Here is a 72,089-nt window from a genome sequence, read left to right as displayed (position 1 = left end):
GATTATATAGTGAAAATGCATTAATTCTTTGAAAATCTTCTTCTCTGCTCCTGGGTATTAAATAAAGGAACAAAGTACATAGTTATGATGAGCAAGAGTGCCTCTTCCAAAATTGTGAAATTCATGGCCCCAGGGTCAGGGGTTCTGGTGTTAGGGCGGGGCTCTATAAATTATATAGTGAAAAAGCATTAATTCTTTGAAAATCTTCTTCTCTGCTCCTGGGTATTTAATAAAGTAACTAAGTACATAGTTATGATGAGGAGGTGGGCCTCTTCCAGAATTGTGAAAGCCATGGCCCCTGGGTCAGGGGTTCTGGTGTTAGGGCGGGGCTCTATTGATTATATAGTGAAAATGCTTTAATTCTTTGAAAATCTTCTTCTCTGCTCCTGGGTATTTTTTAAACAAACTAAGTGCATGGTTATGATGCATAAGGATGCCTTTTCAAAAATTGTGAATTTCATGGCCCCAGGGTTCAGGGGTGCTGGTGTTAGGGCAGGGCTCTATTGATTATATAGTGAAGATGCATTGATTCTTTGAAAATCTTCTTCTCTGCTAATGGAGATTATCTAAACAAACTAAGTGCATAATTATGATAGACAAGGATGCCTCTTCCAAAATTTTTAAATATATGGCCTCAGTTTTTGGGGTTCTTGAGGAGGGGGGGGGGCTAGGGCAACAATGCTTCATCTATCAGTGTATTTAACTTCTAAATTGTTGTATTATACTCAGGTGACCGTTAAGGCCCTAGGCCTCTTGTTTATTGTTTTTACGGCTCGATCGAGAATTTTTCACTCATATTGAGACGCCACCACTTGCCGGTGGAGAGCTGCATATTTTGACCTATACTCGGCACTCAGGGCCATTGAGCAGTGAGGGATCTTTTTCGTGCCAGCATCTGCTGCGACACGGGACCTCGGTTTATACGGTTTCTTCCGAAGGACCGGTCTCCACGTCCTACAGTGGGATTCGAACCCGCGACGTAAGGATCAACTGCCTACTCCGCGACTCTAGAGCATACGCTCTAACCACTGCGCCACGCGGGCGACTCAAACGAATTGTCGAATTTGTTATAACGAATTTAATTCGTTATACCAATTTCTTTGAATTTGTTAAAACGAATTAAATCTGTTATGATAATTTTTTTGAATTCGTAATAACGAATTCTTAATTTTTTTTAATGACGAATTAAATTCGTTTAATCAAATTAAACAATCATGGCCAATAGAAAAATACATATGAATTTGCTATAACGATTTGTCGAATTCGTTTTAACGAATTTAATCCGTTATAACAAATTAAATAGTTCGTTTTAACACATTTAGCATGTTATAACAAGTTTGTGAATCCGATATAACGAATTTAATTCGTTATAACAAATTTTTGAATTCGTTATGACGAATTCAAAAGAGATTGTTCTAACAGATTTAATTCGTTATAACGAATTCAAAGAAATTCTTATAACGAATTAAATTCGTTATGACTAATTAAAAAAATGTCATAACAGATTAAATTCGTTATAACAAATTCGAGAATTCGTTATATCGAATTTAAAAATATTTTTCATAGGTCCTAACTGGGCTTCCGTAGGAAGTTAAAGTTTTGTATTTTGACACTTTTTTTCTACTATCATTTTTAGCTCTACTGGTCAGAGACCAGAAGAGCTTATGCGATAGTAAGGTGTCCGTCGTCCGTCCGTCTGTCTGTCTGTCTGTCTGTCCGTCTGTCTGTAAACAATTTTTCAAAACACTACTCCTCCTACAGTTTTGGTCCAATTTCAATATAACTTGGCACACAAGTAGACTACACTAAGATACATAATTTAGTGCATCGGTTTTTGATTTCGATGGACGGTGTTGCCATGGTTACTAAAAATAGAAATTTCTGTGAAATTCCTTTAAAACGCTACTCCTCCTACAGTTTTGGTCCAATTTCAATATAACTTGGCACACAAGTAGACTACACTAAGATACATAATTTAGTGCATCGGTTTTTGATTTCGATGGACGGTGTTGCCATGGTTACTAATAATAGAAATTCTGTGAAATTTCTTTAAAACACTACTCCTCCTACAGTTTTGGTCCGATTTCAATATAACTTGGCACACAAGTAGACTACACTAAGATACATAATTTAGTGCATCGGTTTTTGATTTCGATGGACGGTGTTGCCATGGTTACTAAAAATAGAAATTTCTGTGAAATTTCTTTAGAACGCTACTCCTCCTACAGTTTTGGTCCGATATCAATATAACTTGGCACACAAGTAGACTACACTAAGATACATAATTTAGCGCATCGGTTTTTGATTTCAATGGACGGTGTTGTCATGGTTACTAAAAATAGAAATTTCTGTGAAATTCCTTTAAAACGCTACTCCTCCTACAGTTTTGGTCCAATTTCAATATAACTTGGCACACAAGTAGACTACACTAAGATACATAATTTAGTGCATCGGTTTTTGATTTCGATGGACGGTGTTGCCATGGTTACTAAAAATAGAAATTTCTGTGAAATTCCTTTAAAACGCTACTCCTCCTACAGTTTTGGTCCGATTTCAATATAACTTGGCACAGAAGTAGACTACACTAAGATACATAATTTAGTGCATCGGTTTTTGATTTCGATGAACGGTGTTGCCATGGTTACTAAAAATAGAAATTTCTGTGAAATTCCTTTAAAACGCTACTCCTCCTACAGTTTTGGTCCAATTTCAATATAACTTGGCACACAAGTAGACTACACTAAGATACATAATTTAGTGCATCGGTTTTTGATTTCGATGGACGGTGTTGCCATGGTTACTAAAAATAGAAATTTCTGTGAAATTCCTTTAAAACGCTACTCCTCCTACAGTTTTGGTCCAATTTCAATATAACTTGGCACACAAGTAGACTACACTAAGATACATAATTTAGTGTATCGGTTTTTGATTTCGATGGACGGTGTTGCCATGGTTACTAAAAATAGAAATTTCTGTGAAATTCCTTTAAAACGCTACTCCTCCTACAGTTTTGGTCTGATTTCAGTACAACTTGGCACATAAGTAGACTCCACTAAGATACATAATTTAGTGCATCGGTTTTTGATTTGGATGAACGGTGTTGCCATGGTTATGAAAAATAGAAATTTCTGTGAAATTCATTTAAAATGCTACTCCTTCCACAATTTTGATCTGATTTCAATATAACTTGGCATACAAGTAGACTACACTAAGATACATAATTAAGAGCATCAGTTTTTGATTTGGATGAACGATGTTGCCATGGTTACTAAAAATAGAAATTTCTGTGAATTTCTTTTAAAATGCTACTCCTCCTACAGTTTTGATCTGATTTCAATTTAACTTGGCACACAAGTAGACTATATTAAGATACATAATTCTATTTATTGCTGCATGTTGGAAAGTTTCAAATCCAAGTGCTACTTTTTCTTTGTTACATGTATATGTACAGACCAGTAGAGCTACAGTCTCATCAGAGACTTCTGGTTTATTAACAGGAGGGAGATAACAATGGAAAAACCTTCATCCATTATGTTTCTGACATTTTTGGCTTTTATCATTTTTCTTAAAGGTAAGCAAAAAGTTTGAATTTATGAAACACCTGAAGAAACGGGGGGGGGGGGGGGGCAACGTATATGTACAAAATCAAAATTTCTCTTCTTTCTCGTTATCAGGATGTGATGCAAATTCTTGTTCGCTTTCTGAAAAACAAAAGTGACGATGAGTATACAAGGGAAAAGTTCGCTGCGTTCCGCCATATTGTCACGTGCGGTTATGTTTTATCTCGCACATACACAGACATTGTAGCTGTCCTGAAGACTGCACCTATATTTAGAACGCACAACCATAAACCATATAGTAGAGTCATATGATTAGATAGTCTTATACATCTATTATCATTTATTCGTGAAATCGTGAGGAGAATGTTCTGCTTTAATTCTGCTAGTGAGATTGAATTTTTCTAAACTAATGTTTCAAAAGAAATTTAAATAATTGCGCAAACATAGAGCATATATTATTTGAAAAAAAAAATGACCTGGCGTTAACCTTGGATGAAAAATTAAAGTCTTTTGTTATTTTTTTTAACTTTTATTTCGTCATCAAGGCACATGATATTCACAAAAGTACAATAATTAATGGGCGCAATTATATAGAGACTGAACATATAAAAAAAATGTTTTAAAACTTATCTTTAGTATGGCACAGACTTGCAAAGACTGTGTCAGCAAAGTACGTTCTGATTGCGAAGCAAACCCTGGTGTTTTTGATGAGAGTCTGATAATCAGCAAATATAAAGAAACCATCGACCAGATGAACCAAATCCAATTACAAAACGAGTATGTGGAGACTACGACCGCAAAACGTACGAAATATTCCTCCTTTTGCTATTTTTAGGTCACCTGAGTCACTCAGGTAACTTATTGCTATACGTTTTTGTTTGTCGTCGTGCGTTTACATTTGAAAAAATTTTGGCATGTAGCATCTATGGGTGAAAGGGAACAAAAATTGTGAATCGTCCCTGCCCCCTGGGGCCTGAGGGGTAGGACTAAAACCACCAAAATTAATGGGAGGGGATAAACCAACAAAATTAATGGGTGGGGCTAAAACCACCAAAATTAATGCAATCATTAAAAGTTTTCTTCTTTACTCCTGGACACCAAGCGGTCAAACTGTTTGCATGACTGTAATAAGTATCGAGTCCTCTACCAAAACTGTGAAATTCGTGGCCCCAGGGTCAGGGGTTCTGGTGCTAGGGCGGGGCTATATAGATCATATAGTGAAAGTACATTATTTCTTTGAAAATCTTCTTTGCTCCTGGTTATTAAACAAAAAAACTAAGTACATAGTTATGATGAACAAGGCTTCCTCTTCCAAAATTGTGAATTTCATGGCCCCTGGGTCAGCGGTTCTGGAGTAAGGGTGATTCTCTGTTGATTATATGGAAAAAATGCATTCATTCTTTGAAAATCTTCTTAGCTGCTCCTGGATATTATTTTAACAAACTAAGTACATGTTTGTGATGAGCATAATGCTTCTTCCAAAATTTTAAAATTCATGGCCTCAAGGTTGGGGGTAAGGTGAAAGAAAGGGTTCGGGCTCTGTTGATATATAGTGAAGAAGCATTATTTCTTTGAAAATATTCTTTTCTGCTCCTGGTTATAAAGCAAAGAAACTAAGTGTATAGTTATGATGAGCAAGATTGTTCCTTCCAGAATTGTGAGTTTCGTGACACCTGGGTCAGATGTTCTTGTGTAAGGCTAGGGCTTTATTAATAATTTAGTGAAAATGCATCAATTGTATAAAATAATCCTGTCTCCTTCTAAGTGTCGAGACCGTCCACGGTAGCTCAGTCGGTAAAGCGCTCGCTTCGTGATCGGGAGGTCGTGAGTTCGAATCTCGGCCGCGACTGACGTAAGTCGATAAAAATGGGTAGCAACTGTTCCTTCGCCATGCGCTCGGCACTTTGAAGTGAACGTTGCGGGTCCTTCAGATTACAACCTTAAAACAAAGGCCCCGTGTCACGGCAGGCGTTGGCACGATAAAGATCCCTCACTGCTCAATGGCCCTGAGTGCCGAGTAAAGGTCGAAATATGAAGCCCTTCACCGGTATATGGTGACGTCTCTGTATGAGTGTAAAATTTTCGAATGGGACGTAAAACAACATACAATCAATCTTAGTGTTGAGAAGATAAACAAAGTGCATAGTTATGATGAACAAGGGTGCTGAATTTAATGACCCTGGGTCATGGGTACTGGTGTTAGGGTAGGGCTATGTTGAATCTATAGTAAAAATGCATTGTTTCTGTGAAATTCTTCTCTGCCCCTGGGCATATGGGAGGGAAACAGACTGAAGGGGTATTTTTATCAGATTTTTGAACATCTGGACCATTTGGTCAAGTGTTCTGGTCCTGGACAGGGTTCTATAAATTATTTATTCGATTAAGAGAAGTTATTCCCCTTTGCCATTCACTTTTGATAATTAATCACTGTAAATAAACTTTCGGAAATTTTAATAGAATGAGAAAATTATACAAGATATTTTTTTGTATTAAAGAAAAAGTACTTTCATAGTTTTAATGAGCAGGCAGACTTTTACTTAATAGATAAATAAAAATGAGACGAAAAAAATTTATCTTATTAAATGTTCTTCAAACACCAAGAGAGGCCGAGGTAAGAAGTTGTTATTTGAGGTTAAAAATAGTACAGAAGCACAAATAGTTTGTTAATAGTCTGCATGGTGATAGTGATAAATGGGGGAATTTAAACTTAATTTATAAGTTGTTACTGAATACTAGAATAATTGTTTCGTTGATCCTGATCACCCTGTTTCTTTTGCTTTTGGGCAACAAAGCTTCATCTATCAGTTTATTTTATGCTCTGTGGATATTCTAAATTGTTGTATTATACTCTGGTGACGGTTAAGGCCCTTGGGCCTCATGTTCCTTTAAATTTTCTCTACAAAGGTTTCAAGCGCTAAAAATTGATAATGAATTGTTTTAAAAGCTTTTTTATCAATACTGTAATGATCGGTCAATTTTATTTCATATGTTGATTATAACGTGAAAACTATTTTTTATAGCAGCAAATGGTGCCAGAGAGCGACATACCAGACTGTTTGCAATAGCTTGTGGATTTTTATGTGATTTGTAATTGTGAAATCCCGAATTTAAAAAAAAAATGTAAAAATTATAAATAAATAAATTTTGATTAAATATGTATTTACACTTATTTAGAAGATGTAGAAATGGTTGATATTATACGGGATATACCTGTAAATATGCTATACAAGTTTGTACTTTACAAACGTATTCCAAATGAAATTCCTAGCAAAAAAAATCACAAAACGGTTTTACTGTAGACAGGGGTTTCATTAACTTGAAACAGTATAGGCACGATATATTTTGTCATAATTTCCGTGTTTGTATTGGAACATTTGGGAGGAAAAAAAACAAGATAACACTTTTGTAACACAAAAGAACTGTAAAACCCATTCATTCCTGTAATCAGTAATAATAAAGAACACAACACATTGAATCGACTAGCAACGACACGCAGCAGCTTTAATGCATTATCAATACATATATTATTAAATAACAATATGTAAATATAAGTTGGATTCATAAAATTTAATAATTCTAAAATATTTTGAACGCGTTACCAGCTGTACGTGTCGTCCTACACTGGCTTTAACAAACCACTCATATGAAACCGGCTCATTGAACCGAATGACTGAACATACCTGTACAGGTACTCGAATTGAAAACTTTAAATATCCGGAATAATCTATTAATTATTATTACAAAGTAGAAATTGATTTCCGTCTAATTCGTTCCTCAAAAGGAAGAAATGACATTTCTCCTTTAAAACCCATCCATTACTGATACCAACTCAGTAAGAATAACACAACGACATGCAGCAGCTAAAAAAACAAAGAACGGGAAAACATACTGAAAAAATAAACACAAAATAATTAGAGTCCAAGATTTTTAGACACACTTAAACGCTCCTTCACGTACCCGTCTTTCGCCGATTCCGACTGCCATCGTCTATGTCTCTTAAAGGGGTGTTGCTAAAACGCGGAACGGAAAACGGAAAATCTTGTATCAAATTATTTACTTCATGCATGTATAAATCGGACAGGAACCAGTATTCTCTATCATTCGGTTTATATCTCATTCATAAAATGCATAACGATGTAATTTATTCATACCCCCCCCCCCCCCAAAAAATACATGCATGCGGTGGTCAATGAAATACATAATAATTATAATATAATATATACACAGCCCAAGTATCTATCTGAACGCCTCATTCATAACTCGCCCAAATCTAATTTTTAAATGTTACTCGCCAAAGACTAAACTCTCTTTTTTGATAATTTATTATGAAATAGGCAATGGTGTTTCAAAACAGGAGGAAGGGGGGGGGGGAGAAAGAGAATAATCATGTACACATTTGTGTTCTAGACAACGATCACTGGCATTAAGGAAAGACTAGTGTACACGCTTATTACAACATGAGCGGATCTAGAGGGGTTCGGGATGGGGTTCGGTCCCCCTGAAATTTTCAAAGTTATTACGTGTACATAGTAGGGTAAATAAAAGAAAAATGACCCCCCCCCCCCGGAAAACACAGATCCCTGTGAAGTTGATGGGAAAAGAAAACAACTTTTATACCCTTTTTTTTTGACTGGGGTGTAACCCCTCCCCCCGAAAAAAATCCTGGATCCGCGCTATCCACCGTCGGGCACTTAAAGCGAGGACAACGTAGGCTACATCTATGCATCATCCTCCCTCCCTACCAAATAATAAATTACGAGAGTGTTTTTTTTTTGAAAATGTATGATTTCTCCATCATAGCAATTTGAATGTTATTATGTGCAATCGGTCTGTGTTGTATTCCAGTTTTAAAATTTGGTCAAATACGGAGGGTGGTGTGGGTGAAGGATGAAGAGTTGTACAATATCATGGTTATCCACGCTTTAGGTGCCTGTGCATTTAAAATCATGCTGTGTTCGCTCATATAAATATCGAATCCTGGCTATTTATGTTGACCAGAGTGGTCTTTTATAAAGTTAATTCACTCATAATTTACCACAACGTTTCATATATACCATGTGTACGGCATTATATTTTATGTTTTCCGTACCCTATGCTTCCCTTTTGAACATGAAACTTCATAATATGATAATATACATGAATAGCTCAACTTGTTCTTGATAATGAAGGTTAAATATAAACAACATATACAATGTATATTGTTTTTGGTATGATTTATTATATTTTCAAGGCCTTTAAACTGGTATCATATTTTCCGTTTTCCGTTCCGTTCCGTTTTCCGTTCCGCGTTGTAGCAACACCCCTCTTAAAGAACCCATCCGGAATCCCACGAACGACGGAAGCCGTAGCTCCACCAAATCGCAAACTGTGTAGTCCATACGCCTTAATGTCATCGACAATTTCTGTGAACGCTTTAATAAAAACCGAAATAGTGGTGTACGAAAGACGTTTACCACAATTTCGAATCTTATAACCACTGTCACATTTTGAAACGGTACCAAATACGTAATCCTGTGAATATATTCGGTCTGTATTGTTAATCATTCCACGCGTTGTACAAATTAAACAGTAATTAACACAGTAGAAGTATTCTGCGCTTAAATTCAAAGTATCCATGAATGAAGACTAGTTCTGGCCTACACATGCCGATCTACTGAAGAAATAATACGCGGAGCAAGAGAACGGAAATACATACTAACATATTCATTACAATAAGTGCAAACACTTAAAAATATTTTTACAGTCGTAACAACGATTAAACCCAACAAAAAGCCAGAGAAATGGGACGATGTAAACACTCTCAATACACTGCGGACAACTCCTGTTCGACGTCATTTTTCAAAGTCTAGATCCCCAACTGTAACAACCACCGTACTCCGTTTTTTTGCTAATTCACGGCTGTTTATCGAAAATGAAAGTATACTTTTAATTAAATTAACGGTAATTACTATGCAAGTGAAATCTAAATATAGTTTACGGACATCATCTCATACCTAGTGTAATATTAGAGGTTAGGTATAAACTCTGGTGCGGACGTATCGGACTTCGTTGGAAAAATTTATTAGTTTATAAGTATAAATGTTTCAAAACCCTTGAAACTATTTAAAAGGCGTCGTGTTTATTCACTCTTGTTTGAAAACTTTCAAAGTTATTGAAGAATGGATATAATTTGTCGTCCGCAGACAGTAGTTTTGGCACATCATCCTTTTCATATATTTTATAAGGATTAAATGTATCCATTATTCTTTCAAAAATTAATTTTTTAATATCAAGCATGTAAAATCTTTGCTAGCAAAGGGTTTTCAGTCCACTCTTGACCCCCAAAAATTTCATTCGCAAGTGCGGAACAAAATGGAGGTGCATAACCCCCTATCCGGGCTATTAGATTAATTCATACAGTAAAGTAACCAAATAATGCCCCCCCCCCCCTTTATAATTACACGAAGCCCTTTGTAATTTGCCATTGTATGATAATACATAGTACATGATGTTTCATTTGTGTAGCAACACACGTTTGCATTAGGTGCGATTAACAAATATGAGGATCGACGTCCATTTCTATCAAAACGCTGTACTTACATGTAACGACAGCAAAGATTTTTTTTCTAATGAAGATTTCATCAACCTGACAAAAAGCAACAGATCAGTTTGATATTTACCTAAAGATATCAAGTTATGACTGGTAATCATCATAACAGGAAAACAACAACTAAAAGTGCTGTTTCGGGTATATAATTACTTAGTGGGAAAAAATTAAGAAGATATCCATTGTCGAAATCTCTTATTAAAGTTGTTAATAGTTAACTTTTGCATTTTCTTCTGTTATGAATTCAACTCCCATTGTAACTCCCAATATAACCACATCCTAGCTAGAGGTCGGGGGATTTAAGGTAGGTCGCGGGTTTACCCCATAAAAAATCTCACCAGAAGACATACCCTGAAAATTTGTCAAATCGTTTCTTAGAATTAATAGTTTAGTACATAAAATTTTTTATCAACTTTGCCTACGCCATTTTTATGCAATACCGCCTCAAACTTAGTATTGTGTGGAGAATTAATTTGACGCTTTTGTAATGAAATATTTAGGAAAATGAGCATTTTTCTCAACATTTTACAGATGGAGTTTATCTAAGAAATTGCATAAAACTTTCAAACAATCTAGACGAATCTATCAAAACTTTCTGAAAGTAAAGAGAAAGTGATTTCCAATTTATTTATCAAAAAAAAATGATGTCTTCTCGCTAGATTTTTTGCTATTTAATTTTACATTTTTTGTTTATTTACAAGAAAAACGTCGCTTTTCGAGATTTGGCGTTTTTAGAATGCCTGCGACGTCACAAGTACAACGTCAAAAGTAATCCCGTTCCATTTTTCCGCGAGATAATATTAACATTAAAAATTCAATTTAGAACTGTTTAAGCTAATACTTTTCAAGATGAATAGTTTAGAGGAAGGCACATATTTTCTTTTTACATGAATATGGTGCACAAAACTACATGTGCATAAATGCGAAAGTGTGAAGTAATTTTATATACGTAAATTGGAACATGTATATATTCATACACTTATAACATTGGAGTAAAAGTGATAGTTTTTCCGTGTGATTAGAGCTCTTGTCATAATATACTTGCTTAAGCATACATAGAAATAGTGATCCTTTTGGAAATTACGAAAATATAAATTATAGATTAAACAAATTTTCTAAAAAGGCACAAGAGGAGGAGGAGACTTATTTGACCCTTATGACATTTAACGTCATTTTTAGGAACAGTGTTTTGATATACATGTATGAAAGGTATTTATGCATTCTTTGACTCGTAGAATAATGAATGCTTGTCAACAACAGTGTCAAGTTTTGTTATTTTCCCCCTCAACAAATTTCTTATTCCTTCTGTTCCTGCCCGTTTGATGGCCAAAGATATGTACCTCTCGCTAATTCCCTGCGCGGCTAGATTGCTGCATTGTGTTTTTGAAACTGCCTTGTGGCTTATCAACTTTCGAAATACATTTTCTTGTTTATCAGTTTTTTGATTATTAACTAGAACACTCTCGGTTGAAAATGAGATCTCGGTCAGTATTTTATGAACGTCTGCTACTATTTCAATAAAGTTAACAGAATGTTCACGTCAACCTCAGCATTATGCAAATTTTCATCTTGATGTTCCATTAGGTCAGTTGTTAGACTCTCCAGATTGTTTGAACTTCTTCCAGAGTATTCTTTTTCGAAAAGTTTAAGGATATTGCTGAATCCAGCTATATCCTTCAAATTATCATCCATCTTAATTAAGTCTGCAAACGGTCGACACAAGGATGCGCTAATCAAACTTGGCATTGTGCGCAACAAGAAGCGGTGACTTATGTTTTTCAACGGCATGTTTGCATGATGTGGATTCTACTAAACTAAGGTTATAATACATGATCAATCCATGAACTTCAATACCAGTTAGCCTTGACACTGCAGACGGAATGAAACCGTTTTTGGCATGACGAATCTCACAAAGTGATCAGATGTTTAAAAATCTCTCGGTGCAATTTGGATAATGCTGCTTTCTGTAGCTAAAAATAAACATGAAAACACACAACTAACCACTCAGAAAATAATTGTCTAGATTTCTTAATTTTCATTATATGCGAACCACTCACCGAATCCTGTAGTTTCCAAGTCAATAACAATAACTGAGGTAGAAGTAGATACAGGGGTATTCGTAGCCCGTTTTTGAGTGGTTGCTGGTAAAGGAATTGTATTTTTTCATCAAGCTGAACCTCCACTTTATTTAGTGTATCATCTGATCATAAGTAGTTCCTCCGTTCACGGTGGCTCAGTCGGTAGAGCGCTCGCTTCGTGATCGGGAGGTCGTGAGTTCGAATCTCGGCCGCGACTGACCTAAGTCAATAAAAAATGGGATAGCAACTGTTACTTCGCCATGCGCTCGGCACTTTGAAGTGAAAGTTGCGGGTGATGCTGTGATACCCCGGTTTTGCTGCACTGCGTAAGAAAAAACACTTCTTGAAACAGTTGATGACCTTTACACTCAAAGTTTTATTACTCTAAGTTTTTCTAAATTACTTGCAAGATTCTTAATAACGTGATTTTTATCGCTTCTTCTTTTTATTCTGGAGATATAGCTTTTTTGCTCTGATGATGTGGTGGTGTCATCATCTATGGTTAGTTTTTTCACATTAAAGCCTTTGTCTTTTAATGACTTCAGACATTTAACTGTTACATATTGTAAAAACGGCTCTATTCCATAAACGAATGTGAACAAAACAGCCTCTCGAATCGCCTAAGTTGCGTACAGAATTTGATGACGAAAGTAAAACCGCGACCTACCTTAAATATATCAAAATTTTGAGGTGCGTGTGTGTGCAAGCGCGCGTTTTAACGCAATTCTCCCTAAAGTAACGATTTTTTAGAATTTTCCATTCTTTATACCGCATGGCTCCACTATTGACTAAAGGGACTAAAGGTTAAAAGTTATACCTATTATTATTTTCTACGCATGAAAAACTATCTGATAGATTAGGAACAATTCAAATACTACAAAATCACCTTAAATTTTCTTTGCAAGTCAGTAAGGGATTTGCAATAGAAAAATTAATTGCTTCATTTCTTTGATTTTATAATTAATATTGATAAAATGAATGCTGATATGTTCATCTTTTTTAAATGATATAATACCTATCCTCTTTGTTGTTTAGACAAAATTTGTTTTTCATGTGTATTAAGATGGTTTATGATTTTCTAAAAGGATCAAGTACCTCAGGCACGAAATGTGTACATGAGGCATAGAGAAGGAGAGGAGACCTGGAAAGATACTGCTACGATTATTCTTAGCAATCTGCATGCGAGGGTGTTTCTTATTAGAAATTGATCAAAATCAAACATTTTTTTTATTGCCAATTCCATAATGATAAAATAAATGATCCCCCCCCCAAAGACTTACACAAAGAATGGTCTATCAACGGTTCTGAGCATTGCTTCTCGGGAAGAAGAAGTATTCAATGAAATTGAAAGAGTATTTGAATAATGGAATTCCAACAATTCCATGAAGGACTTTCCTCAAGAGGTAGCAATCTACTGAACGGGAGTTTTTTTTAATAACAATTAAGCGCAATTATTAGATTTTTTAAATTATGCCAGTTAAGACAATTTGAAGATTGTTTTACTGTCAACCTACTAAATTTAAAAGCATTGTTCACTTTATAAAAAGGTGTTGTGTCAAAGTTTGAGTTTCAATCAAAATTTAAAATAGGAGGCCCTTAGGCCACATCGCTCACCCAAATATAAGTAACTTGCTTTATTTTACGTAATAGAATATTTAATCCAGTACATTTTTTTTTCAAACTGTCCATCACCAAATATAACCATTTATTTTATTATTATGAAATCTTTGGCAAAGAATTAACAGTTATAGATTCTAACTGAGAGAGAGAGAGAGAGAGAGAACCTAAAACCTGAGACACGTCAGGTAGGATAAGATACGAGACAAGACAGTCAATAATATTATCTACAACAATTTGTAATAATCATAAGTTTTGGTGACTAAACTGACTATTGTATTAAATTTGTAATTATATACACAAATCATGAAACAGATCAGATGCGAAATTGTGTAATTTCGGCGAAAATAAAAATATATAGGCTATGTGATAGTTATACAAAAATTAAACCTTTGATTTATTTTCTCTTTTTTCCTTCCTTAGATTTTCAAACATATGGCATACATTGGATCTCCAAAACTTTGCCAATATTTAAGACGTATAGAACAGGTATAACATGTTAAGACCATAGCTGAGACGATCTCAAGAGATAAACATAGGTAATCGGAGATTACAGAGCTCACCTCAGCGAATGTTGTCTTTAAGTAAGGCAAAGTCCCACACTAAACTAACAAGCATTCTGAGAGTATTGCATTAGCAAAACTAGCCCCCTACCGGCAAGTGTAATCTGGTTCCCGTTAGAAATTGAAAATGCCATAATTCAGTCAAAAATCATTGAAGCAGGACGAAATGCAAACTTGATCTATAACTCATCAAAGTTAAGTCACATGCCAAAAATCAGCTCAATATATGCAAGCGTTTAGAAGAAAATTGCGGAAAACCCCTAAAAATTGAAAAGGCCGTAGTTCCGTCAAAAATCAATGAAACGGAACGAAATGCAAACTTGATCTGTAACTCATCAAGATACACTCACATACGAAAAATAAACTCAATATCTACAAGCGTTTAGGAAAAAAATGCGGAAAACCAAGTGGGACAGACTGACAGACAGACAGAGGGACAGACAGACGGACGGACAGACTCAGAGGAAACCTATAGTCCCCTCTGGTTTCACCGGTAGAGGACTAATAATCTAGTAGTTTGCATCCCAATATGCAACATTTATGCAATTTTGGTCTGATAGGACTTGGGAATGGGCTTATCTAAAAACTTTAAACTAGTCACTCATCCAAAAAATATGTTAAATGCAGCATCTGAAGCATGTTTGAGAGTGTTCGTCCCTTGATGCATCATGCATGCAAGTTTGGTTCAGATAGGCCTTATAGCTACTTGGAAATGAGATCTGCTCCAAAAACTTTAACCTGGTCACTCATTCGGAAAATGTAGGTCAGATCCAGCATCTGAAGCAAGTCCAGTAGTGTGCATCTTTAGGTGTATCATCCATGCAAGTTTTGTCAATATAGGGCTGATAGTTACTTGGAAATGAGATCTGATCCAAAAACTTTAACCTGGTCACTCATCCGGAAAATGTAGGTCAGATCCATTCTTTAGCTGAAATTGCAGCATCTGAAACCTTGACTGGTACAATGAAACACACTTAAAGCATCCTCCATGCATCTCTGATTGATATAGGGCATAGAAGTACTTGAAAAGAAAACTGTTCCAAAAACTTTAACCTGGGACGCCGAGGGTATTACATAACTTCGTTGAGGTGAGCTAAAAAATAGTTTTGGAACAAGTTTGCACCAGTCGCACTGGATGTCTCACATGGGAAGAGGCAAATGAACGTTATTCCCTCCATGCAGAAAAAGTTGAAGATTTTCTCGGTAAGTCTTAATTAATACTAACAATATCATTATTTTTTTTCAATAATAAACACATAGAAAAGTTATGCTTATTGTTAAAAAAATATGATGTTGAACTAAAATTTAAATCTAAATTATATTTCACCTTCCAAAATCTAATACATGTATACTCTCTCAAGAAAGAAACGCAACTCATGATAACATTTTTGAAGTACCATTTTTTAAAAGAAAGATAATTAGATGAAGTATTATTCTCACATACATCGATGTAGGACGACTTGAAGCCGGGGAGTACCAATACTCAGTTGATCAATATTATATATATATATAAGGAGAGAGAGAGACCAATGAACTACAAAAAGTGTTTTAAATCCAAATGGAGTTTTTTTTATTTCCTACTCTTAGTGCACGTATGACAGCAGATCTACAGTATTTCCAGTCATTCTATTTCTGTAAACATGAATTGTATATAATAAAATAACGTATCGGAAGAAATGCACAATGCAGTCAAGAACAGCACCTCAACCCACCACCCCACCTTTTTTGGGTCGTAATGTAGTAGGAAGCGCGCATTTCCTCCTTCCTTTCCTATGTTTCACGATGTATAATTAATCAGTTAATATCTGTTTTGTAAATTGAGTTCATTTGATTTATTCCCTCCTCCCCCCCCCCCCTTTAGGTTATTTTCAGGGTTTAAGAATATACAACGAGTGGCTGTAATGTCATCACTGGGGTCATCTCCGTGCAATCCGTTAAGAAAGTGATCGGAACAGATCCATGTGTGATTGCCTGGTTCCCATTTATCCATGTTGACAGCTTTTATCCATACCCTCCGCTTCCTCCTGTCCTTTGGAAAACGAAAGAAACTTATCCCCCTCGACCTCGCGTCAGCATTGCAGACATAGCACATTTGTAAACACAACATATTTTAACCATATTTCCGTCATGTCCCTGCAGACGCTGTATCCACTTGGAAGTGTTTATGCACATGCTCCATTGCTGAGGGACAGATAACTTAAATGACTTTATTGACAGCGTTTACTCATTTCTCTGGCTATTTGTTGGATTTAATCGTGTTACGACTATAAAAATATTTGTTAATGTTTGCAGTTATCGAAATGAATATGCGTTTGTATGTATTTCCGTTCTCTTGCTCCGCGAGTTATTTCTAGTTATATAAGAGTTGTATACTGAAGTAAATAAAACCAGAAGTCTCTGATGAGACTAGCTCTACTGGTCTGTACATATGACAAAGGAAAAGTAGCACTTGGATTTGAAACTTTGCAACATGCAGCAATAAATAGAATAATGTATCTTAATGTAGTCTACTTGTGTGCCAAGTTATAAAACTGAAGGAGAGGTAGCATTTTAAAGAAATTTCACAGAAATTTCTATTTTTAGTAACTATGGCAACACCGTTCGTCGAAATCAAAAACCGATGCACTAAATTATGTATCTTAGTGTAGTCTACTTGTGTGCCAAGTTATATTGAAATCAGACCAAAACTCTAGGAGGAGTAGCATTTTAAAAGAATTTTACAGAAATTTATATTTTTAGTAACCATGACAACACCAAAACCGATGCACTAAATTATGTATCTTAGTGTAGTCTACTAGTGTGCCAAGTTATATTGAAATCAGACCAAAACTCGAGGAAGAGTAGCGTTTTAAAAGAATTTCACAGAAATTTCTATTTTTAGTAACCATGACAACACCGTTCATCGAAATCAAAAACCGATGCACTAAATTATGTATCTTAGTGTAGTCTACTTATGTGCCAAGTTACATTGAAATCAGACCAAAACTCTAGGAGGAGTAGCGTTTAAAAGGAATTTCACAAAAATTTCTATTTTTAGTAACCATGGCAACACCGTTCATCGAAATCAAAAACCGCGATGCACTAAATTATGTATTTTAGTGTAGTCTACTTGTGTGCCAAGTTATAATGAAATCAGACCAAAACTCTAGGAGGAGTAGCGTTTTAAAGGAATTTCACAAAAATTTCTATTTTTAGTAACCATGGCAACACCGTTCATTGAAATCAAAAACCGATGCACTAAATTATGTATCTTAGTGTAGTCTACTTTTGTGCCAAGTTATATTGAAATCAGACCAAAACTGGAGAAGGAGTAGCATTTTAAAAGAATTTTACAGAAATTTCTATTTTTACTAACGGACAACACCGTTCATCGAAATCAAAAACCGATGCACTAAATTATGTATCTTAGTGTAGTTTACTTAAGTGCCAAATTATATTGAAATCAGACCAAAACTGTAGGAGGAGTAGCGTTTTAAAGGAATTTCACAGAAATTTCTATTTTTAGTAACCATGGCAACACCGTTCATCGAAATCAAAAACCAATGCACTAAATTATGTATTTTACTGTAGTCTACTTGTGTGCCAGTCGCCCGCGTGGCGCAGTGGTTAGAGCTGTCTGCTCTAGAGTCTCGCCGCAAGGAGTTGATCCTTACGCCGCGGGTTCGAATCCCAGGGTTCGACACTAACTTTTTTACCTTGGTGTACCACAGGTCCACTTAACAAAAATTATTGGTGGACCTTCTCAAATTCTGGTTGATCTTCATAAATGTTTGAATTCATTACACAAGGCTTGAAACTAACTTATGTACCCAGTCCAGTCAGACTAATAATGTGTAAGTTTCACCAGTCAACTGAAACAAATCTATTAGTCAGGAGTTTTTCAGCAATATTCTTTAATATATTTTCAATATTTTAAAAAAGGACACAATCTATATCTTCAAAGAATTTGTTATTTTAATATCATTTATTTCCAATGGTAAAAACAGCATTTATTTTGCTTCCAACGGTAGATAAAATTTAAAATCCCTATAATTAAGTTGTACATATAAACAAGTGAATTTGTCATGTATCTATATGGCTAGAGCAATTTTTTTACTACCATGCAAAACGACAAAATATATGTATTTATTTATTATTTTTTAAATTATTATTTATTCAAATAAACTGCAATCATTTGATTCTTTTTTTGTGATTTAATGTATAGCAGAAAAAAAGAAACTGCAGATAACGTGTTCATAAAATATAAATCATGCATGTTTGAAGATCTAAGAAAATAAACAATGTATAAATGCAGCTGTCAATTATCTCCAAACCTGGCCATCAGTGTGGGTTCAGGCGTGAAGCGATTTCCTGTTACCTAGTGTACATTTTCACACCTTTCTGTGCATTAAATAAACACAGTACAGACTGACTAACTTGGCACGAATTTTACATGCTTCTTTTTCAAAGTCCGTGTTGAATGTTCTTGCGTCTCAATGTTATTGTTATTGCAGTTTTCAATATTACATGTAATATATATATTCAGCTAAATATTCAGCTAAAACAAATTTTAACATTTATTTATTGTAAAATACAAGTACGGATGAATTAATCGTTGATTTACGGATGTCCTTTATCGAAAAAAACGGAATTTTAATGTGTATTTTTCAATACGTTGTTTAAATTTTAAGTGGACCGACGGTCCACCTAGTCCAGAACATTTGGTGGACTCCGGCCGCCGGTCCACCGTTAGTGTCGAACCCTGGAATCCCACTGTGGGACGTGGAGACCGGTCCTTCGGATGAGACCGTATAAACCAAGGTCCCGTGTCGCAGTAGGTGTTGGCACGAAAAAGATCCCTCACTGCTCAATGGCCGTAAGTTGCGAGTATAGGACAAAATTTGCAGCTCTCCACCGGCAAGTGGTGGCGTCTCCATATGAGTGAAAAATTCTCGAGAGGGACGTTAAACAACATACAAACAAACAAAACTTGTGTGCCAAGTCATATTGAAATCAGACCAAAGCTGTAGGAGGAGTAGCGTTTTAAAGGAATTTCACAAAAATTTCTATTTTTATAACCATGGCAAAACCGTTCATCGAAATCAAAAACCGATGCACTAATGTATCTTAGTTTAGTCTACTTGTGTGCCAAGTTATATTGAAATCAGTGCCAAGTTATATTGAAATCAGACCAAAACTGTAGAAGGAGTAGCATTTTAAAGGAATTTCACAGATTTCTATTTTTAGTAACCATGGCAACACCGTTCATCGAAATCAAAAACCGATGCACTAAATTATGTATCTTAGTGTAGTCTACTTATGTGCCAAGTTATATTGAAATCAGACCAAAACTGTAGGAGGAGTAGTGTTTTCAAAAATTGTTTACAGACGGACAGACAGACGGACGGACACCTTACTATCGCAAAAGCTCTTTTGGTCTCTGACCAGTAGAGCTAAAAATTACTTTGGACCCGCCCCCCCTCCCCTCCCCCTTAGAAAACGTGGACCCCACCAACGTCAGTCAAGAGGTTTTTCAATTTTGTTTTGTGCTAGTAAAGACATTTTGTGATTTGATACGTTCGTTTGGGAAAGGAGTTAAGGTTTTTGTTTTGTTTTTGTTTGTTTGTTTGTTTTTTGGCTTGTCAGGGATTTTTTTTGCAAGCGGGGTTAGAAATTTTTTGACTGGGGTTGACAACCCCACTGGAAAAAAGTTCTAAATTCGTGCCTGGTTTTCATTGATCGATTGTATGTTGTTTTATCCCATTCGAGATTTTTTCATTCAATGTAGAAACGTCACCTTTAACCGGCACTTAGGGCCATTAAGCAGTGACGGATCTTTATCGTGCCAACGCTTACCGTGACACGGGGTCTAGGTTTTTAAGGTCTCATCCAAAGGATCCGCAACTTCAAAGTATAGCGCTTGGCGAAAGGACATTTGCTACTTATTCTTTATCGGCTTAGATCAGTCGCGGCCGTGATTCGAACACACGACTTTCCGATCATGGAGCGAGAGCTCTACCTATGAGGTACCACAACGGTGGTTTAAATTGAAAAGTTAAATTCAGATTCACCCTACATTTCAATATAAAGCGTACCTTTTAGAATTTTGACATTAACTTCAAAATGTCAACAATTACAAATTCTAGATACCGAATTGTAACTTAAGAAAGAGAAGGAATTTCTGGAGAGAGCTCATCTTGATGTCAAAGATGACGCAGAACAATTTAGTAATGACAAATAGGACGATGAAAACGTAATCAATAAGATTTAGAGTTGATACATTACTGTCATATACGAGGGTTGTCCGGTAAAATCGTGGACAAAGCGTTTTTCTCGAAAAATAATGGGCGCACTAAGCTGAAATTTTCAGCAAATGTTTATTCGTCATATTTAAGTGCATCTTTTTTTTTTTTTTTTTTTTTTTTTGATAAAAAACCCATTCCATTATATACTGTTCTAGGCGCATATCGAAAGGGCATTTTAAACATCATAATACCATAAAATTGAGATCACTAAAGAACTACAGTTCAGAAATCCTACAAGAAAAATTAATACAAGAAGAATGGAATCAATGTTTTACAAGTTCTGTGAATGAATCCTGGAAAACTTTCCAAAACATCTTTAATAAAGTTTTAGATGAAATAGCCCCTATAAAAGAAGTTCGACTTAAACAACGTACCGAGCCATGGATTACCCAACAAATTCTGGACCTTATCAGTGAAAGAGATCGGGCTCTGTATCAACACAGGAAATCGGGACAAAAAGAAGATTATAAACTTTTTTGCGAACTAAGAAATAAGACACAAAGAGAAATAAGAAAAGCGAGATCTGAATTTTTCTCCAATAAAATCGAAGAAGACAAGGACAACCCAAAAAAACTCTGGCAACACCTTAAGGATATTGGACTTAAAAATAAACAAAAACAAGATATTAAAATTTCTTTAAATATAGGTGGCAAAGTGTGTCATGACCCAAAAACCGTTGGTAATTATTTCAACGAATTTTTCATAAATGTAGCTTCAACATTGGTTAACAAATTACCCAAGTGTTCAGATATTTTTAATACTGACTCTGTAAACTTTTTATCATTTTATCAGAAGAAAAAAGTTGAAAATTGTAATTTTATACTTAAAACTGTTAATGAGGATTTTATTTATAAAGAACTTTTAAAACTCAATCCCAACAAAAGTACAGGTCTGGATGACATCCCAGCTAGATTTGTTAGAGATGGAGCAAACTTTTTGAAAATACCTATTACATATATAATAAATCTTTCTATCTCTTCTGGTATTGTTCCCAATGATATGAAAATAGCTAGAATCAAACCTCTGTACAAAAAAGGTAGCTCACTTGATGTTGGAAATTATAGACCTGTCAGTATTTTGAGTATTGTTTCTAAGATTTTAGAGAAGGCGGTTCATATACAACTTGTTAAATTTTTAGACCAATATAAAATCTTGTATGATTTTCAGTCTGGTTTTAGAGGACATTTTTCTACTGAAACTTGTTTAATACATTTGTTTGATTTTATAAAAGGAAATACATCAAAGGGTCTATTTACAGGTATGGTCATGTTGGACCTTCAAAAGGCTTTTGATACTGTAGATCATGAAATTTTATGTAAAAAACTTAATGCCATTGGAATAAGAAATACTGATTGGTTCAAATCTTACCTATCAAATAGAAAACAGTTTGTACAATTAGAAAATATTATGTCTGACCCAGGTACAGTAAAATGTGGTGTACCGCAAGGCAGTATTTTAGGCCCTCTACTATTTTTAATCTATGTCAATGATATGGCTTCCAGTATTGATCCTGACTGCAAACTTATTTTATATGCTGATGATAGTGCAATCTTATTTTCTCATAAAAATGTAGATTTTATTTCAGAAAAACTTAGTACTGTTTTAAAACAATGTTCAAATTGGCTAGTAGATAATAAGTTATCTCTACACCTTGGGAAGACTGAATGTATTTTATTTGGATCAAGAAAGAAGCTTTCAAGTGTCCAAGATTTTCACATTGAGTGTAATGGACATACAATACATTCTATGGAAAAAGTTAAATATTTAGGAGTTTTTGTTGATCAATTTCTGAGTGGTGAATTTATTGTTGAGTCCATTGTACAAAAAGTCAACAACAGGTTGCGTTTTTTATACAGACAAGCTCGTTTTTTGGATATAAGAAGTAAAATGTTATTATGTTCTGCTCTTATACAATGTCATTTAGATTATGCTTGCTGTGCATGGTATGCAGGTTTGTCAAAGAGTTTGAAACAGAAATTACAAGTATGTCAAAACAAAATGGTAAGATTTATTCTGAATTTAACTCCTTTACATTCCATAAACTACAAAGTGCTTAGTACATTAAATTATTTAAATATAGAAGACCGGGTACGACAACTCAGATTAAACCATGTGTATAACATATATCATGGTTGTGCGCCATCCTATCTAAGCGAAAATTTTACTTTAAGGTCAGCCGTGTCTTCACGAAACACTAGAGCATCCACTAATGAAGATTTTTTTATTCCTCATGTGAAAGCATGTCAAGCGGATACTTTTTACTATAATGGCATTAAGGACTGGAATTTTTTACCAGCTTCTATTAAATGTACTAAAGGAAAGAGTACTTTAAAGAAACAAGTTAAGAGTTTTATCGTACAAAACGGCATTTTAGAACATGAAAGTGATATGTTTTAGCATTAACTTATAAAACATATTTTATTATTTTATTGATCCTATATGTTGTCATACTTAAATTAAATTTAACGTGTAAGCAACGCAGTGCTAAAATTATAGTGCCAAAAATTGTTATAGTGCTTTAATGATGAAACATTGTATTTTTATCTTATTTAGGGTAGGACCCCATTGGAAATAAGCTCTCCAGCTTTAATGGGTTATCCTGGTATCAACTAGTCACTATCTAAAATATGGTTTCCTGAATATCTATTTATAAATCTATTTAAAATTTATGGATTCTCAAATATTGTCTTTCAAATGACTATGTGCATTTATGTGTATTTGTTTTATGTATGATGACGTATGATACCAAATAAATGATGATGATGATGATGAAAATATAGACAAAAATAAAGATTTTATTATGCTTGAATGTGCACAGGGTACGGTCCTACAGCGCACGATCAAAAAATCAGGGTTTCATTGGCGAATACAAGAGTATTATTTCGAAATAAAAGTATTAAGTAGATTAGGTTGAGTTAAAAATTATCCGTATTTTTAATCCACTATCTATTATTTCGTCTTTTGTAAAATATCAAGGCATCTGCTAAATTTTTGGCAGTTTCCCGAGCATTTGAAATGGGAAAGTTGTAAACGCAACACATGAAAAATGGCGACGTTTGGTGACGTTACGGCGCACCGGAAAGCAGTTCAATTTGATTTAGATGTAGAAATGACGACCTAAGAAACTTTAAATGACTACAGAAGAAAAGAAAATATATAAAAATATCACTAGATCTTTGATATACAAGTGAAATGGGAGTTCTCTAAGCGGAAACTTTTTGATCGGGTCCCCGGGTAGAACAAAATATACGGACAAGCAGCTACTAGCAATAGCAAAAGACGCTGTCATTGTAGACCGTCGATATAAGATAGCCTATTTAAATTGAGTGATAGTGAGAGTACTGTCCAATAAATCTAATAAGTCTTCAGAAGGTCCCATGTATGTGCGAGATTGGTTCCTCGACTGTTTATGGAGTAACAAAGGGAAAATGAAGTATGTGCATCAATGAAATCCCCGAATTTAAGTGGGGCTTATCCAACTTTTCTTTAGCAAAGAGGAAACGTGACGCTGCTTTAGACACTTTGACGTTATCATCCGTGCGCCGTAAGACGATACCACACATAACATAAATTCTCTTATTTTGTTTATTTGAGCAGATATCTATTTGAAATTTGCTATGTATCGTGCTGTCATATGTTTCCGATAGTCTATTTTGGTCGCGTGAGTTTTCCCTAAGATGACGTCATATTTGTAATTACTAAGGACACCTGACGTAGGGAATCTCGCAACATCAATATATGCAGAAGATCGAAAATATGCTGCGTGCAAAGGTAAATATCATAAAAATAATGCAATCAGTGGTAAAACTACTCATTTTTCTTATCACCAAAAATTGTGGTCATCAAAATAGTCTGAAAACCCTTTTGATTCGCACTGTATCTAAAGGCACTCATCATCTGATAAAATACACTTCCGGTGAGGTATTTTGGTATTGAAATTAATCATGTGACTATTCGTTTTCCTATATATGGAAGCCAAAAACCGTCATAATATTAGATGATTCGCGTGAATAACGTCACTTTTTATAATATTTTAGGCAGTAACAAATAAAAGAAAACGTTGTTATTCCCCATCTGCACTTGTCTGGGCTTATCAGTCGGTGAAACAAGATGGAGTCCCTGTATATAGGGCAGCTAAGGAACATGCTGTTCCCTTAACAACTCTTAGAGACCGTGTTGACAATAGGGTTAACATTGACTGTACAAAAACTGGTCCAGAGCCACTTCTGTCTCAGTTTGAGGAGGCCAAACTTGTAAACCATTTGAAAGAATTAGACAGATTATGCCATTCACCTTGGAAAGAAACGGATGGAAGAAAAATGCTTAAGCATGCAATGGAACTACAGTTTTATGGACAAATGGCCAGAATTAAGAGTTGTTAAACCTTCAAGTTTGTCGGAATTAAGGGCCAGATGTGCATCAGAAACTTCAATAAGATCATACTTCAGTGAACTTGAATCAATTCTTGATAAGTATAACTTAAAGGATAAGCCCGATTTGATATATAACATCGATGAAAAGGGAATGAATACTGAGTTTAAGCCCGCTAATATAGTTGCAGGAAAAGGATACCATCCACAAGCTGTTATGTCAGAAAAAAGTAAAACAATTACAGTAATCGGTGCTGGGAATGCATTAGGACATCAGATCCCCCATACTTTGTTTTTCCAGGTCAGCGGATGATGCTTGAACTTTTGAAAGGGAAATTTGTTGGTGCTGGTGGAACGATGACACCTAGTGGATGGTCAAACTCGGAAGTTTTCCGTTCATATTTGAAAAACCACTTTATAAAGTATGTTCAAGGTCGAGATCAGTCTGCGACTATACTTGCCCTCTATGACGGTCATAAAAGCCACATTTCATTAGATCTAGTAGATTGGGCTAAAAACAACAATGTTATTGTTTTTGTTCTGCCTCCTCACTGCTCACATATTTTGCAACCAATGGATGTAGGTTGCTTTGGACCCCTTCAACTAAAATACAATCAGGAATGTTTACCTTTTTCACGTTTGAATCACAAAACAGTCACCCGTTATGATGTTTGTGCTCTTGCTTGCGAAGCCTACACTGCTGCCTTGTCTCCAACCAATATTCAGTCAGCATTTTCAAAATCTGGCATCTATCCTTTTCAATCAGCCGATAGCATGATAGAAAATTACTCCATCAATCCTCTACCAAAATGAAACAGGAGATAATCTAGAAATTGAAACTGAAGAAAAAAAATGTCACTGAAGCAAATGAACTTGCAACATCAAAAATGACACCTGCAAATTCAGACACAACCTGCAGGGAGAAACAAACTGCACTGGAGATAGTAACCTATCAAATAATGAAGATTTTTTTTCAAAGAAAGGGGGAGAAGTTCAATGTAAAATTGAAAACTTAAAAAAGAAGAGAAGAAATATCAGTCATGTAATTGGGGAGAAAGCTGTAACTGATGATGAAACGCTTGGGAAAATGAGATAATATTTAAACAATACTGCTAAAAAACAAAAAACAAAATCATGCAACACATTAACATCTAAAACTACAAAAACTGTGAGAAAACCAATCAAAAATCAACAGGAACCAAACAAGAACAAGAAGTGTATCGCATCATCAGACTCTCAACAGCCTGGACCATCTTGTATCAACCTTACTGATTCAGATGATTATATTCTAAACTCAGATGAGGAAGAACATGAATCGCAGATGAGTGAAAATGAGAAGTGTTGCGTTTGTAAAAATTTCTATGTGAAGTCAAGAAATGTGTATGAAATTGCTATTGTCAAATGGGCTCAATGTGAGTCATGTGGACACTGGGTTCATCTCCAGTACTGTTCAGCTGTTCATGTCAGGAAAAACACACCATTTAATTGTCCATGCTGTGAATAGATAATATCTACAAAATATAATTGCAATTGAAAACAATTATGCACTTAAAGAAAATGGTTTACTCACTGAAACATCCATTTTCCAAGCATTATTATTATGCTAGCATTGTATTTCAATACACTAAATATTAGTAAATATTTAGTAGAATTTCATTCATAGTTGTATAATTGCAAATTTAAGATGTGTATATGATTAAATATATTAAACATATTTTAACGATAAAATATCTTTTTATTTTGATTATTGCCCCAGTTGTTCACCTTACATTAGTAAAGAGATATATCGACGAATCAAACTATCGGAAACATATGACGCTCGTTTTGATTGGTCAAATACGGTATCCATTTTATTTATAGCTAGAAAATGCATATGATGACGACTTTATGCCAATTTATTGTCGGTGATTTTTAATGCAGTGCCTAAGGTTAAAAAATAATTCGATTGAAAATCATTGAGAAAACTGGGAATCAAATCGGACCTTGGTTGTTGTTAGATTATCGGAAACCCATGACGCCAGGATATATTGATGAAAAATGTACTAAAAAGTAGTGAAAGTTTTAGAACGCAGTGATGATTATTTTTTTAATCTACACAACTTGTCCACGATTTTACCGGACACCCCTCGTATGTTAATAATAATAACCATTGGATAAAAAAAAATGTCTATTTCTAAAAGTTTTCAGTATACATCTCTTGTATTAAGTACGACAGATTCTAGAATGATGAAGCAAATAACATTAAAGGATATATGCAATGGCACTCGATGTTTTTTCATATTGAAGAAATCTTTAAAAAATAATAGCTCCTAAAATTTCATCAAAATCCATTCACTTATAGCGGAGATATTCCGGGAAAACTCAGTTTCACACCTGAACGGTTTTTCGAAACGCGCGGTTTTGAGCGCCAGTATATCCTGTGACGTCACTACATGAACACGATCGCCATTTTGAATAAGAGGAAAGTGCACAAGGACTTATCGCTCTGCCGTATTTTGTGTTTATTTAGGTTTTTAGACGATTTAATTGGACTTCCGTTTCGTAGTATCGTAGCAGTAGATCTTAGTTTCAGTTTAGTAGTGTTAGTTTAATCTGATGTAAATATTTGACTGAGTTTTACCACGCCATAAGTGGACCATGTCGGAGGATACTCCTGTTGCTGATTACAGAGGTGGGAGACGATGTGTGGCTGGTGGATGTAGCCTAATGAAGACAGACGGTGTCAGCCTTCACTACTTTCCGTTTGACAGACCAGCAGTTCTGCGCCAGTGGACTTCATTTGTTCATCATACGAGGAAGAACTGGAAAGGCCCATCGAAGTATTCTGTGCTATGTTCCATGCACTTTTCTGAGGATGCCTACCCCGCCAAGTACAGGATCCTCGAATCGATGGGAGTATCTGTCGGCCGCAAAGATTTGATGAAGGATGCAGTTCCATCCCTTCAGAGAACTCCAAAAGGCAAGGACACCACTCCAGTCCTGGGGAAGCGTCCTACGGAAGGTCCAGCAAGTACACCCTTAGCCAGCACCCCTAAGAAACCTAGACGTGCTTTTCAAAAAAGGGAAACTCAAAGGGTAGGATATATATTTATTTACAATATTCAACAATATCTATATGCCGTTATTTATATTTGTTTACAAGGAAGTATGGAGAATTTACAGTGACTGTGCTATAAATTAGGCTAACCCTGTGAAGACAAAGCTGTACTAACAACAAATGTATAAAAAAAAAATCAAAGTATTACATGTATAAAAATATCTGTGATTGGCCCAGTTTAAGTCATCATTAACATATCAGGAGGTATTCGAGTAATGCACATCAGTACTTTTACCAAATTTTTTTTTAATGTAGTACTAGTAACAATAAACAACTACTGAACAAGTATGTACATCAATTATACCACAGAACATAAACAGTAAAGTATACCAACAATAGAAGAATAACAAAAAATATTGATTATTATAAGTTATACCAAATGTGCAATGCACAATGTACAGTATTATATAAATACTGCATGTAGTTGAGTGTAACATTGAAAATTTTCACCCCAAGAAAACCAGTGTCAACCGAGGCATGGAATTTTTCAATGTTACATTCAACTACATGCAGTATTTATTATATTATTCTGAATGTTTGAAGCAAAAACATTTTACAGTGAACCTTGCGCGCATGAATTCAGCGCAGTCAATATATTTTAGAATATCAAGCAATATTAACTATTGCTAAGCTGGAGGGTGTGGCTTCATTATTCAGCTGGAATTAGTGTTTTTTAACAAATGTTTCTCGACGAATCAGATTCGACTAATTTACATGAAAATATAATATTATTAATATGTAAACACTTTATTTCCACAGTATAAAGTTAAACAATAAGATCGGGATCGAGATATGCTAAACATAAACTGACTTCCCATAAATATCGGACAATATTTACAAGGTGTCAAGTGAATTCCCTATGTGGGTATGGTGCAAAAATAAATTATTGTCTTACTTATTGTCAGGCACTGTATAGGCTATGCCGAACAAACTCCATACTTTGTAATAATTGTTGATATACAACCAAATTGTGTACAGTTATTCTGTGTAACAAACCAACTTAGCACATACAAAATTGAAAAAATGATCAACTCATAGAAAGGATTTATTCTTTTTTATATGTAAAAGAAGAAGACTTGGCATATCTCTATACTCAAAATGAGAGTTAAGATGTAGTACATGCCAGGGCCTGTGACTCTGACTCTCTCATAATTAAATCAGCAACTGACTAATCAAGGAAATTTAACCTGTATATTGATAATCACAAAATACTTATTTTCATGCAAAATGAAAAAAAAACCAGTGCTAATGTACTTGTTACGTTTTCAGATACTACTGGATTACAACAGAAAATGTGAAGAAGAACCGTTGGAGGTAGATGAGCCTCTAGTGGAGCAGAGGGTTGAGCAGCAGACAATAGAGGAGCAGACAGTGGAGGATCAGACACCACAGAACCCGTTTAAGGCAGATGTAGAGGTGACTTCATTTTACCATATTACATATCTTATGTAAATTTCGGGTATTTTATTCCCTATATGTAATTGTTCAAATTGTTTTTATACAGTATTGCATCAAGCATTTTGTTATGGTTGTTCAGTCTAAATGATACATGTTACATGTTTGATAAAATTCAGCAAAAAAAGTAGTGATAATTGTTACTTTATTGTGAAGGTTACCCAGGTGCCAGTCAAGGAGACCAGAACTGTGGGTTCACAGCTCTCCTTACCAAAGCCATCAAGAATATCTCACTACACTCAAACCAAGTGGAAAGGTCATGATAAAGGTACAATTTTTAATAAAAGTAATTTTATACGGTGTTGTCAATACTTTGTTGCTTGAACACATCTTTTTATTGATAAATTTGATTGGTTCATGAAAATTGAATCCATTAACACTATTTCATTTAGCAATTTTTTTCTTTATCTACTTTCTCAGAAATAATATTTCAAATAAATTCTGACCCACACTGTTCAATATCATAGTTCTTCAATTTTTGAAAGAAAAAAAAAGGTAAAGACCACTCATTTAAATTGTATCTCTGAAAAAAAAAATGTAATCAAAATCTTTTAATTCTTTAGTTGTCCAAGTTGGCAACATTGTCAAGACCAGGGATATTGGCATTACTTGCAACCTCCTTCCAGCTCCTCCTCTTGGACCACCACCTGAAGAAAACTGCTTGGAACAGTCCTTTTTATCCGAGAAGACAGAAACGGTGTGTGAAGATGATGAGCATGATGAAACATTTGATGCCTCCTTTCAGTCTGTCGAGTCTGACGATTCCATGGACAGTGAGGAGGGGTAATCATTTAGATTCTTTATAATATCACTCTTCACTGCATGTAAATTATATTATACATGTGTGTTTAAAGTGATTATATGAAGAAAAGACAGTTCATGAATTCTTTTTATTTTTTGTTAATTGATTGTGAAGATGCGTTGTAGTAATTTCTCAAATAAAAATTACATTGCATAATTAAAATTTATTTTATTTTATTCAATTTTTAGGAATGGACGTGAGAGAAAGTTTATTGTGTATGAGTCTCATCTTCTGAGACTATTTGCCAGCTGTCCCTCCTGTACAAGTCCAACATTAGGGGAAGTTCAGCAGGTGAAGGGATCTTGTGTCACAATTCTGCAGGACTGTGGACTCTGTGGATTCAAGACCTCGTGGTGCAGCCAGCCTTTTGTTGGGGCCATCCCTGCTGGAAACTTTGAGATTTCATGTGCACTGCTCTTCTCAGGATCACTGCCCTCAAAGACCATCAGAATGTTCAACTTTATGAACCTTGCCACCATCTCCTACAGGACATTCATGTACCATCAACAGTGCTACTTACACCCTGCCATAGTTGATGTGTGGAAGAACCAGCAAGCTGCCTACATTAGGGAAACACTGGATTCCGGCCAGCCTGTCCAATTAGGTGGAGATGGCAGAGCAGACAGCCCTGGACACTGTGCCAAGTTTGGTAGCTATACCATGATGGATCTGATGAAAAACTTGGTGATTGACCTTCAACTTGTACAGGTATTTATAATGATGGATTTTTTTAGTACTAGATTTTGAACTAATGAACAAAATATTATAGTTATTCTTGTGGTTTATTTGCTGTGACTGTAATTCAGTGTGAAAGTGTTTTGAATTTTATTCCTTAGAGCAATGAGGTTGGGAGCAGTTGCCTCATGGAAAAAGAAGGCTTGGTAAGATCTGTCCATTTTCTGGAGCAGAGCAGGCTTGTCATCAGCCAGTTAGTGACAGATCGTCATCTACAAGTGGCAAAGTGGGTGCGGGAAAACATGCCAAACACAGTTCATAACATTGACGTTTGGCACGTGGCAAAAGGTAGGCATAAATTATGCTTGGTACTTGAAATAGAACCTAATAGACAAGAAAAACAAATAATTTTTCTAGTTGATTTGTTCTCTTTTTTTTTCTTTTTTTTTAGTAAATAATTACCAGTAATCTCAACAGTTGAATGAAAAAAGAATAAAAGATCATTATATTTCTCAATTTTTATTACAGGATTGAAGAAGAAGCTAGTGGCACTCAGTAAAGAGAAAGACTGTCAGGACTTTGTGGACTGGATAAAGAGTATCGTAAACCACCTTTATTGGGTTCCTTCTTCAACACCAGAAGATGAAGAAGATGAAATGAAATGGGAGAAGTGGTCCAGCATTCTCAACCACATCCAGAATGTTCATGATGGGCATGGAGACCACTTCCAGCGTTGCGAGCATGGGGACCTTGGTCCAGATGCTCGTCAAAAAAGATGGCTTAGACCTGGTAAGAACTTTTAGATTTATCATTAAAGTGAATAAATGATACATAAAATCTAGGTCAATTAACCTGACCTGTGTTGTGGTTTCCATTCTTTTTTTTTTTTGGACTGCACGTGTTTATACAGTAGATCAGTAATCAAGTGACCATTCAGTTTATTGGTAGATTGCTACTTTATGACAGAATTTCCTTCAAGGGATGGTTATTGAGAGGATTTTTTACCGATATTTTTATTTATTTAGGCACCAAGGTTGTTGAGAAGCTAGAATCAATTATCGATTCCAGACAGATGAGAAAGGACATCCCTAAGCTATCACCAACAGTTCAAACTTCAAACCTGGAGGCATATCACTCTGTGATAAACCATTTCGCCCCTAAGATGAATAGCTTTTCTTACAAGGGAATGCAAAGCCGGTAAGAAAGTAAAGACTTTTAAACTTGCAATTGCATTACAGAACTGTTAAAGATGTCACCATGTAAATTTATTGTTTTACTTTTATCAACTCCAAAATGATTTATCACACCAATTTTTTTTTTAGCCTTTTGCTTGCCGCTATGCATTACAATGAGAATTCTGCAAAAGGCCAGGCAGCTACAAAAGACGGTAATCTTCAGTATAGGATTGTCTTTCCAAAACAGAAGAAGGGGGAATTCACAGTGCAGAAAGTGAAGACTAAAAGCACATATGGTAAATTTTTTAAATTTTTATTGAGAACATTAATGTTTCCAGTAAAAAAAAAAAAAAAAGGTTAAATACACATTCTATGGTCTCTGATATGCACATTGTTTATTTCAGATTATGTGGATGCGTTGACAGATAAAGCAAGCGAACTGGTTTTTAACAACACCATGCCACGCTGTGAAGAAGGCAACATTGCTCCTCCGCCTTTGTGTCACCAGTACGTCCACCCAGAGAAGGATGTTGCTGTAGGCCAGCTTCTAACAAGGTTCAGACGAAACTAAATCCTCGGTACTGACCATTTTCCTCGGGATAGGTGGTTCTGATCTTGTGAACAGCACACGCTGGTAATGGGACCCGCACTTGTTTCCCGAGCCATCCCCAGCACCACCGAGCTAATTGTCTGTAACCTATATATCGCATTCGCCTGTAAAAGAGACAGATTTAAGTTCAAATGATTTGTTATGAAGATTATTTTTTTTCTTTTTGTTTCATTATTTAAGACACATAATGATTGTTATAAGTTTCAAACGATTTTTGTTATTTAGTTTCTTGTTATTTATTAATGTTAATTTGCATTGCATCTACAGTGCATTATTGTTTTGTATGCTCCATATATCTTGTTTTTGATGATCTCTATATTTACATAGTGCAATATTGTTTTGTATGCTCCATATATCTTGTTTTTGATGATCTCTATTGTTTTTGTTCTCTTGTTATTGTTTTTGTATTGTTTGTATTGTTTATTCTTTATATGATATATACAGGGTATTAAGAGTGCAGTATTGTTTTGTTAGATCTTATGTTTTTTTTCAGATCTTATGAATTTTTTTTCCTAAAGTTATAAGCATTTACATTTTTGTTTTGTTGATGAAATATTATGTATGATGAAATCTGAATAACAATCAGTAATCAAGCTCATAAGTCCATTGAAACCTTACAAACTGGGAGCAGAGCTCAATGTTTGAGAACTATTTTGTTGCTGAATAGTTTACATTGTACATAAATGGTGCTTTGATGTTACTGTGTTCAGACAGATAACCTTTGTTATTTAAATTTTTCCCCCTGTTAAAGAGATATTAAATTTCAGTTAAAAATGTTCTTGTTGTCATCACTTATTGTAACCATACTGTGAGTAAAGGTATAAGTTAGTACCCATTTGTCTCTGGCAGCTCCTCGTATTGTTGTCTGTATGCAAAATAAGCTGTACGCAGGACAGATGGGTGGATACAAACAGGTTGGAATCCATGATGTTCAATAATACAAATTTTCTCTGGGTCCTCTTCGAGTACGGATACCACCTGTGGGATTTCTTTGCAGCATACTGATTCGGTTACTGTAGGCATTGGGGGACAGTGTCCACATGTGCACCTGTAAAATTAAACAGGACCTATATTGCCTTAATTTTCACACTTCCTTCACATAGATAATATAAATTATGCTAAGACAGACTAAAATCAAATTTATTCTAATACATTTCTAATAATTCACAGGTCTAGTACAATTAATACACATTAACTACATAGCTTGAATTACCTTTGCTATTTTTATTTAGCTACTAGTATTTAAATAGCAAAATGGACAAAAAAATGCAAGTATATGACTAATAATATATATACTAGGGAGTTTTAATAATGCATTTCAAGGCAGTTCAAGCTGCTTTGGAGCATTTTAAAGCAAAATATGTTTTTCTTTTGTCCGAGTACTGTAATTATAACACAATGTGCTGAATTACAACAAATTAATTATAATGTTAACAAGAACTGGTCTACTTTGTTATTTCATTCAACGGGTATATGTTGCAATGTTGTGTAATGTATATAGCCCAAAACACTTGGAACTTCGATTGCAATTGCGCTAGAAGAAAAGCATCAAGAGTTTTTTTTCTTCTCACTATTGACCAGCTGTTGACCACTGTTACTAGCGTCATAGAAGGGTAAAGTTTACTCGTAACGTTGGAATAAGAAAAAATAATCGATGACTGAATTTCAAGGGTCAATCAAGGCCTTTCTAAACAATTAGGAAAACACAAGCTTCATACCAATCGTTGTTTCCCAAGCGGTCTGTATTGTCCGATGGGCTTCTCACAGGGCTATCTCCAGCGTTCGCCTCCTCGTCGATATCGACCTCTGGCTCAAATAAATATGGCTGGGTACCAAACTGAACATCCCTGTCTATATCCTCGAAAGTTGACGAGCCAGCAGACAAATCTAAATCGATACTATCGTCGCTAGAACGCGAGTTGTTACAACTTCGTTCCATACTGACCGCCATTCTGTTCATGTAGTGACGTCACTTCCGCCCGGCCTCGTTTTCGACTATTTCTATTTTTGCTTGATTGGATATTCAGGACAGGTAAAAATAGCAATTTAACAAGCGGCGTAACTCCGTTATCTAACCACCGATTTCGATGCGGTTTTTTGCTATCTGTCTTTTATGATCAGGAGCGTAAAATATAAACCAATTGATTGCCATTGCATATATCCTTTAATAATCGTACATATTTATGTTCTTTTTTTAGTCAAACAAGCCGATCTCCGATATCAACGGTATAATTTCAACACAGCTGCCAACATATCAACAAATGATGAAAGAGCAACTGTAGGTCCCTCCTTCTCTTAATCCACCCTCCCCCGATTTCAATGATAATGTCCTTATTTTTTCTAAATTGCTTATCTATGAATATGTTGTGGAGTTTAAAATTAAGTTTGTCATAATAGGTCACAACTGAAGATTTGAATAGGCTCCCACTGATTTTTTCTCAACAACACTGTGAAAGCAGTAAACTATTGCAAGATATAATGAACTTGCCATACGCAACATGGTAGAGCGAATAACTTGCATTTCATTATCGTATATGAAAAAAAAATTGGTGAATATAGAAATGATTTTGTCAATTCAATTTACAGTGTATTTGTAATTTTGTAAATCATTTTTAACATGATATAAAACTTGCAATTTAATTTTTTTTTTCAATCCGGTGCGAGTCCATACTACAAAGATTTGTATAACCGGCTATTCCAGTACCCAACAGTCAGCAACAAAAGAAGATATTCAGACTTTATTGGTTCCATCAAAAAGGTAGGGCTTAAATACTTATAAGATTATGACAAGAAAAAGAAAATTAAAATAGTGAAATACATTGATTTTAAAATTATAAAAATTATCCAACAGAATCCTGACCACTGGAACAAAGATGTGTTGGACTAAAGTTGAAGTGGATGACAGAAAAACAAAAGTATACACCGTAAAGGACTGTGAGAAGTATAATAATCACAATTTGTGTACCTTATACGTCCCTACGTTTACACATGCTGCAATTAATCAATAATTTTAGCAATTTTCAAATAAGGGTCTGGGAATAAATATTATCATTCTGAGTCCAGATTTTCCCCCCCCTTGTTTTCTATTTTATTTCGCATCGATTTGTACTAGTACCACTATATTTTTGAGAATTATGGTGAACTTGTTTCATTTCAGCAATCAGCTCCATTATTCATTGCTTTTATACTAAACATGAGTACGGATTACTCTATCCGTCTACCTGATCAATACATAGGGCTCAGGGCGGGTGTGACCAGTCAACAGGGGTTTCCTGCTTTTCCTAGACATGTGATCCCACCTCTGAAAATTCCAGGGGTCCGTGTTTTATCCCTGTTTACATTATTCTTTTTTTTTTTAATCTTTGCGTGGTGCAGCATCGCAATTTGGCGTTATGGAACTGTGAGATCATTAACGTTGTTTTTCCGCACCATTGGACTTTTGTGTCTGCACATGAACCAGGTACATGGGGTTTTGGCACAGACTAAAGGACTTCGGGTGAAAATTTCCCTATATATATAGAGAGAGAGAGAGAGAGAGAATTTGTGTGCGTGTTAATCACTTGCTATTCGTAAAGTTAACTATTTTCTTATTGAATTTTGATTTGAGCATTGAATTTTTTTTTTTGGATATCTTTGGTCGTAAAACAGCACTTGGCCGTGCCAACAATGGAATACCGCGGTATGATAATTTTTCGGCACGACCAGGTGCTTTTCTAGAAGCGAAGACATCTTAAAGTGAGAACTCAATGCTTTATATACACTTTGGCTGAAAAATAACTTATCGTAAACTTTGGTGAAATCAGAAGATAAACAGTTGGTTGTGATGTTCCTTGCGATTATTTGCAATTTCTTTAGGTATTCTTAATCAGTTTCTTGTGTGATCTCTCTTTCTGTGCTATATCAGTGTAACTTTGAAATTCTCTTAAGGCCTCCAGTTTCTCTTCTTCTGTTCTTGACTCAAGCATCCTCTTCCTCAGTAGTTCATATGTACGACAAGCATCAAAACGTGGAACACAAATTTATTGGGTGAAAAGAAGGAGTTCAAAATGTTCTTTATATTTCAAAAATGTAGTGGTAAGAGTCCTTGGATATTTATCCTTTTTGATTGAAAGAAGACCCGGCAATGCTATATGGAGCCCATGGATTTAATTTTTTCCCCATTTCTCCATTGAATAAATTGTCAAATCACAGGCACCTGACGTTACTTATTTTTCTATTAACGAAAAAATATCCCCTTCCCAAATAATGAACAAGGTATATATCGCCTCCATCTTGAGTTTTTTCTAGGTCGGCCACATCAACTTGTCATTTCGTGTCAAACTCGAAAGTTTTGAGACGAAAATACAAGTTGATGTGACTGACTTAGAAAAAATCAGGAGTGCGGCGATATGTATCTTGTGAATTATTAGGTAGAGGTTATATTTTCTTAATAAAAGAAAAATAAGTAACGTCAAGTGTCTAAAAATACCGAATCTAAAATTCAGAAAAGCAACGCAGTCCAAATTTCATATGCACTCTCTATCACAGTCAGACAATTTATTTTCTCGATAGAGAGAGAAAATTTTACATCCTGTTCAATCAATTTCGAATCAAAGGGTGTATCGACGTGATCGCTTGTTGAAAGATCTCAGGGTATAAAATGAGATACTAATCATAACTTCCTCCTGAGCAAACATTACTTTATACTTGAATGAATATTTATGTTTTTACCCAAACTTCCTAAAGGATGGGACCAAAAGGGGATAGATCTCTCTTTAGAGAAGAACAGTTTTGCACACATTGTACTGCGACGAAAAATGATGAACATCGTGTGTACGTGATTATATTATGGCATCGTATATATGTGATTAATTTATGTTATAACATCGGATATACGTTAATAATTTAATTCTGATTGTAACGCGCCATTTGATTGGATAAAAAATTTACTTTATATCGTATAAATTGGGTTGCCTACGTCACAATGACTTGCGTCAAAAACATACCGTTTCGTCTGACGTTACATTTGAATTTTGTACAATTTGAAGTCATTTTTTAAGAACAATCATCTTTTTTTCTTAAACAAAATGAATGAAAATTAAATTATAAGGAATGAAATTAATAGCTACCCAATTTATACGGTATAAAGTGGATTGGAGCAGTTTGTGCTTTTTTATAAACTGCTTCGCTATTTACAAAGTGTAAACTGCCCCAATCCACTTTATACCGTATAAATTGTTTAGCTATTAAATTCATTCCGTAATTATGCTATAATAAGATCTCTGATGTCCTTGCAATGTATTGAACTTCCTTTTACTTTCCTTTAGGTATCTCCATATGTGGCATTACTTGTAAATAAATACAATATGTTTGCAGTTGCCATTTTATTTACATTTCTTGCATCATTTGCATGGTTCATTCAATATAGAAAAATCATTTAAAGCAAAAAGATGTGTTTGTGAAACACTTATGCCCCCGTACGGCAACTTATGATTAAAGCTTCTCAAATATATGTCAAACTCCAAGGTCAAGATATCAATCATCTTGTTACCCAAAGAAAGGACATGTGTCAATGGATATATCTGGTAAATATGAAAGCTCAAGCACCAAACATTCAAAACTTTAGTCAAGGTTAATGTTTTCTAAAAGTGGAAACTCCAAGGTCATGGTAAAAATTGATGACCTTGTCAAAAGAAATACACATGGAAAATGTTAAAGCCCTAGCACCAACTGTTCAGAAGGTACATGTATGGAGAAAGTTAGTTTTTCAAAATTAAGTCAAACTCCAAGGTCAAAGTCAAAATCGTTAGTATCCAAAAGAAGGTCTTGTCACAAGGGATTTACCTATGAAATTTAACAGTCCTAGTGCTAAATGTTCAAAAATGTTCAAAAGTTATGGTCAACATTAAAGTTTTTTAAAGTGGGTCAAACTCTAAGTCAAGGTCAAAAATATTTACACCCATGGAAAGGCCTTGTCACGATGAATAGACATTTGAAATATGAAGCCCTAGCAACAACTGTTTAGAAGTCAGGTCTTGTCACAAGGAATACACGTGTGAAATATGAAAGTCCTAGCTCCAACCAATCTGAATCAAAAGTTATGGGACAGGTTAAACTTTTTTCGGACAGACGTACAGGGCGAAAACTATATACCCCCGAATCTTCGATTACAGGGGCATAAAAAGACTAAAGGAGAACACGTTTCTTTCACTACAAGTGGAAATTGTCCCTCTTTCATCGGAATAGTTTCCTAAGCATTTTTGCCTGTAAAATATGTATGGAGCATCTTGTTAATTATCATCTGTCGTGTATAAAAATATTTATAATAAAAGAAGCGACTTTCCCCGAGAAAGTGTATCAAACCCATCAAACGCGTAATATATTAAACAAATTATATTTGTTTAAATGAAGTAAGTGATGTTTACTTAGAATGCTGTATCTAGTGACGTTTGATCATCATCATTGTACCCCTCACTGACGTCCCGTTCCATACTGTAGATTTCCAAGTCCAGTCCCAGCGTCCTGGGAACCAGGCACCATTAAGAAAGGCATGGTGACATCTGTTAAACCACCACCCTCCTTTCCATATAGCAGCACAGTTTCCATTACTATACCTGTCATTATCTCTGTCTTTGGTTGAGAAGGACATCCCAGACAGAGTATAATTAGCGTTACCTGTGTTTACCATACTGTCACCTATAGATTAAAAAAATACACAGCTACATAATTCGTATTTTAATAAAGTTGTATACATCCCATCATCCCTATGAGTTTTAACAATTGTGTCTTCTGTACAGCGAGATACATGTACAGTATAATAATATTGTGCCACGTCCACAGGCACTTGGGGTATGGACACCCCCCCCCCCCCTTTTCCATTTTTTTTTTCTTTTTAAATCTGGGGTCGAGTCACCTTTTTCCTATTTTTGTATTCTAATATGCACTATATGTTATCAATAATGTAACTCTTTTGTTTCTATAAGCTGTTTTTAGATATATCGTTTTCGACTGATACATAAAAAGAGAGAAGGCTTGCAACTCTTTTCTCGTCGTCTGCCTCACCTCGCTTAAACTTCGCCTGATTATTTATCTAAAGCATAAGAACACATGGAATATGCATACGTCAATAAATTTGTTACACTTTCTTCTTCCTTTTCATATTTCCATTTAACTTTTATGCATCCCCGATTTGTAAATATTTCGATTAAATCACCCGCATTTAGGGTAAAATTTGCTGATGTGCACCAGCTGGGACGGAAGTGCAATAACGGTAACTCTAACTTTACAAATGTTCTGCATTTAAAAAAAATCCAGGCTTTGTAATAAAAATATTGTGAAATTTGGTTGTCTAGGTCGTATGTAAAAAATGTTAATCTTCATCCATAAGAATCTGCTAGTTACAGTTATCTTGTTATACAGAGAACTTACCGTTACATGAAATATGAGAAAATTCGGGATTTTCCCCTCTCGCATTTAATGTTCCGAATGACATTACACTCAATGATGACGTCCGAAAATACCGGACACTTCCGTCCCAGCTGGTGCACATCAACAAATTTTACCCTAAATGAGGGTGATTTAATCGAAATATTTACAAATCGGGAGCACATAAAAATTAAATGGAAATATGAAAAGGAAGAAGAAAGTGTAACAAATTTATTGACGTATGAATATTCCATGTGTTCTTATGCTTTAGATAAATAATCAGGCGAAGTTTAAGCGAGGTGAGGCAGACGATGAGAAAAGAGTTGCAAGCCTTCTCTCTTTTTATGTATCTGTCGAAAACGATATATTTAAAAACAGCTTATAGAAACAAAAGAGTTACATTATCGATAACATATAGTGCATATTAGAATACAAAAATAGGAAAAAGGTGACTCGACCCCAGATTTAAAAAGAACAAAAAATGGAAAGGGGGGGGGGGGTGTCCATACCCCAAGTGCCTGTGGCCACGTCTACTTCAACATTTAGCTCAAAGCGCTTTACCGTTATGTAATAAAAATGATCAAGGAAAATATACAGAGTCACTAAAATGGTTATAAATCAGCAAATCATCAAAATAAAATGAATATAAAGCAGAATAAGATGCTTGTAAATCCACAATAACCATTTTAATTTCTTTATATCATATATAGGAAAGGTATATTAAACCCTGTATGTTTTTTGTGTATAGAAATAAAGTAGAAGATTTATAAAAGGCAACTTCGACAAAAACAGGAGTCACGTTAAGTTGGTGGTGGTGTAGATAGAAGGGAAAGGAGTAAAGTCAATCCCGAACTTAAGGACGTTGGTTGGATAGAACTTGGCGCTGAACTGTGGAGTGCCTTATAAACACACAGTACACATAATAGTTTTTATTAACCTTTTAGTTTATTAATAGTCAATGTAACCGACAAGATCTAGACAAGTGTGATGTCCTCCAATTTCTCAGTACCAAAGCAGAATCTTGAACAGGTGAAAGTTTGTTCGAAAGAGTTTTGTCATTCCAAAAACTAATAATTGGTACAATCCAATCTTGATGGTACAGGCGAATTGATATATCGTAATAAAATGTAGTGATGTTGACTTTCTTATCAACAAACTTGTATACATGGTCAGATGTGCAATAATAATTATATATTTCCTTTCAACTTTTTCCCCTTTATTTTTCTCTCTTTCATCTCACACTTGTTTGTAGGGCACACACTCTAACTATAACGTACCTAAGGTTCCGTTGAGGTACTCCTCCAGAAATAATTTATAGTTCTCTCTTTCATTGGAAACAGCGAACTGATTGTACAACGCATACATTCTTCTACCACTCAAGAGTGTAATAGAAACGTAAAGGAATGAATTCTTCTCTTTTGTTAGGTGATGAATTGCGTCATTTCCTATATTGACATACATACATATAAAATGGACAAGCATACTGCAATGCATTTAGTTTTATTTTTAATAAATATATCCTAATGAAAAATCAATATTCTGAAGCTATTTTATCAATAAATCTAATGCTTAGGCAACTGATTGTGAAATGTATTTTGATTGGCTGAAACGCTGATGTTATAGGCAGTTAAACTCAACCCTTCATGACGTATCATATACACATGTAACAAAACAAATAAGACGTAAACAGTAAACAAATTGCATTAACTGCATTAGACGCTTTTGCGTCGCCGGCAAAACTCAGTTTGCGCGACCGTTAAATAGCATTAACAGTCACAAAAAAAACAACAACAAAAACAAAAACAAACAATTGAGAAGAGGGTGCGTTATTTCCTATTTTATACTTTGAACTTTTAATGTGTAGACTTTTCCGTTAAATGTTATCACTGAAAAGTATTTGTGTATGGTCATGTCCTAAAGTGAAATATTCTGTTTATTTGTTTCTCTCGTATCTAGATCTATTTCATACCTATTTCTTTCTTTAAACCTATTTTACAAATGCAATAGCACTATATACATGAATATTAGCGAACAGATATTACACAGTGTTGAAATCGGATCTTTGTTTCCTTTTAAATTTGACATTTTGCTACAAAGATTACTTGTCAAATACGAGGCCGCATCAAAGATCCGACTTAAATGAAATTTATATTTACCGATCCAGACATTCCCTTCCGGTTCACCAAAACCTTTCTTGTATTCTGTCCAGTTCCCGTCAAAGCTCAGGCTTCCGTTTACTCGTTTTTGTATAACCTTCCAAGAATATTCATTTATTCATTTTTATTTGTGATGAGAATTTCAATATTAAGTGTGTTATAAAAAAAAGATTGGGTGTCCCCTAAACAAGAAAATTTAGATTTCAATATAATTTCTTATTCCAATTCTGAAGCTTAATCAGTAAACTAGATACCGTCCACCCTCCGTTCATTGTTTCCATATCACAGTAAACTCTGACAGGACTGATACTGGATCCATAGGGATAAATTTCGTACACACTGGAATTAGTGTGACCATTTTTACGGAGGTCCTTGCAGTCTGTACGAACTGAATAAGGAAAAAAGAAGAATGCAAAAAATCATATTGAAAATTATATGACGAGAAATAGGCTAGCAAGCACAGGTAAATAAAAAAGTTAATAAGGGTATATATAAGAATTGGAATTAATTTCTGAAGTTGGATTGTGAACTATGAAATACTGTGTTTATTATCTAAAATATATGTTTTATTAAAATATATGTTTTATAATTGTTCATATTATTAGTCCCCTACCGGTGAAACCGAAGGGGACTATAGGTTTCCTCTGAGTCTGTCCGTCCGTCTGCCTGTCTAGTCTGTCCCTCTCTCTGACGGTCTGTCTCACTTGGTTTTCCGCACTATTTTTCTAAACGCTTGCAGATATTGAGCTGATTTTTGGTATGTGAGTGTATCTTGGTGAGTTTCAGATCAAGTTTCCATTTCGTTCCGCTTCAATGATTTTTGACGGAATTACGACCTTTTCAATTTTTCGGGGTTTTCCGTAATTTGTTTCTAAACGCTTGCAGATATTGAGCTGATTTTTGGCATGTGACCTAACCTTGATGAGTTATAGATCAAGTTTGCATTTCGTTCCGCTTCATTGATTTTTGATAAAAATAAAATTAATATTTTTTGCCATAAAACTTTTTTATTCATGAAATCTAAAGAATGTTTCGTCAGGTGTAAAATAATATGTACAATAATATGGAAAACGCCAAAAAGAGAATTTTGAACATCAAGGAAAAGCTACATTTTATTAATTTACAATCAAAATAAGTCCAAAAATGTATATTAATCGATGCTTGGAAGTGTGTCGCAGGTGTCCTTAAAATTTTTAATTAAATATAGTTTTCCAGTGACCAATTAATACAACACAAAACTTGTATTAAAGCTAATACTTTAGTTACGATTTAAGATCATTAAAATTGGGGACATATAAAAATCATATAATTATAACAATTATTAAAATTATTTACTATTCATTTAAGCATGTACATGTAATACGCATTAATGTTGAAGAATCCCATGTTCAGGGAGTCAAGTTCGATATCATGGCCTATTTCGGCTAGGAAGAGTAAAATGGAAAAAAAAGGTTGCTTAGTTTCCCGATGACAGTGTCTCTTTAAACGTTTTACCTCAGAACTAGGAAAGCGACCTGTCGTAAAATTTACAAACTAAAACTCTTGTTAAAAATATAATTCAACTCAAATTTATCAAACAGATATCTTCAACTGTCATCGATTAATTACATAGTTGTCTTCTCTGCTGAAAGATGCAGTAGCCACACAATATAACATGAAGTATTTCTTGGCTTTTATTGATTTGACAACAGTTATCAATTTTGATTAGGCTGTTTAAATTGAGAAAAAAATTGAAAAGAATTATTCAAGATATAATTTTTAATTAATATTTTTAGTGTGTAAATATAAAGTGTAGATCCTACCTCCTTTTGTGCCTCAGCATGAATATGGCTGGGTCTTATCGTGTTTGTTATGCCCGTCTTCAGTCGCACTTTGCGTTAAGCTCAGTTTCAAAGAAACTTTTCAAGATATTTTAATCAGTCTGTTACACATTTGGGAGAGCTCTACAGATGCATCAACAGTTTTTTTTACCTTGACCTTTTATTTTTTCCTCTCTTAAAAAAATGTTTAGATAAGTTTCAAAGAAACTTGTCGATTCCTTTATCAAATCTTGTATGCAGGTATATTTTGAGAGCTTTTCAACTTTGACCTTGGCCTTACCTTTGATCTCGACCAATGATTTCAAAATATTCTCTTAGCTCGGTTTTAAAGAAACTAACTATTCAAGATAATGTAATTAAACCTTATATGCTAATACATATTGGTCAGAGCTTGACCTCACTTTTCTTAATTTTTTTTAGCTACTTTTCAAAGAAATTATTCAAGATATTTGTACCAAATTTCATAAACTGGTACATATTGATGAGAGTGAATTAACTGAAAAAAGTAAACCTTTTTTGGCCTTTACCCTTCTTTTGACCTTGACCTTACTTCTCTTAAATAAGTGTTTAGCTGATTTTCAAAGAAACTACTGGAAATATTTTTATCAAACCTTAAATGATGATACACATTGGTGAGAGCTATTCATTTGCATAAACATTTTTGACCTCGCCATTTACTTTGACCTCTAATTTCTCTTTTCTTTTCTGTAATTTATGTTCAGCTCAGTTTCAAGGAAACTATTCAAGATACTTTGATCAAACCTCATATGTTTATACGTATTGATGAAAAGTTTTCAACTGCATGAATATTTTTACACTTAACTTTGACTTTGACTTCATATATCATATTAAAAAAAATATTCATATTTATTGACTCGCCATGATTATGGCTGGGACCTACGTCGTCCGTCCTTCCGTAACTCTGCGCTAACCCCAGTGCTATTTAACTGCTTTAATATATTTTGACCTTGGCTTTCCCTTTGGCTTTGCATTTACCTCAGTTTAAAAGAAGCTTTTCAAGGCATTTTATGTAAGCGTGTGCACTGATACATAATTTGGTGAGAATTTATCACCTGTGTCCATTTCTTTACCTTGACCTTTCTAATGGCTTTTGACCTTACTATTTATTCTGTATAAAACTCAGTTTTTAAGAAACTATTCAACATATTTTCGTCGTACTTCATACACTTAAACAAACTTTTATGTTACATAACTAATGAACTATGAGAGGGACATTCATGTCCAGTAGACCCATTTCTACATGTAGTTTATTTAGACTGCTTTCCCTAATGCGTAGCGGTAAACAGGTTTTTTTCTCTCATTTTTTTCTTTTTGGAAAAAATTTGAAATTCGAGGAATCTTCATATGCATGGAATGACTGGCCTCTGATGTATGGAGAAGATTAATTGAAACATTTCACAGAATCATGCTTGTATTATGGGTAAAACATCTGTTAAAACGCAAAAGATTTACAAAAGGAGACTTGTATTTCATTTTTGCAATTCAAAATGAAAAAAAATGCGGCATTATATATTGGAAAAAGATACTTCTTTCATTGCAGTTGAATGTACCAATTTTCATCCCTAAATAATGAATAAGGTTTTTATTTTTATTCTTTTATCATAGAAAAATTGTCATTCATCAAAAATGACCTCGTTTACATGAGTTGCTGATTTAAACGTAATTTACTGGACAGAAATTTTTCAGTGGATTGTCCTTCAATACCTTCATGAAAAAAAAGTTTCAGCACACGTGCTTGCATGCGTGCATGTTCAATTATGATAGTATCATAATGTAGGGAAACACTATAATTATCTATATTCTAAGTTTCATCCTATTTCGTTGAAATATAAAGAAGTTATAGAGGTTTAAAGTATCAGCCAATCAAATTTCAGTGCATGTGCATGCGCGTGTTTTCAAGAATTTTCGTATATATCATATTGCAGACCCTTAAGATACATACATATATTTCAAAGTATTTCAAGGAAGTTATTGACATATTTGTTTCAGCCCATCAGAACGAGGCGCACGTGCAAGCGCGTGAGTACATGCTAATTTAACCATGTCATCTTGTCTAGAGTTCTAATACATCTTTATATTCCGAGATTCAAATCATTTTATCAAAGAAAAAATATAAAAGTATATGGTTCATTTCACTCATCGTACGCATAGGCACGTTCATAAATGTGCGGGCATAATGACTTTCCATCTGAGTTCCCCAAATCTACACAACATACTTATTAACCCTGAAATCAGACACAAATGAGTTAGATATGACAGAAGCAGAGAAAGAAGAAATCAGATGTAGGAAAGAGGATATAAAAAACCATCAGAGGAGGAAATGGAAGGAAAAGTGAGACAAAGGAAATATATAGAGACCCTCAGAAGCTGTAAAACAGGAACCAAAACTCCCCGACCCAGGGTTACGACTATTTGAAGAGATATCCTTTCTCTCATAGCCCTGAAATTAGTTCGTCTGCTTAATACCCTGGGGCAGAAAAGAATATCTTCAAAGAAATGAATTGCATTTTTACTGTATTATAAAAAGTTTCATCTCAATCGTGTGAGTAGTTTCTTAGATCACTCTCGGACAAAAAAGTACCCAGGAAGAAGAAAAATGATAATTATAAGAAAGAGTAAAAATAATATGTTCCGAAATTTCGGTTTGGGAACAAAAATATCAAGTAAAAAGGCAGGAACGGCAACAATACAGCCCCCCTCAATCCCCTTCCCTATATACTATTGAAAATGTTTGATAGTTTACAAAAATATAAATATCAATAAAGTTCATAAGATTATCAATCGCTTACACAAAAGGCAAAGGTTTAACATTTTACTACATACAGTCTACATTTACTTTGTAAAGCTCAGAACATGTACATGGAAAAGTGTACAAGTACGCATGCCTAACCTATTATTTCATTTAACAAATTGATTGTATGTTGTTTTACGTCCCGTTCGAGAATTTTTCACTCATATAGAGACGTCACCATATACCGATGAGGGCTTCAAATTTAGACCTTTACTCGGAACCCAAGTTCATTGAGCAGTGAGGGTTCTTCATCGTGCCAACGCCGTCTCATCCGAAGGACCCGCAACTTTCACTTCAAAGTGCCGAGCACCTGGCGAAGGAACAGTTGCTACTTAATTTTTTTTTTATCCACTTGGGTCAGTTGCGGCCGTGATTCAAACATGCGGTCTTCTGATCGCGGAGCGAGGGCTCTACCGACTGAGCTACCGTGACGGCTTAACAAATTGTATATGTACGTTTATGCGTAGAAAAGTGGATGAAAATCAAGTAAAAAGAGTCAAATTCAGTTTTCCTTAAAAATAGTCTGATATATGCTGCTTCTTCTATTTCGCAAGTGTGATGACGATCTCTGTTTGCATGCATTAGCAGCAAGCGAGGATTGATTAATTGATTGTATGTTGTTTAACGTCCCTCTCGAGAATTTTTCACTCATATGGAGACGCCACCACTTGCCGGTGGAGGGCTACAAATTTTGACCTATGCTCGGCACTTACGGCCATTGAGCAGTGAGGGATCTTTTTCGTGCCAGCACCTACTGCGACACGGGACCTCGGTTTATACGGTCTCATCCGAAGGACCGGTTTCCACGTCCCACAGTGGGATTCAAACTCGCGACGTAAGGATCAACTCCTTACTCCGCGACTCTATAGCAGACGCTCTAACTACTGCGCCACGCGGGCGGCTCAAAGCGAGGAAAATCATTATTTATCAAAAGTAAGTGCTTGATTAACTTAGCCATGGGCAGTTCCGTGTTGTACAAAGATTAAAAAAAGCAATTCATTGTTTGTGCGAAGCTTTGGATATATCAAACAAAATTGTATGGAAAAACAAGACCGCAAGTTCTGGTATGGAGGAATTATGTACTCTTATTCTCTCTTATTCGAGAATTTATGTACCGAAGATTAAAAGATCTCGCATGTATGTGGGAGATTAAAAGCTGAATAATCAGCATTTTAAACATTGTCGTCCACTTTTCTGATGCAAGAAAAATAAAGACTATAAATTGACATTTAAGGTTTATTAAAACACAACTGAATATCAAAAAAAAAGTCTTTCATTTTTTTAAGCTCATAGAGGTATGCGTTAAGAAATGTATACTGAAAATATATTTTCTCCAAACCTTTGCAAACCAAGTCCGACTTCCAGGTCCCTTTCTCGAGACACAACAGCCTTCCTGATCCTCGTTGTTCATAGGATTCGTGGCATTTTATGTGCATTTCTTTATAGATTCCTATCCCGTCCCCATCCTTTACATTCCACGTTGTATTCCTCATGTTGGTGGGAATCCCACAGTCTAATAAGAAAAATAAACTGACTATCTGGATGACAAAGGTACAGGACTATCTAGAAAACCTTGAATAATTAATTAAAACAAGAGGCCCAAGGGCCTTCACGGTCACCTGAGTATAATACAACAATTTAGAGGATCCATAGAGTATAAAATGAACTGAAAGGTGAAGCTTTGTTGCCCAAAAGCAAGAAATTAGGGGATCAGGATCAACAAAATAATTTGTCTAGTATTCATTAACAATTCATAAATTAGGTTCTAATCTGTTCCCCATATATCACTATCACCATTCAAATAAATTAACAAACTATCAGTGCTTCTGTAGTATTATAATTCCTTGTTGAAATCTCTTACAATGGTTTCTCTTGGTCTTTGATAAACATTTAATAAGACAAGTTATTTTTGTCTCATTTTTATTTATCTATTACTTACAAGTCTACCTGATCATTAAAACTACGAAAGTACTTTTTGTATTATACAATAAAAATTCTTGCATAATTCTCTTATTCTATTAACCTTTCAAGTACATTATTTACAGTGATTAATTATCAAAAGTAAATGGCAAAGGGGAATAACTCCTCTCAGTATCATGCAAATTAATAGAGCCCTGGTCAGGACCAGAACACTTGACCAAATGGTCCAGATGTTCAAAAATCTGGTAAAAATACCCTTCCTCATTAAAACCTTTACTCTTTTTGCCCCTGATATGCCCAGGTGCAGAGAAGATTTTTAACGAAATAATGCATTTTGATAACAGATTCACTATATTATCAACAAACCCCCCCCCCCCTTCCAAACCGAGAAACACCAGAGCCTCTCACCCTGGGACCAGAAGTTTGTTCATCATAAGTTATCACTGTTTATCTGCTTAACAATAAGGAGCAGACAGGATTATTTAATAGAATTAATTCATTTTCACTGTATTATCAAGAGCCCCACCCTTACACCAGCACATCTGACCCAGTGGTCATGCATTTCATTACTCTGGAAGAAACACTCTTGCTCATCATAACTATACACTTAGCTTCTTTGCTTTTTAACTAGAAGCAAAAAAGAATATTTTTAAAGAAATTTTGCTTTTTCACTATATAATCAATAGAGCCCACCCCCCCCCCCTCCCTTTCACCAGAACCTTTGATTCTGGGGCCATGAAATTCACAATTTTGGAAGAGGCATCCTTGCCTATCATAACAATTTACTTAATTTGTTTGAATAATAACCAGGGGCAGAGAAGAAGATTTTCAAAGAAATAATTCACCTTCACTATAGGATCTATATAGCCCCACCCTTACACCAGAACCCCTGACCCTGGGGCCATGATTTTTACAATTTTGGTAGAGTCACTCTTGCTTATCATAACTATATATTTAATTTGTTTCAATAATGCCCAGGGGCAGAGAAGATTTTCAAAGAAATAATTCACCTTCACTATAGGATCTATATAGCCCCACTCTTACACCAGAACCCCCGACCCTGGGGCCATGATTTTCACAATTTTGGTAGAGTCACTCTTGCTTATCATAACTATATATTTAATTTGTTTCAATAATGCCCAGGGGCAGAGAAGAAGATTTTCAAAGAAATAAATCACCTTCACTATAGGATCTATATAGCCCCACCCTTACACCAGAACCCCTGACCCTGGGGCCATGATTTTCACAATTTTGGTAGAGTCACTCTAGCTTATCATAACTATGTATTTAATTTGTTTCAATAATGCCCAGGGGCAGAGAAGAAGATTTTCAAAGAAATAATGCACTTTCACTATATGATCTATAAAGCCCCACCCTAGCACCAGAATCCCTGACCCTGGGGCCATGAATTTCACAAATTTGGTAGAGTCAATCTTGCTTATCATAACTATGTATTTAATTTGTTTCAATAATACCCAGGAGTAGAGAAGAAGATTTTCAAAGAAATAATGCACTTTCACTATATGATCTATATAGCCCCGCCCTAGCACCAGACCCCTGACCCTGGGGCCATGAATTTCACAACTTTGGGAGAGTCACTCTTGCTTATCATAACTATGTATTTAATTTGTTTAAATAGTACCCAGGAGTAGAGAAGAAGATTTTCAAAGAAATAATGCACTTTCACTATATGATCTATATAGCCCCACCCTAGCACCAGAATCCCTGACCCTGGGGCCATGAATTTCACAATTTTGGTAGAGTCACTCTTGCTTATCATAACTATGTATTTGTTTCAATAATACCCAGGAGTAGAGAAGCAGATTTTCAAAGAAATAATGCACTTTCACTATATGATCTATATAGCCCCGCCCTAGTACCAGAACCCCTGACCCTGGGGCCATGAATTTCACAATTTTGGTAGAGGGCTCAATGCTTATCACAATCATGCCAACAGTTTGACTTCTTGATGTCCAGGAGTAAAGAAGAAGATTTTTAAAGATTGCATTAATTTTGGTGGTTTTATCCCCATCCCTCAGGCCCCAGGGGGGCAGGGACCATGAAATTCAAAATTTTTGTTCCCCTTCACACATACATGCCATATGCTAAAATTGGCTGAGATTGGTTCAGTGGTTTCAGAGAAGAAGCTGAAAATGTTCAAATGTTAACACACGACGGACGACGCCGGACGAAAACAGATAGCAATAGGTCACCTGAGTGACTCAGTTGACCTAAAAAGCGTTTTTAGTTAACTTTGAAATGGATACCAACTGGGACAGAGTACGTTGCAGCTCAGGCCAGAATGGCAATAGTGCATATTTATTATTTAAAATATCTGAATATAAAATTTGTACATAATTAACGCTTGGACGAGTAGGTGATGATGGATTATACGAAAATCATTGACGTGCCATGCATGAATACCGCTCTCCAAGCACTTTTTTGGTTTTCATTTGGATTTGTCTTCCCTGATGAACTATATACTTAAGTATAGTTACATGTAACCATAGATTATTATTAATTATATCGAAGTTTTTACTCTCAGGATAATTAAGTAAATTTTGAATTTCAAATACATGCATTACCTTCATTTTCTCAAATTCTTACAATATAATTTTTATACACATTTACTGTTTATTCACAGTTATTTTCGAAAATTTACATTTATTTCTTGTTGTGTATTTCTTGGTGTGGAATTTTAACTTTTATTCATTGGCGTGGAATTCAAATATTTATTTAATGGTGTAGAATTTTACATTTACATGTAATTATTGATGAGGAATTTTAACATTTATTTATTGGTGTGGAATTTTAGAGATATTAAGGCTCTAAAATCTGAACAAAGTCCGTAGTAAAAGTATTAAAGTATGTGTCACTGTCAACTAATTTTAACTTTACTAACAGTTAGTTATGATTCATTTTTATTAAGGTTATTTAAATTTGGGTTTGTTAGGATTAGAATATAAACATGTTTTAGCTTACCTGAGCTGAAGGCTCAAATAAGCTTTTCGTATCAAAATTTGTTCCGTTATTTGTTGTTGTTCGTTGTTTTCGGCGTCATGAACGTTTTACAATTCAACTTCCTCACCAGAACCGCTGGGCCAATTTCAACAAAAATTTGCACAGAATATCCTGTGAACGGGATTCAAGAGTCACACCCTCTTCCAAAGGAAGATAATTAAGAAAATGTAAAATTGTTTAGGGTCATTTAAAAATCTTCTAAAGAACCGCTTGGTCAGAAGAGATGAAACTTATGTGAAAGCTTCCTCACATAGTGTAGATTAATTTTGTTCAATCATGACCCAAGGGGATAGGATGAGGCCTCAATGAGCGATCCAAGTTTTATATTATCATTATCATTAAAACAATATGAGCTGCCACGATGATGTCAGAATTTTTTTGGCAATATTGTAATTAACTATGCCAATGAAATAAACAAGAACCTTTATCAACTTCTATATTGTTTATTTTTGCGATGGATGAACTTATTTTAAACTTTGATTGAAGCAAAATTACATTATTATTACAATATAGATTTCTTATATAATACTATATATTCCATTGTACAGAAATTGTTCTTATCACAGACCTGTTTACTCTTACGATTTCGCCGTATTTTGAGTCGAAAATTCTTCGCACGTTTTGCTATTATGAAAGTACAGAAATCGGAAATCCGTTCGTTTGGATTTTCGCAGTTTTCGTTATGATCTGTCTTAGTTGGACGCTTTTTAATTGCTAAAAAGGGGAAAGATTTCAAACACTTAAGTGATGTCGGGTTGCCAAATCGCGGTGGTTTAAAAAATGACAGAAATGGTAATCAGAAGTGTAGTTGTTCTCTAGTAATATATGTAAAATCGATGGAAAGTGATATCTTGTTTGCAAATGCCAATTCTCACTGATCACTGACAAACCTAATAAAAAAAAATATTGAGAGACAACAATATGGGTAAAAAGGACTGTTATCAAAAAAAAAAAAAAAATTAATACTTTATTTTAGTCTAATTGATCATATACGTTTACGTTGCATACGTATTTATCATAACAGCACATTTTAACAGCAAAATAAAATTCACAGAAATGCAGCTCATATTGCTTTAAAAATCTGATGATGAAGAAAAGCAAAGCCATGATCAGTCATTTTTATAAGGAAACACCCACAGGTAGTATAGATTCAAGTTCATTCCGCCAAATCTTGACTACCAGGGCTAGGATGTGGCCAAAATAGCCTATCAAAAATTTTCATAGGAATGCATAGGAAAAATATTCAAAAATCTTCTTAAGAACAGCAACCATGATCAGTCGTATTTATACGGAGGCATACAAAGGCAGTAGATCAACCGAGTTTGTTCAAAACATGACCCCGGGGGTAGGGTCGGGTCACAGTTAACAATCATAGTTTAACATAGGAAAACAATCAAAAATGAAAAAAAAATAGGAACAGCAAAGCTATGTTCATTAATGTTTTCAAGGATTCATCCACAGGTAGTGTATATTAGTTTCTTTAAATCATGGGTGGGGACAATTTGGATCAAAGTTTGGATCAAATTCTAAATTTACTAGGAGAGGTAAATGTCAAATTTATAATTTTGCATTAACCTCCCCCTAGTACATTAAAAGTTTACAATATTATATTATGCATAAAATAATAAGCACATTTGCAAGCAAATAAAACTTTGTCTGAAAAAAAATCATATAAATAATTAAAACCTTGCATCAGTTTTTAATAATGCAAAAGAGATACTAAGTACATCCACTGAATACAATTTGGTATGTTGAGTCTCTTCAACAGTATTTAAATGCGCCAGACTCTAGCCTTTTTCCAACATAATTTGAGTATTTTTACAAAACTGTCTTAGAATAAAGAATGTTATGATCGCAGCCAAAAAGTCCAAACTATCGGCGATCTTTAATGCAGCGTTCTGACAATAGTCTTTTTTTAATGAAAGGCTTTTAAATAATGCATGTTTTGAAGGGTAACAGTTGAAAATGGGACACAACCATTGTCCATTGACGCTTCAGCAGATGTCAATATTTTTTTAAATGGTGTCAATTTCTACCATTACCCTCTACAGCAAGCATTAAAGCAAATAAAAAAATTATAATACCGATGTTTGATCGATTAATAAAGAAGTTGAAAATTGTCAATCTGAATCAGATTTGTTTTGAAAGAACTTCCAAAATATTTGTTAGTTTACGTATTTCTCAGTAGCAGATCATCGGCCTCTGAAAATGTTTGTTGGTAGTATGAAAGTCTCAATCCTTCTATAAGTTTGCCATATCCGCGTTCGCAAACATGTGGCCCCAATCTTTTATTTAACGTGCATTTCAGATGATTCTGGTGTGTTGAGAAATCTACAGCGAACCATACACGCATAAATTACACATATGTGACACTGTGTTACCCGTTTTCAGGTGTGTTGCTAACGATAAGGGTAACATAATATAATAGGGTAAGAGAAAATGGTAAATGGATCTAAACCAATCATATTTTAATATTCAACACGATAGTATAATAATAAAATAACCAATAGTGCAAATACATATAAACAGCGCAGTGTGCATTAAGAGATGCATGTTCTATGAAGTGCTCATTTAATCGATACCTGTCTGTTACATTGTTGCACAAACATGTTTTCAAATAATTCTTACAGGAAGTGCCAAATTTATGTAATTTTATGTCAGATACTTTCCAAGTAGATTTTTAAAGTCTGTATTTTTATTATAGAGGACTTTTTTCCACACTTTATTTATTCCTATTTGTGCTAGACAGTCAATGAAAAATGAATTACTTTTTAACCGAATAATTTGCATCGTAAAGCGGCATATTCTCCCATGAGAGTTAATGGAACAATTCGTCAACAGAATGTCGGCATCTCTATAAAAACAACTGAACAATTAAAAACTTATACATCATTGAGCAGCATCAGAAAATCGATGACATGGAATTCTGGTATATGATACTTATTCAACGAATTGCGTTTTTTCTATTCCCGTACCTCTTACCGAGCTGTAAAAATACTACAATTCACAATTTGTAAGTAGATTAATATTTGATAATTTATATGAGATCATTAAACACGGTTGATTGTTTACACCACTGTTCATCATTACCTTTGTCTGAATGATTTATCTTAAAACCACTCTCCCGTTGACATCATTTTAGCTGCTTCACGACAAGAAATTAACACTCCACCAAATTTAGCAAAAGTAAATGATAAAGTATTTTCTTTCAATAATCATTTTTCTCAAAGAAAAAAATATCTACTGACGGAATATTAATTTTATACTTGCTCGGAAAAACAATTGTGACTTAAATCATTTGCATGTTCACAAAATTTTATCAAAATAACAAAAACCAGAAGTCTCTAATGAGACTGTAGCTCCACTGGTTGTACTTAAAAGTAGCACTTGGACTTGAAACTTTGCAACAGCAATACATGGAATAATTATCCTTCGTGTAATCCCTTTTTGTTTTATTGAGTTGTTGTATTAAGATTTATTGCAATCAGACTAAATCTGTAGGAGGACTAGCCCTTTAAAAGAAATTTACAGAAATTTCAATTTCAACCTTAACCATGACAACATCATTCAACAAAATCAAAAAACAATTTTTTGTATCATAGTGTAGTCTACTTGTGTGCCAAGTTATACTGAAATCAGATCAAAACTGTAGGAGGAGTAGCGTTTTGAAAGGATTTCAAGGAAATTTCTATTTTAAGTAACAGTGGCAACATCGTTCATCGAAATCAAAAACCGATACACAGAATTATGTATCTTAGTCTAGTCTACTTGTGTGCCAAGTTATACTCAAATCAGACCAAAACTGTAGGAGGAATACATGTAGGATTTTAAAAGAGTTTCACAGAAATTTCTATTTTTAGTAACCATGGCAACACCGTTCATCATAATCAAAAATTGATACACAGAATTATGTTTCATTAGTCTAGTCTACTTGTGTGCCAAGTTCTACTGAAATCAGATCAAAACTGTAGGAGGAGTAGCGTTTTGAAAGTATTTCAAGGAAATTTCTATTTTTAGTAAGCACGGCAACACGGTTCATAGAAATCAAAAACCGATATACAGAATTATGTGTTAGTGTAGTCTACTTGTGTGCTAAGTTATATTGAAATCAGACCAAAACTGTAGGAGGAGTAGCATTTTGAAAAATTGTTTACAGACGGACGGACGACGGAACCTTACTATCGGATAAGCTCTTCTGGTCTCTGACCAGTAGAGCTAAAAACGTGCGACTTTTCAACTTTATATACAACCATTCCCCATGACAAATTAAGGTCCAGGCTTTTTGATATCATTGACAGCTGCTTTTTCAATAAAAATGGAACTCGTTAGTTCACTGACCTTGTCATTGTTTATTTGCAAAATGATTTTGTTTAAAAAATTCTGATTGTACACACAACTACTCTGAAGTTGATAATAAAAAGATGCTTGAGTTTCTGATTGACAATATCTATGTGGTTTTAGGAGACTATGTCTTCCAACAATCTGTTGGAATTCCCATGGGTACCAATTGCTCCCAGTTATTAGAAGACCAATTTTTGTATTCATATGAAGCAGAATTTGTTTAAAATCTTGTACGTGAAAAGAAGAAAACACATGATGTGGCCTTCAACTCTACATTTAGATATATCGACGACGTATTGTCAATTAACAATGGTTAGTTCCATTCGTATGTCGATACGATAGATCCCAGTGAGCTTGAATTAAAAGACACCACCGAGTCTAACACCTCTGTTTCCTTGTTGGTAATTTTACTAGAAAAAAATCGTTAATAGTAATCTAACAACCAAGCTTTATGATAAACGTGATGATCTTAACAATTCCCTTACTCATGCAGCAATATACCCTTATCACCTGCATACGGGGTTTATATCTCTCAGTTGATTCGATACAACAGAGCATGCTCTACGTATGAACAATTTTTAAAACGAGATAAGTTATTGACAAACATGTTGATGAAACAAGAATATCAGCTGTCTAGTTTAAACTCATCATTTCTTAAGTTCTATGGTCGATACAATGACCTTGTCGACAAATACAATTTATCATTGAGTCAAATGCTGACTGACGTTTTTCATACTTATTGTTAAGCTATTATTTACACACTGAATTCTCGACGGATTTTTTTTCGTTATTACCCGATCATTTTAAGGAGCACACGGCGGGTGTGAGCGTTCGGCAGGGGATGCTCACTCCTCCTTGGCACCAGATCCCACCTCTGATGTTTTAGGGGTCCGTGTATGCTCTGCTCCAAATTTTGTGTTGTTTAATGGACTTTTGAGCTGGAAAACTTTCGTTATCTCCATACATTTCATGTTGGCATTATTGTTTTACATTTTGTCATTAAAATGCAAACAGGAAGTCTCGTATAAATAAATGTCATTAAGTTCGCCAACATTGATAACATACGATCAGCAATTATTACATTATTAACAGCCTTTCATAAATCTATTGCTTGTAGTGTCGGTCTTTCAGCCTAAATACTGAAGAAAGAGTTTCTCTAAAGTTTAGCGTAAATAATTATGACGTAATATTTTAATAAGATTATAACTTTCCTTATTTTATGAGATTTTAGCAAGCATAAGTTAGAAGGGAATTGGCATTAAATTGAAGATTAATTTTACTTTTGAAAATACGTGAAAAATGCGTGATTGTGGGGAAACGGTATATGCGTTAGAAATAGGAAATGGTATATGCATTAAAATGCGGGGAAGAGGGTTAAATATATATATGTACCGCTCTCTGACAAAAGTGGGCTTAATGACATAAGCGTTGACGTTGAGAAAAACATGTTTATTGTGACGTCAAATTTTGGCGTCTAAAACGCACATTTTCTCCCTTTCCACTTTCCGTTGTTCAGTTTTATTTTCAGAGTGAAAGTATAAATAAACACATATGTTGATCGTCATATCATGTGTAGAATACGTTTCTTTGCCATTTTTAAATATTTTTCTTAAGATACCACCGATGAATATTCTAATATTATTACATTGTATTTACCATGTTTACAGTTACATGTTTGTACCCTACATGTGCACTTCAAGGACAATTTCAAATTGAATGTACACGATATACAAATGAATGTATTAAACTTTTGTTCAGTTATTTTCGCTAGTTTCAATATCCTAGTATGAATAATTAACCATACGCCGAAACAAATAGAGTCGGTGTCAAAATTTCTATTTATACGTAAACCCACCTCTATTTATATAAAGTGTTATGATCCATCAAACATCACATGCTGAAAAGCCATCTTTACTTTACATTACATCACTCGAACCAGACCTAAAAGCGAAAGAAGGGATAAGCACAGAAAGAAGAATGGACGATGGATTATCAGTAAGTAATATAAGTATAAAATGTTTATACTTTGAAAGTGTACATACATGAAAATTGAAAATATTAAATGAGTTTGATTATTTTATAATCTTCATGCGTTCTCGTAACATACAGCACCTGTTCTATGCAGCATTTGTAGGTTGGTAGATCGAAATTATTTTTTTTTCTGAAATTTTCATGTATGAAACTGCAGTTCAGGTTAAGATTTTTTTCTCATTGTATTTCTTGCAGTTCTTCATGTAGACATTTTATATATTCACAAATCAACAAATACTTTAAAACTTTTAAATTAAAAGCAAGTTCCACGTTTGCACTGCTGTTTTTTTTTTTTTCTGTGTGTGTTTTAACGCCGGTGTTGCTTCTGAATTTTACTTTATATATAAAACTCCTGAATATTTCTCTAAAAGAATAATTAAATCAAATCAGTATCTAATCACTTGACGTATTTTAATGTTATTCCAATGCGCGGATCTAGAGGGGGTCCGGACCCCTCCCCCTCCCTCGAAATTTGTGGAGTAATCAAAGATAGATAGTAAACTAACTAAAAATGACCTTGGACCATCTTCCTCTCCTAAAAAACAAGGACACCTATTAAGATAGTAGGAGGAGTAATTCGTTTGAAGCTTAAGAAGTGAAGGAAAGCGGTTCTGCCTCCACACCCCCATCCCCGACCAACCCCTTTACGAAATAAGGTTTTCACGTTTGAAAGTAGTGTACGTTTTTGTTTGTTTATGTTTTTTTCTTTTTACTCGTCATCAGATTATGGTCTGGATTAATTTTTACTGGGGTGGACCCCCTCCCCTCCCCAACGTAAAAAAATTCTAGATCCGTGCTTGATTCCGATACATAATAGAGGAATACAGAGAGAGCGGGATACTTATATATCACCTGAACTTGGCTGGAGTGTCGCTAGTCAAGAGTTTGTGATTCACAAATCATTGGCTAGCAAAGATGGACAAACCCCCTCCCCCAAATAACCAAAATATATTTTATAGTATTTTTGTTCTTATGGGTGATTATTTTCCACAGCATTTACAATTTGTAGAATAACTGTATATAACTATCATCAGTAAGTAGAAACTAACACAAGTCTGTACAAGCATAGAAAATAAAAGTGTGTAAACAAATACGATTAAATCCATTAAAAAAAAAAATCAGTTTTACAGTGAACTAATATTTGGGATAGACATAGCATCAAATTAAACTTTAGTCAAATATTAAATTTTGACATCTAAACAACCATGTGTTTTTCTTAGTTTCGGTTTATGAATTTCTGAACATCGAAAAGTGCATGTCGTTTTAAGATATACAAAATCAGGAAAAGCTGGCAAATGGGGAGATACTATCAAGACAAATTAAAAGTAAAGATGATCACCTAAAATGTGTCTCCGAAATAGTTGATTTGATTTTAATAGAGCATATCATGAAAAGTAACTCAACTTAAACTCCCGTCTCCGAATATGGGGGGGAGGGGGGGGGTGACGATAAATTCATGTCCTTTATCCACTATTCAGGTGCCTGTTGGAAGTACATTCCTTTGTTTGTGGTTTGTATTGAAAATAAGTAATTCTTATATACCCGCAAATATTAAATATATATTCCAGTGCTCATGGAGAGATATGACCGACTAAAATTGCATGGTAAGAAAAGAATCATCCTTCATGCTGTACTATATATAATATCCATAAGAACCGGGGAAAGGGAGGGGCAATATTTTTACAATGATATATATTAAAAGTTTTACCCCTGAAAAAATACTTTACAAAAGAATATACATGTAAAGCTAAGTTACGGTTGTTCCCTTTTCAAAAGTAAATTGACTTTTTTGGTTTTGTTTGTTAACTTTTTCTTTAAGGCTGAACCCACCTCCCTTTCAACTAAAATTAGCTCCTACAGCCTGTGCATATTAAGTTAAGTCTACTTTAATCTTATTTTGTTACACTTGATAACATTTTCAAAAATGAATGTGGCAAGTTAAATTTATGCGTGTTAGTTATTTATTAACTCGGTAAACATCATTTAAATAGCGTCCTGGTTTATTTACAGGAGCTAGGCAGTTTCAGCGGTCAACACTTCTCCCGTACACCATGTGATAATCCAGTTACATCACAAAAACTGATTTTCCGATACCAATGAGTTAAACCTCATTATGTTCTCCAAATAGGGCCACTCTATTTATTGACTCTTTGCAAAATCCAGATCTTTGGGTTTCGAGTAGACGATATCCTAAAGCAATCTAAAAAAAATTCTTAACATGAAACTATAGTGTGTAAAGGTACAATTACTCATGGGCCAGACTCAATTCTTTGAACAAGTCGTTTTCTCAATATAAAACTTACAATTCATACTAATAATTGCAACCGCCAAAACAAGAAACAATTTATTATTGGAATGCATGTATTTTATGTGGAGTATTATGACGAGACAGCAGTACAAACAGTATATATGATGCAACTTCAGCGTCATACACTTTGCAGCAAAGCTGGTGGATTTGTTTTAATCAGAAAACTTTAGAGACCAACTCCATTGATCAGATTCAAACAATCGTGGACCAGCTTTCAGTCGCAATCTCGGCTCCTCAGTATCCTGCATGACAGTGGCTGGAATGGAAGACTTTCCTAAGCCTCTAACTAAGGGGAATACAAAAGTACCACTGATTTCAAAGTACAGAGCTTGGTTTTGTGTCCGTTGAAGAATGAGTTTCATTAGCAGAAGTGAGGATCAGCATATTAAGAGACACGAAATCGTAACCAGGATAGGCAAGTTATTTTACATCCCATTGGTCTCACTGACTCTCTAAGCTTTTACCTGGTCAAAAATTTCCCATCGGGCCTGTCAACCGCTTCAATAACGTACATGTAATGACACAGCTTTGTTTTGTATGTAGTTTCCTGTTTCTTTGTTATCATAATTATTTTCTTTGTCGTTTTCAACAATATTTATTGAAAGCAAGAAGTATAGTTTACCTTTATGAAATTAAGTTGATATACATAAACATGTATTTATTGTAGTCATTCACTGTGCAACATGTACAGATACACACACTTAATAATATTAATAAATTGTCCTTAGTGATATTTTTATTCAAAATGTGTAAGGACAAAGTTAGTTAAAATTCTATTTCATCATCAAATTAATCTTAGTCTCTGTTTCTAAGACATCTTTTTTTTTTTTTTTAAAAAAATGACGTTATTGAATAACGTCAATGACGTTATTGTTTCATTACAACATGTTGTTTTCAAACACGTCATCTTTTTAAAACTATAGCAAATTAAATCCTCAAATTTTGTGTCCTAAATTTGTTGTAGATTTGAAATATTTGAAAGAGTTAATTTCAAGAATTTTGTTATTAAGACCCTTTTCCCAGAGAACGGTCCATATATATATATATATACACTTATAAATTAATAAATTTTGCAAATAAACTCCGAGACGGTTGCACCAGAGTTCTTACTAACTCCTCTAAGAATACACAAGTTAAAAGCTGATGTCCGTAAACTATATTAAGATTTCACTCGCATAGATAGTATCGTACATTAAATTAAAAGTCTATCCTCATTTTCTATAAACAAGCATGAAATACAATGTAGCAAAAACATGAGTACGGTGGTGTTTCCGGTTGGCGGATCTAAGTTACTGTCAATTTTTAATGACACTGACAACAAGCAATCGTTTATTTATTTCATAAAACGTCATCACTGAATTATTCAAGCAAAACTTGATTTAAATGATATAAAAGAAATAAGTTGTGATACCCGATTGAAAAGTGCAAATTATTTTCGTCATTCACCGATCTTAATATTGACGGAAGCTTCTAGAACATCAAATAGCATCGAACCCGATGTTAAAAAAACGAGGCGATTATGCTGCATGAAAATAAAAAAAAAAGCTTTTGTGTGAATGGTCTTTGAAATATTGATAAATCATTGATAACACTATAAGTTTTGAATATATTTATATATGGAAAGACAATTACATATATTAAGTAGGTTTTCCTAATAAATTTATCGGTAAAATCCTCACTGAGAGCATCGTGGCAACGAACCCGAAGTACAATTTGTACTTCTTAATAAACTTGCTTACATAAAAAGAGAATATTAATGAATAAGGTATTGTTCAAATACAATCAAAGCTGTAAAATTTTGTACTTTAATCAGTACATTTCAGTTATTTTTCTGAATACAGTCTTTTGTATAAAATACTCTGCCCATTCATAGTGCGTTAAAAGCTAATTTTTACACAGGTTCTTGGGTCTTGGTTTATAAATACGTATGTACCTTATTGATACATGTATGTAAAAAAGTAAAGGACATTTTTTACGTATCAATAAGGTACATACATATTTATAAAGCAAGACTCAAGTACCAGTGAATCCCCCCCCCCTCCCTCAAATCAATTTATTAGTAAAATGTGCATATTCGCTGCTTTTATCCTTGAGGGAAATGAAATAAGAGCATCTGAAGTACGTACAATATCAATAACATAGTATAACAGGTTTCACAATAAACGTCAATTAATGAAATTTTTATTTGTTCATTTTTTTTTATAAAGGGGGGGGGGGGTTGAAGACGTAGATCTACTTCATGCAGGATTTTGAACAAAGTATTTCTTCCTGCTATAAGCCTGTAGGCTGTCAGTAGAAACTACAATATATATAATGCGCGGGATTTCATCTGGTATATAAAGAACTTGCATTTAAGTACAAAGCCAATAACTGCAAAATTTTAATCAAGAAATTTTCTATCCGTCGCGTTACAAGCATCAGTTTTACATGTGGCACCATTGCTGTTTAAATACCTTAGGATCTTCATTGCTTTCATTCACTTAATATAAGAAGAAAGGAAAATTAAAAAATGACTTCAAATTGTACAAAATTTTAATGTAACGTTAGGCGGATCGATACGTTTTCGAACCAAGCCATTGTGACGTAGGCAACACAGTTTATACGATATACTTCAGATTTGTTATCCAATCAAATGCGCGAAAAAATTAGAAATTGGATATCCCATATTCGACAATATTGAAAAGTATCATTGCTGAAAATACATTTGTTATAGTATCAATATAATTTCATCAATGACAGTTATCCCGGACACAGAATTGTCTCTCTGTAGCTGCACATTAAAGGAAAGGAAAAAAAATATGTTAAAATCACATTACAATGTTAATTGTACACTGATCTATTTTTTTATTTACAAATTGAATAAAACAACGTAATGCTTGCAATTGTGCATTTCAGATGATTCTGACTTGAAATCTACGGAGAACCATACACGCATATATTACACGCATATGATAATGTGTTAGCTGTTCTCAGGTGTGTTGCTAAAATTTAGGGAAACAGAATTAATAGGGAAATAGAAATTGGTAAATTGGCGTAAACCAATCAGATTTCAGAATTCAGCATGATAGTTTAATAATAAAATGACTAAAAGTTCAAATACATGCAAACAACACAGTGTGGCTAAGGGGAACCTGTCCTATGAATTGCTCATTTAAACGATATATCCGTTACTTTTTTGTTACAAAGAATTTTTCTAATAATATGTGTCAGTAAGTGTAAAATGTATGTAATTTTATGTTCTCCAACTGGATTTTAATCAATTGAAATTGAATTATATTTTAACCGAATAAAGTTGCATTGTGAAGAGACTTATTCTCCCATGAGAGATAATGGAGCAATAAGTCAACAGAGTGTCGGGATGTCGGACGTTTATTTTCTCCAAAGACAACCGGTCACGGTAGCCTAGTGGTAGGGCGTTCGCTTCGTGATCGGGAGACCCGGGTTCGATTCTCGTTTGCCGCGCAGCGTCAAACCTAAAACGTAAACATAGGTAGTGACTGTTCCTTCGCCAAGCGCCCAGCATTAGAGGTGAAAGTCACGGGTCTTTCGGATATGACCTTAACAACGTAGGTCCCGTGTCACGGTGAGCGTTGGCACGATAAAGAACCCTCACTGCTCAATGGCCCTGAGCGCCGACTATAAGTCTAAATTTGAAGCCCTTCTCCGACATACGTTGACTTCTCTATATGAGTGAAAAATTCTCGAATGGGACGTTAAACAATATACAATCAATCAATCAATCTACAAAGACAACCGAACAATTGAATACTAATGCATAATTGAGCAACTTTGATAAACAAGGAAATGAAATTCCGATATAAATTTATTCAACAAATTGCGTTTTTCCTTATCCTGTGCCTTTTCCTGAACTATAGAAATAATACAGTTCCTAGATTAATATTTGATACAAATGAGATCACCAAATACTGTTGATTGTTTACATCACTGTTCATCATTATCCTTATCTAATCGATTTATCTAACAATTGACACTTCCGTTGACTTCATTTAAGCTGCATAACGACAACAAATTAACACGCCGCCAAAATTAGCAAAAAGAAGTTTAAAGTACTTTCATTAATGGGTCTATTCTCACAAAAAAAGTTTCGGACAGGATATAAATTTGATGCTTGGTCTCATTTTACTTGTATGTTGCTATAAAAAAATAATTATGACTTAAATCATTTCCAAGTTGGCATAATTGTTTTACATTCTGTCATAACTAAAATGTCAACAGGAATTCTCTTTTAAAATAACTCATATTAAGTTTGCGAACATTGATAACATACAAACAGCAATAATGTCATTATAAACAGTCTTCGTAAATTACATAAATTTGTTACTTGTGGTATCGGTCTCTCAGCCTAAATACTAGAGAAAGTGTTTGATATTTTAAAGATGATATATTTAAAACTTAATTTGCATGTTCGAAAATCGAGAATTTTAATGTCTCCTTACAGGCATCAGTTTTACACCTGGCACCATTACTGTAATTTCAATACCTTAGGATCTGCTTTGGTACGTGTAGCAAGCTTCAAAAAAGCAAGCGTTTAAATCTGGGAAGCGGTTTATAAAGAAAGTGTTAACTGTTCCAACGGGGCTAATATCGTATACATAGGGTACATGTAGCTATTATATTCATTCCTTATGATTTAATTTTCATTAACTTAATATAAAAAAAAGAAGTCAAATGTCCTTAAAAATGACTTCAAATTGTAAAAAATGTAAAAGTAACTTCAGGCGGATCAATATGTTTTTGACCCAAGCCATTGTGACCTGGGCAACACAGTTTATGATTTTTTTTTATCCAATCAGATAGCGGATCAATATGTTTTGGACCAAAGCCATTGTGACCTGGGCAACACAGTTTATGATTTTTTTTTAATCCAATCAGATAACGGATCAATATGTTTTGGACCCAAGCCATTGTGACCTGGGCAACACAGATTATACGATTTTTTTCCCAACAAATAGCGCGTTACAACCATAATTAAAATATATTAATTATGCAGTTTATGACGTACACGCAAATATTCATCTTTTTTGGTGTCCTTTCAATGAAACATATTTTTGGTTATCATGGATTATTCCTGTAATTTTGATCATGTGTTTAAGGAAATTTAAGAAAAGAAAGCTAAGAAGATTAAACAATATTTAAGAACATCATTGCTGAAAAAAAAATTATAGTGTGAATATAATTTGATCAGAGATAGAGTTATCTCGGACACAGGATTGTTTCTGTGTAAGTGCACTGAGAAATTTTAAAGATACGAAAAAGAAAAAAAAATGATATAGAAACATATTACAATCTTAATTGAACACTGATCTCATTAGCTATTCTTTTCTTACAAATTGATTGAACAACGTTATGCTTGAAATCTCACCTGATAAAACACACTTGGAATTCCCCAGTGACTGATGGATGCATTTTTCATTGATCGAACAAGATTGTTCTGAGCAAGACCCCGTGAGACCCTGAAAATTATTTTACGAATAATTACTTTTTTTCAACAAATGAGCACAGTAAATAAGATAATGATATTAAGGCGTTATGACATCTTTTATCTAAGAAAAAGCGAAGCGGTACATGTATCGAAAAGCATTGAACATACCGGTAGTTTAAACAAATTACTATCTAAAGTTTAAAGGCAAATAACATCAATTAATTAATATTTGGACAGTGTATGGTCAGTAGCAAAACTATGCCCGCTTTTATAATATTGATTTCAAATCACACTTGTTTTGACTATTTATTTTTTAAAAAGTTCTCAAGCAATTATAAATTCTTAAATGGGACGTAAAACAACATACAATCAAGCAAGCCACTAAAAATATGTAGTTGATGTCAGCAATCGACTATGAATTCCACGATAACTAAGACATATTACAATTACAAAGACAGTACACTGTAAAAATATTTACATATTAAGTGAAATATGTTTGTATAACTGATAATATCAGTTAAGCCTAACATTTATTCAAATTGATTGTAATAGAGGAGCAATATTGCATAACAATTGCAGAGGGAATTCCTGGAGGAATCGCTCTATCGTATAGTGTGCATTCAATTCTCTCTTCTCTCATAGATGATAGATAGATAGACAATTCCATAGACTATCTAGATAGCTAGATATTTACCTTGTCCCAGTTCTTTATGTCAGTGTATATCCAGCCCGAATCTTCTCTGTACATTTCTGGTTCAGTTGTGTTACTCTCAAAGTTATTTTCACAAAAGTTTGCTCCTTTGTAATAATTTACCGACTGGCACCTTGTAGTTCTTAGACATTCCTCAACACAGTCTAATATACTATAGTTCAGATAAGATTCTATCATTCTCTGATATAATCTGTATCCAAATTGTAATGTAGAATAACTTTCTTTTAAACTTCCATTACAACATAAAATGATATTAAACACGGTAAACAAGGACTTTAGATATTTGAAGTTTTGCATGACTCCTACTCCCTATAATAAGCAAGGCGAATCCTCTGGTTTTCAAATGCAGTGTTCAGCGACATACCATTCTATTTAAGCCTTCCTATTAATCAATATAAACAGTTTAAAATATTCATTAATGACACATAGATAAAGTTTTACCTTGTTTTCACGACATAGCTGGGGTTCGAGGAAAAAAATTCAGAATATCCTACGATTCGAAATATTCGGGGAAAATACTTAAAAAGTGTTTGGAACTTCCGGATCAGTTCGGTATTTCCATGGCATTCGAGATATCGATGTTAAAGATACTGAAATTCAACTGTGCATAATCGCTAAACAAACACATCCAGCTGAAGAGGAACAATCGAGGCATAATTTCACAGCGTTCTCTCTGAATTCTATGCAAAATAGTCTAAAATGTCAAAATTAAATATAAACAAATAACATTGAAGTAATTTCCCAGGATTTCGCCTACTACAAGGTTTAAATGAAAAGTACCTATTACTATAAATAGATGAACGCACTGGTTATAGAGAAAATATCAAATCCAGTTCTCAGTTTTATGAAAAATAATAATTCTAGTCGCGATGGTGAACGTGATATGTAATTTTTACTTTTCCTTGAAACTTGATTCAGATTTCATTTATATTTCTATTTTTATGTAAGCGAGTATGGCATACAGAATGGGACCCCTGACTTAGACCCATCGCTTATTCAATGATTTGTTAACAAGTTAATATTTCAATTGAACTCAAATATATTACTTTCTAGGGTAAAACTGGGTAACTAGGGTAAAACTGGGTAAATGAATTAGGCCTTCTGTAGGTGGGGCTTCGACTGAGAAAACACTATTGTCAAACTATCTGAAAGCCGTATACTGTTTTTCTTCTTTCACCCTTATAAATTTATGGGTTCAAAGTGGAAAAACTGCATTTAATTTCACTGAATAAAGTTTAAATTAATTAATTAATAAGAGCCAAAAATGTAAAGGTTGCCATATTTTTAAGATTAAGACATACATAAACTGAAGTATACGCCAGCAGACAAAAAAATCGCACATTTTATTAAACAGTATTATAAAATAAGTGTAACCAGAAGTCTCTGATGAGACTGTAGCTCTACTGGTCTGTTTGTATAACAAAAGAAAAGTAGCACTTGGATTTGAAACATTGCAACATGCAACAATAAATAGAATTATGTATCTTAATGTAGTCTACTTTTGTGACAAGTTATATTGAAATCAAATGAAAACTAGGAGTAGTAGCGTTTTGAAAGTATTTCACGGAAATTTCTATTTTTAGTAACCATGACAACACCATTCACCCAAATAAAAAAAAAACAGAAATACATATTATGTATCGTAGTGTATTCTAGCTGTGTGCCAAATTAGATTGAAATCAGACCAAAATTGTAGGAGGAGTAACGTTTTAAAGGAATTTCAAAGAAATTTTTATTTTAAGTAACCATGGCAACACTGTACAACATCGAATTCAAAAACCAATGCAATAAATTATGTATCTTAGTATAGTCTTCTTGTATGCCTAATTATATTAGAAGCAGACTTAAACTGTAGCAGGAGTAGTGTTTTAAAGGAATTTCACAGAAATTTCTATTTTCAGTAACCATGGCAACACCGTCCATTGAATTCAAAAACCGATGCAATAAATTATGTATCTTAGTGTAGTCTACTTGTGTGCCAAGTTATATTGAAATCGGACCAAAACTGTAGGAGGAGTAGCGTTTTAAAGGAATTTTAAAGGAATTTCACAGAAATTTCTATTTTTAGTAACCATGGCAACATCGTCCATCGAAATCAAAAACCGATGCACTAAATTATGTATCTTAGTGTAGTCTACTTGTGTGCCAAGTTATATTGAAATCGGATCAAAACTGTAGGAGGAGTAGCGTTTTAAAGAAATTTCACAGAAATTTCTATTTTTAGTAACCATGGCAACACCGTCTATCGAAATCAAAAACCGATGCACTAAATTATGTATCTTAGTGTAGTCTACTTGTGTGCCAAGTTATATTGAAATCGGACCAAAACTGTAGGAGGAGTAGCGTTTTAAAGGAATTTCACAGAAATTTTTATTTTTAGTAACCATGGCAACACCGTCCATCGAAATCAAAAACCGATGCACTAAATTATGTATCTTAGTGTAGTCTACTTGTGTGCCAAGTTATACTGAAATCGGACCAAAACTGTAGGAGGAGTAGCGTTTTAAAGGAATTTCACAGAAATTTCTATTTTTAGTAACCATGGCAACACCGTCCATCGAAATCAAAAACCGATGCACTAAATTGTGTATCTTAGTGTAGTCTACTTGTGTGCCAAGTTATATTGAAATCGGACCAAAACTAGGAGGAGTAGCGTTTTAAAGGAATTTCACAGAAATTTCTTTTTTTAGTAACCATGGCAACACCGTCCATCGATATCAAAAACCGATGCACTAAATTATGTATCTTAGTGTAGTCTACTTGTGTACCAAGTTATATTGAAATCAGACCAAAACTGTAGGAGGAGTAGCGTTTTGAAAAATTGTTTACAGACAGACGGACAGACAGACAGACAGACAGACGGACGGACGACGGACACCTTACTATCGCATAAGCTCTTCTGGTCTCTGACCAGTAGAGCTAAAAACTGGTTCAAATTCATAACTATGAAGGTGAAAGATCCAAAATAATCGTTTATTTATGAACATAATATAACTGTGAATATGAGGGAAATCATTTTACATTAGAAGTACTATATAGAAAATGCCTGAATGAAGATACATTATAAAGAGTTATTGCCCTTAGCAACATTTTTAAAGATTTAATTATTTATTAAGTAAAAAAAATATTCAATTTTTTAAAAATCCTTTTACTAAACAGTATTTTTCATTACGCCTATTGAAAAGCATTTTTCAAAAAGATATGTCTATTGCATGTGAATTTAAATAATAACCTTTTTTCATAAAAACCTACACGCTCGCTTCGTGATCGGGAGGCCGTGAGTTCGAATCTCGGCCGCGACTGACCTAAGTCGATAAAAAATGGTTAGCAACTGTTCCTTCGCCATGCGCTCGACATTTGGAAGTGAATGTTGCGGGTCCTTCGGATGAGACCTTAAAAACCGAGACCCCGTGTCACGGCAGGCGTTGGCATTTTAAAGATCCCTCACTGCTCAATGGCCCTGAGTGCCGAGTAAAGTTCAAAATTTGAAGCCCTTCACCGGTATATTGGTGGCGTCTCTATATGAGTGAAAAATTCTCGAATGGGACGTAAAACAACATACAATCAATCAATCAATTGATCCAAAAACCTACGACATAACAGGAGAGTGGAAATACCGTAAATACCAAACAAGAGCTTCATGGGCCTAGACTTCTAATATCAAATTGCAGATTGGTAACCTAACAACCAATTTATGATGTACGTGAAGACGTCAACTTTTAAATCGTCAACTTTTCTTACTTATGTAGCAATACACCCCTACCTCTTGCATACTGGGTTTATGTCTTTCGGTTGAATCGATACGCAAGAGCATGCTCTACATACGAACAATTTCTATCGTCGATACAATGACATTGTCAGCAAATACAATCTATCATTTAATCAAATGCTGACTGATGCATTTCTTTCATACTAATTGTTGTTAGACCATTATTATTTATACACCGAATTGTCTACGGATTTTCTGCTTTTCTCGATCATGACAAAAAGCACAAGGCGAGTGTAACCGGTCGACAGGGGATGCTCACTCCCTCATGGATCCCACCTCTGATGATTTAGAGGTCCTTGTTTGCTCTGCTCCTGATTTGTATTGTTCGAATGGACTTTTGAGCTTGAGTACAGTTCGTAATCTCCATATTTATTTTTATTGCATTAATTTTAATTACGTTGGTCCAACCTTTAAGGTCCCAAGGACCATAGAGTTGACAGGTTTTGTCCCCATTCGTGTGTAAGTGTTACGTACCAACTGCAATTAAAACAGGAAACCTGTTGGGATAAATATAATCAAAACAGCCCCCAGTAAAAGTATAAATAAAAAGGCCTCTGAGCTATGATTCAGGACTTTGGTTGGAGCTAATTTACTCAGGTTATGAAACTTCACTACACATTTCCAAAAGTCAGATTGTAGTTTGCATTTTTAGATTCAGGGGAATTAAAGAAACTATTGTGATTCAGGTTAGTGATGAGTTGTATTAGGTTAGGTTTGGCTAACTCCCCCTTTCTTTACAGCAAAAATGTATTTTAGGTGTGGGCAATTTGTTTACAGTTTTTAGCTCTACTGGTCAGAGACCAGAAGAGCTTATGCGATAGTAAGGTGTCCGGCGTCCGTCCGTCTGTCTGTCTGTCTGTCTGTCCGTCTGTCTGTAAACAATTCTTCAAAACGCTACTCCTCCTACAGTTTTGGTCCGATTTCAATATAACTTGGCACACAAGTAGACTACACTAAGATACATAATTTAGTGCATCGGTTTTTGATTTTGATGGACGGTGTTGCCATGGTTACTAAAAATAGAAATTTCTGTGAAATTCGTTTAAAAAGCTACTCCTCCTACAGTTTTGGTCCGATTTCAATATAACTTGGCACACAAGTAGACTACACTAAGATACATAATTTAGTGCATCGGTTTTTGATTTTGATGGACGGTGTTGCCATGGTTACTAAAAATAGAAATTTCTGTGAAATTCCTTTAAAACACTACTCCTGCTACAGTTTTAGTCTGCTTCTAATATAATTAGGCATACAAGAAGACTATACCAAGATACATAATTTATTGCATTGGTTTTTGAATTCGATGAACAGTGTTGCCATGGTTATTTAAAATAGAAATTTTTGTGAAATTCCTATTAAATGTTACTCCTCCTTCAATTTTTGTCTGATTTCAATCTAATTTGGCACACAGTTAGAATACACTCGATACATAATATGTATTTCTGTTTTTTTTATTTGGGTGAATGGTGTTGTCATGGTT

At 34.5% G+C, this 72,089-nt stretch overlaps 3 protein-coding genes and 1 long non-coding RNA gene across 4 annotated transcripts; 1 reads left to right on the top strand and 3 right to left on the bottom strand.

The window, feature by feature from the left end:
- Window positions 1-30,471: 30,471 nt before the first annotated feature.
- On the top strand, window positions 30,472-32,801 carry LOC133199105 (uncharacterized). Its single transcript, XM_061334978.1, has 7 exons — window positions 30,472-30,485; window positions 30,601-31,120; window positions 31,249-31,435; window positions 31,616-31,876; window positions 32,113-32,284; window positions 32,410-32,536; window positions 32,688-32,801. The coding sequence occupies exons 1-7, from the start codon at window positions 30,472-30,474 to the stop codon at window positions 32,799-32,801; spliced, it is 1,395 nt and encodes a 464-aa protein (XP_061190962.1).
- Window positions 32,757-34,823, bottom strand: LOC133199103 (uncharacterized). The gene is made up of 3 exons (XM_061334977.1): window positions 34,591-34,823; window positions 33,705-33,920; window positions 32,757-32,976 (listed from the first exon to the last, which is right to left on the bottom strand). Exons 1-3 carry the CDS (start codon window positions 34,821-34,823, stop codon window positions 32,820-32,822), a joined length of 606 nt encoding a protein of 201 aa, XP_061190961.1. The 3' UTR covers window positions 32,757-32,819.
- Window positions 34,824-38,220: 3,397 nt separating this feature from the next.
- LOC133198622 (uncharacterized) lies at window positions 38,221-39,432 on the bottom strand. The gene is made up of 2 exons (XR_009722521.1): window positions 39,277-39,432; window positions 38,221-39,115 (listed from the first exon to the last, which is right to left on the bottom strand). It is a non-coding gene; the product is annotated as an uncharacterized LOC133198622 (long non-coding RNA).
- Window positions 39,433-39,471: 39 nt separating this feature from the next.
- LOC133199102 (uncharacterized) lies at window positions 39,472-67,137 on the bottom strand. Its single transcript, XM_061334976.1, has 5 exons — window positions 66,823-67,137; window positions 66,069-66,159; window positions 48,404-48,577; window positions 39,522-39,547; window positions 39,472-39,477 (listed from the first exon to the last, which is right to left on the bottom strand). Exons 1-5 carry the CDS (start codon window positions 67,135-67,137, stop codon window positions 39,472-39,474), a joined length of 612 nt encoding a protein of 203 aa, XP_061190960.1.
- Window positions 67,138-72,089: the final 4,952 nt, after the last annotated feature.

Source organism: Saccostrea echinata, unplaced genomic scaffold (genome assembly GCF_033153115.1).
Source record: "Saccostrea echinata isolate AGI-Se365-2 ecotype Australia unplaced genomic scaffold, CSIRO_AGI_Sech_v1 ptg000033l, whole genome shotgun sequence".
Taxonomy (NCBI): Eukaryota; Metazoa; Mollusca; class Bivalvia; order Ostreida; family Ostreidae; genus Saccostrea; species Saccostrea echinata.
This window is presented reverse-complemented; position numbering and strand designations above follow the sequence as displayed.

Bases quoted from the DNA above. Each gene is read 5' to 3' on its own strand.
- LOC133199105 (XM_061334978.1), top strand. The intron at 31,436-31,615 runs GTAGGCATAAAT...TTTTTATTACAG, and splicing joins CGTTTGGCACGTGGCAAAAG to GATTGAAGAAGAAGCTAGTG. The intron at 32,537-32,687 runs GTGAAGACTAAA...ATGCGTTGACAG, and splicing joins GGGAATTCACAGTGCAGAAA to ATAAAGCAAGCGAACTGGTT.
- LOC133199103 (XM_061334977.1), bottom strand. From the start codon at position 34,823: ATGGCGGTCAGTATGGAACGAAGTTGTAACAACTCGCGTTCTAGCGAC. The intron at 33,921-34,590 runs GTATGAAGCTTG...TTAATTTTACAG, and splicing joins CGCTTGGGAAACAACGATTG to GTGCACATGTGGACACTGTC. The intron at 32,977-33,704 runs GTACTAACTTAT...TCTCTTTTACAG, and splicing joins GAGCTGCCAGAGACAAATGG to GCGAATGCGATATATAGGTT.
- LOC133199102 (XM_061334976.1), bottom strand. From the start codon at position 67,137: ATGCAAAACTTCAAATATCTAAAGTCCTTGTTTACCGTGTTTAATATC. The intron at 66,160-66,822 runs GTAAATATCTAG...AATAATTTTCAG, and splicing joins ACATAAAGAACTGGGACAAG to GGTCTCACGGGGTCTTGCTC. The intron at 48,578-66,068 runs GTGAGATTTCAA...TTTTCTTATTAG, and splicing joins TTCCAAGTGTGTTTTATCAG to ACTGTGGGATTCCCACCAAC.